We start from the raw sequence: 72,089 nt of genomic DNA, 5'->3' as shown, positions 1-72,089 counted from the left end.
CACTACAAGTCTTGTAGTACGCTAAGGAGTCATTTATAGACTTATGTTTTAAAACAAAATTATATATATTTTTTAATAATCATGGGCCTTTCAGAAGTATAGACCTGAGTTTTTCGCCTGATATACATCTCGAATCCCGTGTAAAGTTATGTTTCTTTAATGTTTTGAGTTTGGTTTAGTTCGTGTTTCATTTATCTTTTATTATTTAAGGTCTTGAGTCAAGTATTTTGTATTAATAGTGTTTTAACTCTTTTGGTGTCTTGCATGTTAAACTTAATTCTTTCTATCTTTTCATGCGAAGTTTATGCTCGTTTTGTTCATCATTGGTTACATGATTACTCCACTTAGTGTTTTGATTTGTTTTCATGTAGATGATGATTTGTAAGTAAAGGAGAAGAAGTTCCAGAAGGTTCTTATTGTTGCTTGGAAGCTAAGGAAGAGATCTAGCAAGTTTAAGTAATAAATAACATGAAAAATTCGTGGGCTACATCAGAAGGGCGCCGCGCCGCACTAAGGCAAGGGCCAAGGTGGTCGCGGGGCGCCTAGGGCTCCCTGGTCGGCACGTTTTGCAAGTTTTAAGGCCCAGCTCGCATTATATATATATATTAATATAAACCTAGACGATTGGAAGCTTAATTGCAGCCGATTTTGAGAGGGTTTCCATGGTTTTCAATTTGTTTTTGAGGCTAGTAATCAAGGAAGATCATCAAGCTTTCATCCAAGTGTTCAAGGGTCGATTAAGACGGGTTCTCTCATTCTTTAATTTTATTCTTGTTCATTATCTTTCATGATGATTATCTTTGTTCTTGGTTTTAGTTATTTATCTTTGATTTTGACTATGCTAGGCTAGACTTCATGTCTACCTAGGTTTGATGAACATGTTTAAGACTTGATTCTTGCTTTGGATAATATTTTGATTATGGATTTCGTTATTTAATAGTAAAGACTTGATTTTGCTTTCATGATGCATATGAATATTTATTATCTTGATTGATTGTTAGCTATTGCTTCACATGGATCTTGTTTTCTATTGATTGTGTTCTTTAGATATTAGGGTTCATGTTTTATCATTACTTGGTGTTTTGATTTTTATGATTGAATAGGCCTATTAGATCATAGAAGCTTGTTGTTAGTTGGTTAGGGTTCTAAATGTTCTGCTAAATTCCAATAGTTGTAAGATGAAGAGTTGTTCATGTGTCTTGGTCAATTGCATGCTAGGATAGATAGTGACAATATTCTTGTTTATTGTGTTGATCCATGTTCATGATGTCATGTTAGCTTATCAAGTTATCTAGGGTTTAGTGTTTTGTAAGATTGCTTGCTTTAGATACTATTAATTAACCCTATTTGATAACTTTGTGGAAATCAATTCAACTGATTGCTTAATAATCTAATAATTGTTCTTTGGGATTTCATTTGATTCGGTCAAGGGTTCTTTAGGGTTTGTTAGATGAATATGTTTAGAAATCAGTTTCCATAATCATGTTATTTGTCCATTGCTTGATGATTGTTGATGCATGGGATTCTTACCTAGGTAGATTCCTTCTCTTATTGGTTTCGATCTTGTGTTTAGTTGCTTGTTTCTCGTTTACTTGTTTATTTAATTTCCTAGTTTAATTTTAGTTTAAAATCCCCCTTAAAACATTAATAATAAATAGTCGTGTCGTAAGTCGAGTCTAATTAGTTAATTAACGTAATTTATAGAGTCCTGTGGGTTCGATATTCCGGACTTACTTAGCTTTAATACAATCGATCGGTTCACTTGCTGGTGTTTTGTGTAGTTGAGTCTTAGGTCTAGTTTTTATTACTTGTTTAATTTAGTTGATATTTAATTGACTGTTTTGAGAACATCAAGTTTTTGGCGCCGTTGCCGGGGACTCTTAGCAATTGCGTTATTAGCCTTACTTGGACTTATATGCTACATCCGTGCTATTTGCTTTATTTTTGTTTGAGTCGTAGGAGTCTAATTTAAGTTCTAGTTTATCTTTTGTTTATTATTAAGTTTTCGAGTCTACTCACTTGGTCTTTTTCGTTTTTCAGGTTTATGCCACATCTTCGTTCGCAAGGACCACCGCTGGAGAATCTGGAGTTTTCCCCGTTGAAGACCGAGGCTAGTTCGTCAGTAGAAGAACCGTCAGAACCCGCATCTACACCAAATTCGTCACCGCATAGTTAACCGCCTGAAAGTCCTAGACGTCAAGATCAAATGGCCAACAATAGGACAATTGCTGCTCAAGCCTTCGATGGCTTAACCGAAAACCAGTCATGCATCGTCGTTCCCCAGATCGAAAACCCCAACTCATGGAAAATTCCATCATACGTCATGAACAACATCGTTCAAACCAATCAGTTTAATGGGCGTGATGACGAGGACGCACCGGCTCACATTAACCGTCTATACCGCGTTCTTAAAACTTTTAATTTACAAGGTGCTACCGAAGATGCTATTTTCTTACATTTATTTCCGTTTTCACTTGCAGGTAAAGCAGCCACTTGGCTTGACACTCAGCCACCCGGCACGTTCACTACGTGGGAAGCACTACGTTCGGCATTTATCAAGAGATACTTCCCACCTGCTAAAGCGGCTATTCTTCGCGATCAGATTCACTCGTTTCACAAGGAGCCGGGGGAGCAATATTGTCATGCTTGGGAGCGTTTTCAGAGCTTGCTGTCTCAATGCTCACAGAATGGTCTCACACCATGGGCACTCGTGGAGGAATTTTACAACAGGTTGAACTACGAAAACCAAGTTCGGTTTGACACGGCCGAGGGAGGAAGTCTACTGGCCAGGAAGAATGTCGCCGAATGTAATGAGATGTTTGAGAGTTTCGCTCAATCGGACCTTGCCAAAGTGCCACATCGCGGGAATTCCACTCCCGTTAGCAGTACATCCTCATCCGCTCGAGGTGTACACCAGGTTAATCTGGATACAAGTGTGGCAGCTGCTTTGGAATCACTAACTCGAGAGGTTAAGGAGCTGAAGGCCAAGGTCGACAGGTGTGAGTTTTGTAGAGGTGGACATGGTACGTTGGAGTGCTCGGTGATGAATCAACAGGTCGATTTTGTTGCTGGTCAGAATAGGTTTCTCAACAATTACAACAACAATAATCAGAGTTGGAACACCTACAAGAACCCGAATCAGAATAATTCCAAATGGCGTCAGGCGCACCACCCGGAGTTCAAAATTCTTATGCTCCAGCACAAGGTCAGTATTTTAATGATAATAATACCAATAATACTAATGTTCAAAATAATGTGCAGGATTTGAACGGTGGAATTGGGTGTTTGGAAGAGATGATGAAGCAAATCCTGGAGAGAGATCAAGTTACACAGAAAAAGTTTGCCGAACACGATTTGCTCTTCAAGAATCAACAATCTTCTATTCTTGATATTCAAAAAATTGTTGGTGATATTGCTCGTCGTTTAGAAGAAAGGTCTCCAGTTCAGTTTTCGGGTATTCCTCAAACTAATCCGGCTGCTCAATTAAAAGCCATCTCCACTTGTAGTGGTAGGGTTTTTGGTCCAGATGTAGTTAGTAAAGAAATTGGGGAAAATGGGGACGATGAGTTGGTAGATGAGGAGATAGAGGTAGAGGCTCCGGGTAAGTCACAAGTTTCAACATCGATTATTGAGCCACTAGTTAAGAAGAAGCCGGTTGGAGTCCGGCCACCACCACCCAACATTAACCCTGCCTATGTCCCATATCCCACTCGTCTAAAACATCAACAGTATACGAAGGATTACGGGTATTTTATTAATATTTTTAGCCAATTAAATGTCAACCTCCCGTTCGTCGAAGTCCTCCAACATATGCCGAAGTACGCTAAGTTCTTGAAAGATCTTCTTAAAATAAAGGATAAGTTGGAGGAGTTGTTGACTGTACAACTGAATGGAGAGTGTTCTGCGGTGGTTCTGAATAAAGTGCCGGAAAAATTACCCGACCCCGGCGTTTTTACCATTCCATGCCTTTTCGGAAGTGATACAACGTGTCAAGCATTGGCCGATCTTGGAGCTAGCATAAACCTCATGCCATATTCTTTGTATGAAAAGCTAGGCCTAGGAGAGCTCACCCCTACTCGTATGACGTTGTCTTTAGCCGATCGTTCCGTTAAGTATCCGAGGGGTGTCGTGGAAAATTTGCTCGTTAAGGTAGATAATTTGGTTTTCCCGCAGATTTTGTTGGTTTAGATATGGAGGCCGACGAGAGAGTTCCTATTATTTTGGGTCGTCCGTTTCTACGTACTGCTAGTGCAATCATCGATGTGTTTGATGGCAAGATAACTCTTCGAGCCGGCGATGATAGTGCCACTTATTTGGCTAAGTCCATGAGACATCCGAGTGGGCAAGACGGTCTTATTGATCCATGTCATCCAGTTTATTCGATAGAATCATTCATCTCAGGCATGGGTCCTAGTCTTGACGATTCCCGTTTGGTGGGTTTTAGTGTGAAAAAGGGACGAGGGGTTTCTTGTTCTCGAGAAATGGTAAAGTTTGTTGGAGAGAGAGGTGGTGGTAAGCGAAAGTTTGAAAGGGTTAGTGGTGTTAAAAAGAAGAAGACCAAGGTTGATGAATGGCCGGATCGTGATTCGGAATTTTTGAGGGCATTTGAGTTTTACCGAGGTGGAGGAAGCTCCATTCGGCCCGCCACGTGATTCGCATAACATGGGTTCTTGAGTGAAAACTCAAGTGTAGAGTTTGTATACTTTCTTTTATTTTTATTTTATTTTTCTTTGAGTCACTAACGTCGTTTTTTGTAGTTCGACTTTGTTTTGTGTTTTTGAGTTTTGCGAGTTTGAAGATTGAATGAGCTAGAGAGACGATCCCCATGGAAGAATTTAATGAAAAAGACAAGTGTGGGGATGGAGGAGCAGCCGAGCCGTATACTTTATGTGTTATTATTTATTTGCTCATGATTATTCATGTTTTATATATATATATATATATTTATTGATTGAATATATATATATATATATTTATTGATTGAAGCACTTTGAATGCATAATAATATCTATCATTATGATAAGATACATTTTTAGATATGTTTGTTTTGTTTGGCCGCTTACGTTCTTGAAAGAAGGAGTTACCATTTGCTGAGCACGTTCGTAGTTGGAGGGCAATCATGGAAAGAAGACTTTAGCATCATGTTTCATTCGCATATTACCAGCTAAGTCTTTTCTTTTCCATTATCTAGCTTGTTAATTTTTTTTAATTCGCTTTTGTTTTAGTTTTTAGTTTTTTGTAGTTCGACTTTATTTTAGTTTTATTTTTATTTTAAGTCGTCCTTATCCTTGCATTAAGGACAATTCAAAATTTAAGTGTGGGGATAGGATATTTGAGTTGTAGTTTAATTTTTCTTTAAATTAAGAAAAATTGAAAAATGTCCCTTGAATATTGTTTTTTTTGCGTTAAAGTGGGAGATGATGATATTTATCGGAAATTGGTTTTTCAAACTACTAATAATATGAGATAAATAAAAGAAAGCGCACTTAACTTGGGATGTGTCGGTAGGCTCAGCCTTGAAAATGAAAGGGTAATTTGATAAAATGGGTCGGAAATCTCTTGTGGGTAAAGCGTTTTGTCCGTAAAAAATAAGTAATGAAAGGTCGGGCCATACTCAAGCCTCAATTCTTGGTATGAAAAGTGGAAATATTATAAAGTTTGAAAAGTGTAAAATATTGAATACGTTAGAATATGATGCTTGGGTAGGTTTAACGTTAGAGTATGTCGTGTAGCCTGTGATATAAATCTTAAACTGCTTAGTTTTAGTGTTTTACACATCATTGGCGTATGGTTTTATAACCGTAAATCTTGTATTGATGGGATACCCCGGGTCCGGAGACCATGGGTCTGTATGCCGACTATTCATCTGGGTATTCACAATTCCAAATGGGGTTGTGAATATTTAAAAGTAAGCTAAAAAAGAGCAAACCTGCAGTTTTCTGCCACTTAAGTCTTTAAACATGATCACAAAAAAGTACAAAAGTACAAATGCATTACAGACTTGATCATCCACGTTGTTAGCCATGTGGGGTCCCCTTGCTCGCGTCTCATTACCATTAAGAAACGGACCACAAGGGACACGCCACATGTAAGCCCTACAGATGAAATTTTGCATACTCACCTATGGTAATGGTTCGGTGTATTGCTTGATAACGGGGGTATGTCATGTTGTGGGGAACACTAGCTATTAATTAATTGAACCTTAATCGTATCTAATGGCTGCTTGGTAGACTTTGATGTTTAAATTTAGGTGGATAAACAATACCCTTGATCGTCTTAACTATTCATAAAAAAATAGAGCAACAAAAGTTTTAAATCTGCTAATTTTGAGGTTTAAGTCAAGTTGGGGTGGTTTGGTCCGGTAAAAGCTGAAAATAAGCGGGTCTTAATTGTGTAAACCACTGAGTACTCTTAATGTCGGATCTTATTTGTCCCGGTAAAGATTAAGGCATGGGTTTAAGTGAACAACAATATCGGTGATCGCGGTTTTTGAGTTTTCTAAGCTTTAAAAATTAACCTATATGTTTGTTAGACTATATTTTCCGATTCTGATCCAACTGCATTAGACTTTTTTAGGGACGAAAAAAGAGTAAGTGTGGGGATAATTGATATACATCTATTTATACATCTCGAATCCCGTGTAAAGTTATGTTTCTTTAATGTTTTGAGTTTGGTTTAGTTCGTGTTTCGTTTATCTTTTATTATTTAAGGTCTTGAGTCAAGTATTTTGTATTTATAGTGTTTTAACTCTTTTGGTGTCTTGCATGTTAAACTTAATTCTTTCTATCTTTTCATGCGAAGTTTATGCTCGTTTTGTTCATCATTGGTTACATGATTACTCCACTTAGTTTTTTTTATTTGTTTTCATGTAGATGATGATTTGTAAGTCAAGGAGAAGAAGTTCCAGAAGGTTCTTATTGTTGCTTGGAAGCTAAGGAAGAGATCTGGCAAGTTTAAGTAATAAATAACATGAAAAATTCGTGGGCTACATCAGAAGGGCGCCGCACCGTGCTAAGGCAAGGGCCAAGGCGGTCGCGGGGCGCCTAGGGCTCCCTGGTCAGCATATTTTGCAAGTATTAAGGCCCAGCTCGTATTATATATATATTAATATAAACCTAGCCGATTGGAAGCTTAATTTCAGCCGATTTTGAGAGGGTTTCCAAGGTTTTCAAGTTGTTTTTGAGGCTAGTAATCAAGGAAGATCATCAAGCTTTCATCCAAGTGTTCAAGGGTCGATTAAGACGGGTTCTCTTGTTCTTTATCTTTATTCTTGTTTGATGTACATAGAAATATACATCTTTTCATCATCAAATAATCTCTAAAAACTGCAATTTCTATCTAATAACATAGCATAAAAGGCTACTTATCATAATAAAACGTAATTTCAGGTGAAACCAAACCTCAAACGAAGAAACAAGCAAAAAGACACAGAAGAAAACACAAGAAAACAAAGAAACACGCCCCCGTGTCTCAAGAAACACGCCCCCATGCTTATGGAACAAGAAAAGACAAAATATGATAACAAAAGCACGGGGCCGTGCTCAGCATGCACGGGGCCGTGGACGGGAATGCAGAAAAGACAAAGAAGAATTGAGCACATGTCACTAAAAAGCACGGGACCGTGTCTGCTAACCACGGGGCCGTTGCCAGCTCACACAAAAGACAAAACAGATCTGGCACATGTCATAAAAATACACGGGGCCGTGCCTCACCATCCAGATTGCCTATAAATAGTGGCTCATGTTGCATTCATCAAGTGTGCCTTGAAAAGATTTCTATCCGATTCTCTCTTATAAAAACACACACTAACACTCACCTTGAAGATCTAGTGAAGAGTTTGAAGGTTTGGAGGTCATCACCACTAATCATCATCATCAACCATCATCCCCATCATTAAGAAGAAGGATTCATCTACATTTGGTTAGATTGTTCCAAGTTTAATCATGTATCTGTTATTATCAATCATCTTAATGTTCATCATAATGCTCATTATGAGCTAAACTCCTTTTACCATTTAAAATCTATGAAGAAGCTTTGTTTTACTTGATAATCAATCAAGACATATGATGTAGTCTAGTTAAGTACATGGTTATATTATAATTATCTTTTGATGAGAAATGTTTCACCATCTTAAATCACTAATTCAAAGTTGGTGGTTGTCAATCTCTTTGGCAATCGTTCATGATCGATTCATGTTCTTGAAAGATAGAAATACTTTGATACATTATCGAAACATGGATCCTTATATTGTACTTAGAAATGATGAGATATAAGTTATGGTGTATTTTTCTAAACCTTGGTAATCCGAAAATGGCTTTGCTTAGGATATCAAATTAGCTAAAGAAACCATATGTTAATGGAATGTGTAATCATAACCTACTTAAATCAACCAAGGGGAGGTTGTGTGATGAACTACAATCACCCGAAGTTGTTAGAATTGGTATTCGAGAAATTGAAGTCAATCCTAATCTTTCTACTTAACGAAACTACTTGCCAACTTAAATTGACATCATTGAGATAGTATGACACTAGGAAAATGTGGACTTTAAAATGCGCATATCATCTCCTTAGTGCCAAAGATGCTCACTTTGGGTTAAGGAGTAATCTATCATATATTGCTACGGTAAGTTTATCACATGTACATATTAATTTTCAATGCTAAAATGGAGTGGATTCTTGATCTTAGATGGTAACCTTCGTATAATTGAACAACTCGTTTAGAATTTCTTATCTTGGTCACCTATATTATATATATATATATATATATATATATATAATTATTTATATTTTATAAAAAGTTCAAAAATTAACCTCAAAATGATTAAAACCTCCGATTGAAGTAAAAGAACGATTTATTATTAGAAACCTTTGTGTCCACGGATCGATACTTGGTTCTTACCAATAGTATTCTACATATACGATAGGTACACTTGCCTATTTTGTGTGTGTTTAGTCTTTGTAGAAATCACTTTTATAAATTTAAAACACGATCTTGTGCAAAATCTAAATATCCAATCTATCATATTTTATACAAGCTACACAACACGCATCAAGTTTTTGGCGCCGTTGCCGGGGACACGGTACGTTTCTAAGAACGATCCAATTTTAATTTAATCATTGTTTATAGTTGTACAAATTTTTAACTTCTATTTCACTTTATTTTTAATTTATACTAAATACTAAAATATAATTTTACGGCTAGCCTACTTTTTACCTTTATTTAGCTTAACTCTACTCTAGCTTAATTAAGACCTTAGTTTAGTTTAGTTAAAAATAGCGTAGCATAACTCGTAGTTTAATACTAGACTAACCTTTTAGACTAACTTTTGCTAACTTTTGCTTTAGTGTTTAATTTTGATTTAGTCCCATGTATGTCCTCTACTTTTGAGCCTGAGCTTGTTTCTCCAATTTCTGAACCGGAACGACTCTTTCGTCGACGAACTCGTAAACGGACTACAGAAACCGCAGAAGCAATCAAAGACGAATCAGTAGACGCCACCACATCAGGAGAAAATCAAACCGAAGAAATGATGGCGGCCTAGAACAATGAGCCGAACATGAGCCAGTATGCCAAGCCAACTCTTGAAGGCTACGGCAATGGAGTGGCTCCACCCGAAATCACCGAAAATTTCGAAATCAAATCAAGCACCATTCATATGGTGGAAAATTCAGTTCAATTTCATGGTCTCCTCGACGAAGACCCTCTTTCTCACATATCTCGATTCTTACGAATCTGCGGAACCTTTAAAATCCAAAACTGTTCAGAAGATAAAATCAAGCTTAAACTCTTTTCGTTCTCTCTAAGGGGCCAAGCCCTAGAATGGATAGAATCTCTTTCCTCTGGTTCCATTACCACTTGGGACCAGATGATTGAACAGTTTCTCCTCAAATATTTTTTGCCCGACAAAACTGCCAGATACCGAGCCAGCATTACCGGATTCCGGACCGATGATGATGAATCGTTACACACAGCATGGGAAAGATACAAAAGTCTTTTAAGAATATGCCCACATCATGGACTGAGCGTATGGTTACAAGTACAAACTTTCTTTGACGCACAATCCAGTCAAAACAAACAGGCCATCGACCAGATCGCTGGTGGAGACCTGGGATCCAAATCACCTAACGAAGCATTTTAGGTCCTGGAGAAGGCCGCAAAGAAGAGTTTCGTTTACAACCCACCAAGATCTACGCCTACCCATAAAGGAATACACCACATTGATTCCAACACCCTTGTCACAGCACAGCTTGAAGCTCTTTCTATAAAATTCGAACAACTTCAAGCCGAGCTATCAAAAAACAGACTCACCTGTGACACTTGTGGAGGAAATCATAAGACGAGTGACTGTAAACAAGTCATTATGGCCATGGAAGAAGTCGATTTCATCGCTCGACAGAACAACGCTTTCAGCAATAACTACAACCCAGGTTGGAGAAACCATCCAAACTTCAGCTGGAAAGAAGGAGGTAACACTCAACCCCTACCAGGATTCGAAAAGAGACCGATGAATCAATCCTTCCAACCTAAAACTCAATACCAAGACCAAAGCTCGAGTAACCATCAAAACCTGAGCTGCTCAAAGATCGAAGAAATGTTAATCCAATTAATGACCAAAACAAATGAAGCAGAAAAGAAAGCCGACTCAAGAGCTGTTGATATCAGCGGAGTATTATTAAAACAAGATCTCAAAAGTCAACAAGCATCACTTCAGAACTTAGAAACCCAAATTGGACAAATTGCCCGACAATTATCCGAAAGACCACCTGGCGCCCTTCCAAGCAACACAATCACCAACCCTAATGCAACAGCTAACGCCGTTACATTACGAAGCGGTACGACCACTGTTGTCTCACCAACCTCAGAACCAGTTATGGAGAAGAAGTCTCCTGATGAAACGCAGGAAAGGCTGACCCCAACAAGCATAATCCAACCTAAGGAGCCAGTCCGAACTTATGTTCCACCTATTCCATACCTTGGAAGACTGAAGCAGGAGCGATTGGAAGCCCGGTATGGGAAGTTTCTAGAACTCTTTAAACAACTCCATATCAACATCCCTTTTGTCGAAGCTATTGCTTAGATGCCAAAATATGCCAAGTTTCTCAAAGAAGTGCTGACAAACAAAAGGAAGCTGGAGGAACTCTCGCATGTCACCCTAAGTGAAGAATGTTCAGCTGTCCTCCAAAGCAAGCTACCAACAAAGATGACCGATCCAGGGAGCTTTACTATCCCTTGTCTTATAGGAAATTTATCTGTTAGCAATGCCCTGGCTGACTTAGGAGCTAGTATTAATTTAATGCCTTATGCGGTTTTTGAAAAATTAGGGATAGGAGAACCAAAGCCCACTCGCATGAGCATTCAGTTAGCTGACCGATCCGTTAAATATCCTAGGGGCATTGTTGAAAACATGCTTGTCAAAATTGACGAATTTGTTTTCCCAGTAGATTTTGTGATTCTAGACATGGAGGAAGACAAAAGTGTACCTCTAATTTTAGGTAGACCCTTTTTAGCCACCGCAAAGGCTATCATTGATGTTTGCACCGGTAAACTCACTCTCAGGGTCAATGACGAGGCAATCACTTTTGACATAGGAAAATCTATGCAATATCCGCAACAACACGATGGCACCTTATATTGTGTTGACATCATAGACTCAATCGTAAATTGCTATATACGATATTCCTCCATTAATACCCCCATAGAAACACAAGTCTTAGACAAAACACTTAACAAACCCATTTTATAAAACGAAAATCTCAACAATAACTACCAAGAAGAATCAGAAACGATATGCAAAATCATTGAAAACAATGAAAAATCAAAACCATCAATTGAAGAACCACTAACCTTAGAGTTAAAAGAACTACCAAACCATCTCGGATACGCCTTTCTAGAAAAAGACTCTCAACTCCCAGTAATTATTTCATCTTACCTTTCCAAAGAAAAGAAAAACGAACTTCTTAAGGTTCTCAAAAACCATAAGAAGGCTATCGCATGGAAGATCATGGATATCAAGGGCATCAGTCCCTCATTTTGTACTCACAAAATCCTCATGGAAGAAGAATACAAACCCGTGGTCCAACATCAAAGAAGTCTCAATCCTAACATGCAAGATGTGGTGAAGAAGGAAGTAATCAAACTGCTTGATGCCGGATTAATCTACCCAATCTCAGACTCACCTTGGGTAAGTCCCGTTCAGGTAGTACCCAAGAAGGGAGGAATGACGGTCGTAATGAACGAGAAGGACGAACTAATACCCATGAGAACCATCACAGGCTGGCGAGTTTGCATTGATTACCGGAATCTTAATGATGCCACAAGAAAAGATCATTTTCCACTTCCTTTCATAGACCAAATGCTCGAACGATTGTCTGGAAAAATGTTATACTGTTTTCTTGATGGATTTTCCGGATAGTTTTAGATTCCCATTACTCCTGAAGATCAGAAGAAAACTACTTTTACATGTCCATACGGAACCTTCGCCTACCGAAGAATGCCATTTGGACTATGCAATGCTCCAGCCACCTTCCAACGTTGCATGGTAGCCATCTTTCATTTTTCATGGACGACTTCTCAGTCTATGGAGACTCTTTCGATCATTGCCTGAAAAACCTAGACAAAATGTTAGCTAGGTGTGAAGAAGTAAATCTAGTGCTCAACTGGGAAAAATGCCACTTTATGGTAAAGGAAGGCATTGTTTTAGGACACAAGATTTCTCAAAACGGACTAGAAGTTGATAGGGCCAAAATAGAAACCATATCCAAACTTCCGCCGCCAACTTCGGTCAAAGCCATTAGAAGTTTCCTAGGTCACGCAGGTTTCTACCGCCGCTACATAAAAGACTTCTCAAAAATCTCAAGACCTATGACCAAACTTCTAGAAAAAAACGCACAATTCGTCTTCTCTGAGGAATGAGTTGAGCCATTCAATACACTGAAGGGAAAACTTGTCAACGCACCAATCATGACCACACCCGATTGGACCCTTCCATTCGAAATTATGTGCGATGCAAGCGACTTTGCAGTTGGAGCCGTACTCGGACAACGCAAAGAAAAACACTTTCACCCAATTTACTATGCCCGTAAAACTCTTAACGATGCACAAGAAAATTATACCACAACAGAAAAAGAGTTACTAGCGGTAGTATTTGCCTTTGAAAAATTTAGATCATACCTAGTTCTTTCCAAAACCATAGTTTACACCGATCATGCCGCAATACGATACCTATTCAACAAACAAGATGCCAAACCTAGACTCATCCGGTGGATCCTACTACTCCAAGAAATCGATATCGAAGTTAAAGACAAGAAAGGAGCAGAAAATGTAGCCGCATACCATCTTTCACGTTTAGAATGTCCAACCCCCGAAGAACTTCACAAGGAAATTATCAATGATAATTTCCCACATGAAGTCCTCATGCACATTCAAGACGTAATAAAGGAAAAAAGACAAAAGTCCTTGGTATGCCGACTTCGCAAATTACTTAGCTTGTAGGATTCTCAGAAAAGGACTTACCCATCAACAGCGAAAGAAATTCTTCTCCGATCTTAAGTTTTACTTCTGGGAAGATCCATACGTATTTAGGATAGGTGCGGATCAAGTCATTCGTAGGTGCATAGCAGGCAAGGAGGCCTTAGACATTCTCAAACACTGTCATGAAGGACCAACAGGCGGACACAACGGTACCGCCACCACGTCAGAAAAGTGTTTGATGCAGGATTTTTCTGGCCCACTATATACCAAGATACACAAACTTTGATCCAAGCATGTGATGCTTGTCATAGAGCCGGGAACATCTCATCGAAAAATGAGATGGCTTAAAAGGGCATTCAAATTTTTGAAATCTTTGATGTATGGGGAATAGATTTCATGGGGTCGTTTCCTAACTCATTCGGAAACAAATACATTCTTGTAGCAGTCGATTACGTATCTAAATGGGTAGAAGCACAAGCTCTTCCCACTAACGATGCTCGAGTAATACCCTGATGGACAAGGTCTTAGTACGATTTCTGAAAAAGTTGTTCTCAAGATTCGGAACACCAAAAGCCCTCATCAGGGACAGAGGTACTCACTTCTGTAACACCTTGATGGACAAGGTCTTAGCACGATATGGGGTTCACCACCGCCTGGAAACACCATATCACCCGCAGACCAGTGGACAAGTGGAAGTCTCGAATCGAGGAATTAAGAGAATTCAGGAAAGAAGTGTGGGGATGAATCGCAAAAATTGGGCAGAAAAATTAGATGACGCATTGTGGGCCCTTAGGACGGCCAACAAAACTCCCATAGGAATGACACCCTTCAAGCTCGTTTACGGGAAGGCATGTCATCTACCAGTAGAATTGAAACACAAAGCCTACTGGGCCTTAGAGTAGTGAACTTTGATATAACGTCCGCCGGAGCAAACAGGGAAGATCAAATTCGTGAGCTCGAGGAACTAAGAACAATGGCCTATGAAAATTCCTAGTCCTACAAAGAAAAGACTAAACGCATACACGACGCTCATTTAAAAGGAAATAAAGAATTTAAAATCGGCGATCGTGTACTGCTATACAACGCTCGTTTACGTCTTTTCCCAGGAAAACTGAAATCACGATGGTCAGGTCCATACGTAGTGGAAACAATTTTTGACTATGGAACCATCGAAATTTCAAATTCAAACGGCCAGAAGTTCAAAGTAAATGGACATCGATTAAAACCATATATCGACGGTCCACTCGAAGAAGTGTTGGAGGTATTAACCCTCCAAACTTCTTGATTAAGAACGTGAGGAAATAAGGTCTGGCCAAGACCTTCTCAAAACTAGGCCTTGTAAATAACTAAAAAAATATTTATTTTTAGAAAACATAAAAACCACGGGGGCGTGCTCTCAAAAGCACGGTCCCGTGCCGAAAAATACGGGCCGGCATCTACGCTGCAAAAATCTCAGTCAGACTGGTTTGTAACTGAATTGTCAGACTAAAAACACGGGGACGTGCTTCCATAAGCACGGTGTCGTGCTTGGTTTCCTGTTTGGTTATAAAAGGCACCTTGTGTCATTGCATTCCTTGCACAAACCAAAAACCTCTGAAAATTCAGCATGCCAACTGAGATGAATGAAGCAATTCCCGTTTCCCGACATCCGAGAAATGATGCCCGCCATGTTTCCAAAACTGAGCTCCTTTTGAAACTTCAAGAACTCGTGAAAGAACTCACCGAAATGAATCTCCTTGTGGAGATGCGTCTCGTACAACTCACCGAATCTGTGGAAAACATGAAAATGGAACTCCGAGACATCAACGAGCAACTCCAGTTTCAAGTTCTCGGTTTCACGTATTTTCCACCACCAGGACCATTCGGAGGAGGAGAGCCTTTCGGGGAACTCTAGGAAACTTAATTTTATGCTTTTATGTGTAATCAAGTGCATTAAGCACAATGTGTTAGGACTTAGGGCTTAACCCGACTATTTTCTTTTCTTAGGAAACCCGGGCTTATCCAGAAATTGTTCTAGGATCTTTATTTAATGAAAAGTAATTTTTAGATGACCAAACTTCCAAATTATCACAATAAACGTCATTCTAAAAATTACGGATAGTAAATCATGTTGAAAAATTAAAATGAAAAACACCGGGACAAAAAGCACGGGGCCGTGCTTTCCTAAACACGGCGCCGTGGTCACCCTAAAATATTCAGCATGATACGCGCTGACTTCGTACAATTCTCTGACTCAGGAACATTTATTCTTCTAGCAGCACGGGGCCGTGTTTCCTAATGCACGGTGCCGTGTTCAACTTTCCAGTCTCTATATAATGCATGCATAATTTCACTATTCCATTCACACCAAACAAAAATTACCTAAATGGAAGGAAAACGAGTTGAATGGAAGCCAGTGAAAAAAGGGAAACAATATGAATCTTCCTTCCTCGAGGAACAAGTCATGCGACTCCAATGCATCGTAATAGATCAAGTTGGAAGCAATATGCAAGCCGAAGCTCGAGTAGTCGAGTTGATTAACAAAGTCGACCTGCTTAGGTTCGAAAACTTCCATGTTGTGGATGGCTACCACAAGGATGTGACTTCCAAACTTAACTTTCTCAACCGAGAAATACTCACGCCCAACAAAAAGCTTGACGAACTTTTGGAAGCCAAACGAGCACCACCACACATCCAGGACTTGTTCGGAAGTGGTAGTCGTTGAAGTTTCTGCCTTTGTTTCTCGTTTAAGTTGTTTCCGCTAGAACTATGTGTTAGGACCCGAGAATTGTTGTTGTACTTTTCATTTCATCTATCTTTAATTATGTCTTTACTTTTATGTTCTTAATGAAATTTAGGATGTTTTTACCAAGTTTAAAATAACCAGAAAATAAAAGCCCAGTTAAAAACAAACCAGCTCGACAAATAAACAAAACAGTACTGTCTGCACTATGCAGCACGGTACCATGCTTCCTAAAGCACGGGGCCGTGTTTTTTGTGTCAGGGCAGTTAAGAGTTTTTAAGTTAATAAAATAACTTTCTATCACTTCAAACCCTATTTTTCACAACGGGAACCGCCGAAACCTCAACTATTTCACGAATTTCTTCATTAAATCTTCAATTCTAAACCTAAGGTATGTTAACTTAACAATTATATTGTCCAAATTCGTCATTCTAGGTTTAGATTAACCCTAAAATTATTCAAATCGACCAAATCGGGTCAAAAACCGAATAGGGTATGGGTTATTATGCTTGGTTATGATGAATAGATTGTTGAATTATTGATGGCTAGGGTTTAATTGAAAGAAACAAATCGGGTTTTGGGTTTTTGCACAAATACCCGACCCACCATTAAACCCAATTGATATAACCGGTTAGAAACGAGGGTTCGAGTCTGAGTAAGTTAGAAATCGATATTAGAAACACGAGTCGTGGTCAACCAAAAGTCAAAGGAACTAAACCAGAAGCAGCAGCACGGTACCGTGCTTCTGGAAGCACGCCGCCGTGCTTTACCTTCTGTTTCAGCAAAATGCAAATTTTTCGTGAATTTTGACTAATATAAGTGTAAACTGCAGATGGCTGAGTTTGGGGAAGACGTTCATGAATTTTTGGTCTTCAACGGAAATGACGCAAGAGACAGACAAGCAAATGCAAGGCTAAGCCACTTAAACAGAAGAGTCCTGAACCAAATTTCTATGCTTGCCAAGACACTCTACGGCGAGTTAATCAATGGAACAGATACAACACATTTGTGACTAGGCCGTGGAAAAAGGTTTTTGAGCAAACAGGGGAGTTGGTAACAGAACTACCAAGGGAATTATTGGCATCCTTTAACATAAAAAAGAAGAATCTAGATATGTGGTATGAAGATGCAATTGAGTTCCGATGTGGAGGTGTGTGGCGCACCACGTCTTTTACCCAACTTGGAATTGATATGGGAATTTACACGAAAGACGAAACAGAACAAGAACTCTAGGCCTACGCAAAGATAGCATTTGAAAAGGAAGGCGATAATGAGATTGGGGATGCACAATCACGAGCATGGGAATTGTTAGGTTTCGAGGATGAAACAAACCACGTCAATGTTTCGAGAAGCACAGCCTTACGAGATCCACTGATGAAATATATTCACCAGCTGTTAAGCAAAACGATAACAGCACGTAGCAAAAATAAAGGGGTGGTGAATTTACGGGATCCGTGGGCACTTTACTGTATGAGGAATAAAGTTGACTGCAACATTACTTATCTCTTTTGTCAACTTTTCAGGACCAATGCAACCGCTGAATGTACAAGTACCCCACTCTTCGGCGGTGCATGGATTTACAAGCTTTACGAAGCTTATGACGTAGACACGGAAGGAACAGAAAGCCCGAAACCTATTGCTCTTAACCTCAAACTATGTTACAAATTGCAGATAGCCCAAATCTTTAGTGCAAGACCAGAAATGTGGAGGTTCATTAACAGCCGAGGCGACATTTGGGACCCGGAAAGCCATTTGGAAATGCTAATGGAGGACGAACGAGAAGACAGAATTGAAGCTGAGTACGCACGAACAAGGATTCGTAAGCCATCCATGGGTAACTAATGACTGGCGGCACTGGTAGGTCGGGCATGGGCACGGGTTGGTAGCATTTTATGAACTTATTATGTGTGTTTTAAACAATTTACATTCCGTCGAACTTGTTTGTTTATTTTTATTTTGGTTTGGATATCTTTATGGCTATGGGTACCAAAGACATTATGATAAGTTCTAATTTAGCCCAATAGGGCTAGGGATGGATGATTCCATACCCAATTTTCAGCAGTTTATGCTTGGTTGTTTGTGGTTGTTTGCAGTTTTATATTATACCGGTACAAAAACAGGAAAACGGACGAAAAACAGGGGACGCTCTGTCGAAATTTCTTTAACCCGTAGGGAAGTAACTCTCCATTTTAACCCATAATACTCAACTAGAATTTTTATATTTTCATTAATCTTATCACATTGAGGACAATGTGAGATTCAAGTGTGGGGAGGGGAATTACTTGACCAAATTGTTTGTCCAACTAATTATAAAAATCTCTAAAACAAATATATTTTGCAGCAAACAAAGATTATTCTAAACCTAAAAAGAAAACCAAGAAAATTTTTTGCAAATAACCAATCATTACAAAAAAATGAAAAAGTAAGAAGAAGTTTTGTAATATTGAGAATAAGTTTATGCAAAATATGGCATTAATACCAATTCCTCCGTTACTGTGAGATAAACCTCATGCCATATAAATATTTTTTCGGAAGCTTTGAGTGAGTCATATGGTTTCGTGTGATTTAGAACTTGTCGCAATTATTCATTTCAAGACCGCACGAAGCGTTGTATAAAGAAGAAGGTAATATTTACACAAACCCATTACCAAAATTACAAAACCCAAAAATCATATCACCTTATCCATTTTGAACCGGTAAAATACAACACTGGTCTTTTACCGGCAGACCCTAAAGAACTGGAAATGCATTCTTTCGATTTCAATTTCCTTTGCTGCATACACTTCACAAAACCTAGGTTGCCTCCAGAACTTAGGGAGAGAATATTTCTCTTTAGCAATGAGGTGAGGAAAAAGTGGCGCCAAAACGAACAAAGGCCACCATTCTGTGGAATTTCCAAAAACACAATGAAGAGAAGAGCAAAAAGATATGAACGATGCTTAGGTTGCAGAAACTGGTCCCACGAAGGAAGATGTAGAAAAAGTCAAACTCAGTCTCAGCATGAATATACCGAACTAATGAGGATGGGGGCTATTAGGCTCAAAGCCGAACGATCCATTAGAGTTGGAAGTTATATTCATAACAGGATTGAGGAAGAATTAATCCACATCCTCGATAAAACTGGTCTTGACGATCTGACCTTAAAAGAGTCATTAGGTATATAGTATTTACAAAAAAAAAAAATCGAAGAAAAGGAGCTAACCATTGAAGACATCTCAAGACTCCCGACAAACAACGGAAGTTGTATTTACCATTAAACCTTAAACCACCACAAAATACCAATCCCTACTCACACTAAACCGAAACCCCTTTTTTACCTTCTGATCTATGCAACCCTTCAAAAGCTGGAGATTTGAACTTGTTACAAGCTTATTTATCACATGTTGCATTTTAGCTAAGAGTGTTCACATACCTACATCCCAGGTATGATCAGATATAAAAACCGAGTGTGAGTGAACATTGCGAGAACGTGACGTTTTGCATAAACAGAAGCTCATAAAAACAAAAGTTCTCTCTTATTTATCACTAACATAAAGATTGGTTATTTTGTTTCATCTTCTTGGAGCTCGCTTAAGGAATAGCTATAATCTAAATTTGCTGTTTTTAGAGAACATTTATAAGACGATTGCTTGAAGACAAACAATGTTCAAGTGTGGGGGATGTTTGATGTACATAGAAATATACATCTTTTCAGCATCAAATAATCTCTAAAAACTGCAATTTCTATCTAATAACATAGCATAAAAGGCTACTTATCATAATAAAACGTAATTTCAGGTGAAACCAAACCTCAAACGAAGAAACAAGCAAAAAGACGAAGAAAAACAGAAGAAATCACAAGAAAACAAAGAAACACGCCCCAGTGTCTCAAGAAACACGCCCCCATGCTTATGGAACAAGAAAAGACAAAATCTGATAACAAAAGCACGGGGCCGTGCTCAGCATGCACGGGGCCGTGGACGGGAATGCAGAAAAGACAAAGAAGAATTGAGCACATGTCACTAAAAAGCACGGGACCGTGTCTGCTAACCACGGGCGTTGCCAGCTCACACAAAAGACAAAACAGATCTGGCACATGTCATAAAAATACACGGGGCCGTGCCTCACCATCCAGATTGCCTATAAATAGTGGCTCATGTTGCATTCATCAAGTGTGCCTTGAAAAGATTTCTATCCGATTCTCTCTTATAAAAACACACACTAACACTCACCTTGAAGATCTAGTGAAGAGTTTGAAGGTTTGGAGGTCATCACCACTAATCATCATCATCAACCATCATCCCCATCATTAAGAAGAAGGATTCATCTACATTTGGTTAGATTGTTCCAAGTTTAATCATGTATCTGTTATTATCAATCATCTTAATGTTCATCATAATGCTCATTATGAGCTAAACTCCTTTTACCATTTAAAATCTATGAAGAAGCTTTGTTTTACTTGATAATTAATCAAGACATGTGATGTAGTCTAGTTAAGTACATGGTTATATTACAATTATCTTTTGATGAGAAATGTTTCACCATCTTAAATCACTAATTCAAAGTTGGTGGTTGTCAATCTCTTTGGCAATCGTTCATGATCGATTCATGTTCTTGAAAGATAGAAATACTTTGATACATTATCGAAACATGGATCATTATATTGTACTTAGAAATGATGAGATATAAGTTATGGTGTATTTTTCTAAACCTTGGTAATCCGAAAATGGCTTTGCTTAGGATATCAAATTAGCTAAAGAAACCATATGTTAATGGAATGTGTAATCATAACCTACTTAAATCAACCAAGGGGAGGTTGTGTGATGAACTACAATCACCCGAAGTTGTTAGAATTGGTATTCGAGAAATTGAAGTCAATCCTAATCTTTCTACTTAACGAAACTACTTGCCAACTTAAATTAACATCATTGAGATAGTATGACACTAGGAAAATGTGGACTTTAAAATGCGCATATCATCTCCTTAGTGCCAAAGATGCTCACTTTGGGTTAAGGAGTAATCTATCATATATTGCTACGGTAAGTTTATCACATGTACATATTAATTTTCAATGCTAAAATGGAGTAGATTCTTGATCTTAGATGGTAACCTTCGTATAATTGAACAACTCGTTTAGAATTTCTTATCTTGGTCACCTATATTATATATATATATATATATATATAATTATTTATATTTTATAAAAAGTTCAAAAATTAACCTCAAAATGATTAAAACCTCCGATTGAAGTAAAAGAACGATTTATTATTAGAAACCTTTGTGTCCACGGATCGATACTTGGTTCTTACCAATAGTATTCTACATATACGATAGGTACACTTGCCTATTTTGTGTGTGTTTAGTCTTTGTAGAAATCACTTTTATAAATTTAAAACACGATCTTGTGCAAAAGCTAAATATCCAATCTATCATATTTTATACAAGCTACACGGCACGCAACATTGTTCATTATCTTTCATGATGATTATCTTTGTTCTTGGTTTTATTTATTTATCTTTGATTTTGACTATGCTAGGCTAGACTTCATGTCTACCTAGGTTTGATGAACATGTTTAAGACTTGATTCTTGCTTTGGATAATATTTTGATTATGGATTTCGTTATTTAATAGTAAAGACTTGATTTTGCTTTCATGATGCATATGAATATTTATTATCTTGATTGATTGTTAACTATTGCTTCACATGGATCTTGTTTTCTATTGATTGTGTTCTTTAGATATTAGGGTTCATGTTTTATCATTACTTGGTGTTTTGATTTTTATGGTTGAATAGGCCTATTAGATCATAGAAGCTTGTTGATAGTTGGTTAGGGTTTTAAATGTTCTGCTAAATTCCAATAGCTGTAAGGTGAGGAGTTGTTCATGTGTCTTGGTCAATTGCATGCTAGAATAGATAGTGACAATATTCTTGCTTATTGTGTTGATCCATGTTCATGATGTCATGTTAGCTTATCAAGTTATCTAGGGTTTAGTGTTTCATAAGATTGCTTGCTTTAGATATTATTAATTAACTCTATTTGATAACTTTGCTGAAATCAATTCAACTGATTGCTTAATAATCTAATAATTGTTCTTTGGGATTTCATTTGATTCGGTCAAGGGTCCTTTAGGGTTTGTTAGATGAATACAGTTTCCATAATCATTTTATTTATCCATTGCTTGATGATTGTTGATGCATGGGATTCTTACCTAGGTAGATTCCTTCTCTTATTGGTTTCGATCTTGTGTTTAGTTGCTTGTTTCTCGTTTACTTGTTTATTTAATTTCCTAATTTAATTTTAGTTTAAAATCCCCCTTAAAACATTAATAATAAATAGTCGTGTCGTAAGTCGAGTCTAATTAGTTAATTAACGTAATTTATAGAGTCCCGTGGGTTCGATATTCCGGACTTACTTAGCTTTAATACAATTGATCGGTTCACTTGCCGGTATTTTGTGTAGTTGAGTCTTAGGTCTAGTTTTTATTACTTGTTTAATTTAGTTGATATTTAATTGACTGTTTTGAGCACATCATCGCCCTCTTCTACCCCCCTTTGGGACGAACCTGATTATCACTATTCGAAAGGAGAAACTGTTGCCCAACAAAATTGTGGTAAAATAAAAAAAATCTATGGAAGCATTGGAAGGGATTCAAGGCAACATGAGAATTGGTGGAGAAATGAAAAAGTTTGTTTTTCTTTAAGGTGTAACATGTTTCAAGGACAAAACCTCTTGTAAGAAGGGTAGATAGGGGCGGACCCCCCCCCCTCCTTTTTTTGTTGTTATAGGTATGCAAATATCCCGACGGCCCATTCAAAAATTTTCAATCGACCATTGAACTTGTAGGATTTGAAAGTGAATAGAGAACAGAGAGAGAGTTACAGTTTGTCTTTTGGAGAAGAAAAAGGACTTGTAGGTCTTGCTAGAAACGATTTGGTGGCTGGTGAAAAAGAAAATAGAAGAATAATAGACAAGCAACATTGATATATGTGAAAAGGTTTGAAAGTCAAACTGGTGGATAAAAGTTTAAAGTCCGTATTTACTTAGATTTAGTCAAGAAGTATCGGGCTGCATATTTTTATCAATGGATAACATCAAATGTAATTTGGGCCATAAATTTTTATTTTAAAAAGTGATTTGAGGTTGGTGAAAATTGAATTAATTTCTTAGATTACTATAAGGATTATTTAAAAGTTGGTCTTATTCAGATTTATAAGGCGAATTATTGAAAACTGTTCTTCAAAGGTACTGGGTTGGTGTTTTTTGAATCGACATTGGGCCTGCTAACTGAAAATTAAATTAAAAGTTGACAAAAATTGGATTGTCGATGATTAGATGGAATGTTTCGGTGTAATTTGGTCACATGGGTTTAAATATGTGAATTCCATTTTACTCGAGCATTTGAAATATTAGATAGGAATACTTTATAAGTCATATATTATTTTCAGATATATTGTCACATCCCGAAAACCTTAATCTAGGCAGCGGAAGACTCTGAGTAAGTCGTTCGGGTTGTGATAGATGTCGATAGCCAATCATAATAAAGCAAAATATTTTAATAACAAAAACTTGACTTTTATTTAAAAAGTTGACTTTTATTCTAAATCAGAGTTACACGTGTTATAGACACGGTTTTATTACATGCCCAGATTTTTACACATATTCAAACACCGCACCATCTCCTTTCCCGTTCGTCACGAAGCCGTTACTTATCTGAAAAGTATATTAAAAATGTTTGTCAACACGAATGTTGGTAAGTTCTCTTATTATACAAAAATAACTTGTGTGTGTGTGTGTATATATATATATAGGGAGAGGATCATGAGAGAACTCCTTTTTATGAAGAGAACTAGAGAACTAATAATGAAATATTTTTAATTTAATTAAAAAAATTTATTTTTTTTTTTCGTTCATCCTTCTTATATGTTGTTATTCTTCAACACAAAAAAATATAAAAATTAAAAAAAATTAACGAGTAATTAATATATGTAATACACCGACATTTTTTATAATGCATATATGCAATAGTGTGCATTTTGATATTTGAAATAGTGTTGAATAGCATATATATAGTTGTTTGTATTGTATATTTTTAATAGTGTTATATTATATACAAAAATTAAAAAAAAACGATATAGTGTATATGTGCATTAGTGTTGTATTACATATATGCGATAATGTGTTTTGCATACAATTATTAGTGTTGTATTTGCATATATTCAATAGTGTGTATTTAGATAATGTATTTGTGTTGTATTATATGCAATAAAACACTATTTTATATATACAATACACATTAATGCACATACGCATTACATCGACGTTTTTTTTTCAGGAACAATATCATCTTATTAGAAGGAGGAAAGAAAAAAAATCACAAAATAATTTTTTTTAAATAGTTAAAAATAATTTCTTACTAGTTCTCTAGTTCTCTTTAAAATGAGTTCTCTCTAGATCTCACTCATATATATATATATATACATATATATATAATATACATATATATATATACATATATATATATATATATACATATATATATATATATATATATAATCCCATGATATAATATGTTTCAACCATTATACTACAATGATCAATTCTTTATGAAACATTGCATTTTATTCTTAAACAAATCATACTGTTCTAAACGAGCAAAGAATACAACAAGCGTATGTGATGCAGCGTGGTGATAAAGTTTGGAAGTCAAACACGTTGATTCTAAGAATACCCGTGAAGAACTTCCCAAAACTCTCAAAAAAGATGTAGATCGTAAATAAGATAGATAATTGAACCTGTTGATTCACATGAATACCAGGATCAATTCTTCCAACTATCGTTGATTCACAAAGAATACCGATAATTAGGTCCTTCACACACTAACACACACTGTGATAGAGAGAAAATGATTTTTTTATATATTCCAAACCTTATTTTTTTACATTACAAATCTCAAGTATTTAAAAGAAACAGAAAACCATTTGGCTTCTAATGATTAAACCAAAAGACATAAAATACTAATTTTAAACTCTTGTAATTCCATAACTCATTTCGTCATTATTTGGTAAACTTCTGATGCAGGAGCATCCGGTCCATTAAGTCGGCCCGGCCCGGCCCAAACGTTTATTTTTATTTATAAATAAAGTTGTTAGGTCTTTAGTTTCATTAGTTTTTTGATTAAATTTGATATATTAAGAACATTGTTCTTTGAACCTTTGGTTCGTTTATTCGTCTTTGTTAATCATGAGTGTCCTGAGCCATTTGAATGCTTCCGTTTCCGCATCATTTGGTATCAGAGCTTTTGGTTCTCAAATGGCTCAACGTGGAGGTAAATACTTGTCTGTTCGTCGATTCGCCGACAGAGGCAACGACACGAGTGTTTTCTATTTGCGTGCTCGTGAAGAAGATCGACGTCCTACTCGCAGATTCGCAGATCGAGGCAGCGGGGGAGTCTATTCTGACCCACGGGATCATAAGATAATCAAACGGCTCCGGAAGTGAGTCCGAGATCTGGAAATACAACAACAGATCATGCGGCTCCAACAAAGGATCCGAGATCTTGAATCATCATCAACATGGAAGGAAACGGAACCGGAAACACCCGTCGTGGACGAGTTAACCGATCCTCCTAGTGGTGATACTATCTATAAATCTTTGCCCGTGTATGACGATTACCGGGACAAGGATTGGTATTCTTGGATGTATGGTGAATCTTTGGATCGGAAGATGACGGAATACACGAAAACATATGCCCTTTTTTTGATGAAATACTAAGGGGTGCATCGGCCAATAATGGTGTTGTAATTAATATTGCAGGCGATGTGGTTGCTACGTGTGGTTCTCGGGTGGCTGCGGGTGGCGTAGGATCGGTTGTGGTTGATGGTCAAAACCCGAGGAACAAGGAAGGTCAGTCGGGTATTTTGATAAGTCAAAACAATTTGAATTTTAAATATAGTGTTATTCACATTGAAGATAGGGATGAATGTGATCAAACTTTTGTGTATGATGATGGTGATGAAGGTCCTATTAATTCAGAAACTGACGAATTTAACGGGTCAATTGAACTTAATAGTTTGAATAATGACAAGGAAGGTGAAAAAATCTCAAAAATAAACCATGTTAGTGGGGAGGTTGTAGGTCTCATTAATTGTGGAATTAAATTCAATACTCTAGGCATGCATAGTGATATAATTTCAAGGCATTTGAACGGTTTCAATGCATTAAAAGAAGATGGAACATATTATCTTTCGCGGGTCGTGATGCCGTTGAATAATGAGCGAGTTGATGTTTCTTTTGACCCAGGCGGCTTCGGTCCAAAAAAAAACTCGATGACGAGTTTTTCGAAGATGGAGAGTATGATGCAGGAGCAGCCGGTCCATTAAGTCGGCCCGGCCTAGCCCGGCCCAAACGTTTATTTTTATTTATAAATAAAGTTGTTAGGTCTTTAGTTTCATTAGTTTTTTGATTAAGTTTGATATAATAAGAACATTGTTCTTTGAACCTTTGGTTCGTTTATTCGTCTTTGTGTCATGAGCCATTTGAATGCTTCCGTTTCCGCATCAGTATGACTATCAATATTGATAACTCGAAACCTACCAAACTCAAAAAATTCCCACTTTTAACCCAATGCGATTGGAAGTGGAGGGCGTCACCCCGATAGATCTACCAACATTTCTATGCCCTTACTAATTCGGTTAACAATTATTTAGTCAAATTGACTCATCCCACTTTAACACGGTTTGTAAAATAAAATGCATTTAAAACTTTAATAAAATAAATAAAAAGAATATGTTTTCCCCCGAAAACATTTATAAAAACGTTTCATTTAAAAACAAGGGGTTTTTAGAGAAACTCGCAATCGTTCTTTCGTCCAAAATCTCATGTCCTATATTAGTACATGTTTGTTATAATCTTTAAAAATAATCTGGTTTGTTTTCTACTTGTTGACAACCTTTATTTATCTAGTCTTAGTTTAGGTGACCACACAAGCATGCAAGCACAAAATCCCTATTTAACAATTAACAATTAAGCACGACACGGGTTTCGTTATTAAATTGTTTTATTAACTATTATATTATATTATTAATAAAATAAATAATTGAATAATTAAACAAAATAAATTATTAAGTTTCAGTTGTTGGAAAAAATTTTAAGAAAATATAATTAGCAATTTATAATTTACTTTAGTTGGTTTTTGTCGGTTTTGCTGGTTTTGTGTTTAAAAGCGAACCGATCAACTTTTTCGTATAAAAATTTATTTTTAAATCTTTGATAGAACTTTTTATATAAATATTAGTTAAGTTTTAGGAATCTTTTATAAAAATACTATTTTTCATTTTAGTTATTATTTTCTTAAAAGTGCAACTTTTAACGTTTTCGTGTCGGTTTTCACGACACGAACCGTCCAGGATCAAGTTTTACTATCTTGTCCTCATTTTTTAAATTAAATTATGTTATGTATAAATATTTTATAACTTTAGGGGCTGTTATAAAACATTCCCTAAATTTCGTGTCGGTTCGCGTATAAAAGTCAATTTTTTGACTGTTAAAGCTACCGCCAAGCAAACTAAACCAAATAAATCCACACAAAACCTTTTATGAACCAAATATGTATAGTATAACTTATAATTTATCATTATTTCTATATTTGAATACTTAATATTAATTTACAAGTTTTTAATCAATTTAAGTCATCAAACTCATATCTTAGGTTACTAATCATGGCAATATAAGGCTTAGTAATTTAACATGAACAAAACATAATCATATCACTTAAAAATCCAGATTCTTATTGTATTCATTATCATCACAACATGCACAACTTGGCCTTTTTTAAAAATGTCATATATTCCTTTGGAAGATTCTAGCATGAATACCTAATTATATGTGCTAGTTTCAAATCAATTCATCAAGCATCTCATTCAAGTATATTCATGTCCATCTAGCATATATTTTATCAAACAAGTTCATCAAGTATATGTATGTTCAAGTATCTCATCATTAATTAATCAACTAGGATTTTCTAAGTGTTTAATCAATAAAGTTTTTAGTTATAGTAAATTTCCTAAAGTCAATGATTTCATTTAATTTAAACTTTCAAATATAATCATGTATGATTTTTGTTTATCTCAGTCAACTAGTTTGACAAAGTTTCATGCAACCACTTATGCTATTTGATTTTAAAATTTTCAATTAACCAAGTTACAAAGTTTCTATTTCTAGTAAGTAGTCATCTACTAATTCTACAAAAATTCAATAGACATTTGATGATGTATTCTATCATAATCCAAATCAATATTCAACAATCTATCAAGTTCATAAATGTTGAACATCCATATCAAGATCGAACTCAACTATGCATTTAACAAAAGTTTCCTTTATTAGAAATCAACAATTCATAACTATCTAACTTTGGATATTGTCTTAGAACTAACAAGTTATGAAATCTCTAGCATGTAACATATCATCAACATCAATTGCAAGTTTCATTAAGCATTAATAATCATCAAATCATCCAAGTATTCAAATAAATCTCTAAATTGCAATTTCAATCTATGAACAATCTTTCATCAAATTCCACTAGTTCTAGGAGATTAACAATTATCAATATGTTATGACTATATTAACAACTATTTGATCATTAGTTACACAAAATCCATTTTAACATCAAAACCCACTTATCAAATTAATCCATGTTTTTCCTAAATTATTAAACTACACAATTAACATCAAATGCAATCTCCAGTCATCTTTAACAATCAAGGGTGGTCTTTATCATGAGTATATGCATGTATGTGAGTGTTTGACACTCCCCCACAAACATGCATACATACACACGGCTACATACACACATGCATTCACCAAAAATTCAAATTTTAAGATCAATCTCAACCTATGTGTGTGTAATCTCATCTATTCAACTTGAATAATCAATATCTAATTACATTTACCTTGAATTTTGAAGAACTTAATAAGATGATGAAAGATAATCTTGTGTGTGGGTGTTCTCCTAACTTGATTCTTGCTTCCTATGGTGCTTAAATCTCCATTGTAGTCTTTAGGGAGGTGGTGGTGGTGTGCCATGAATTTAAGGAGACGAAGAGAGAGAGTAGATTAGTGAGGTGTAATATGGATTGCAAGGTGGTTTATAGTAAGATGATACAACACAATAATCTAGTGATTAGTTTGTAATCATTTAGGAGGTTTGTTGTTAGTTTAGATTGGATGAGAAAGGAGGTGAGGTGGTGGGGTGAGGTGGCCGGTCAAGGAGAGGGGGCGGGGGGTGGAAGGTGAAAGGGTTGGTATTTTAAACAATATTTCATGCTTTGGTTTAATGTATTGCGAGTTTTAGATGATCAATCAGATCCCGTTTTTAGTAATTTTTGTCAGGATTTGAACGGAATCAAATTTCTGACAACATAGACTAAAGAAACTATTTTTGTTGAAAATAGTTTATGTCGGGTCCTTAGAGTGTCTTATACTGACTTTTGGTTGCTTATTTTTCAATTTTTGCGATTCGAATCTTTTAAAATTATGTTTATACATTGACTCTATCATTCTGACGTACATTTTAAATTTTCGAGGCCGTTTAGACATGTTAGGATTTTATTTGTTTAATAGGCACGTCACCCGAGGTCATTCCATGTAGTGTTCGTTGCGTGGCAAAATTTGGACTTGTTGATGACTTTGCAAAATCTTGGATCTTAATAAGAAAAGTTTTATTCATAAAATAACAGTTTATTGCTTAGTTACTGTTACATTAGTTGTAATTTTTTGCCAAGTGTCACATATACGCCTCTTAAGTTCCTCTCCGGTAGTAAAAAAAGTAAATAAAAAAAGGAAAATAGAGGAAAACTATGTTCTTGACGTTTCTAGAAGGTAGGCACGGCCCCGTGCTTTCTGAGGCACGCCCCCGTGCTTTTTAATGACATGTGCTAATTCTTTTTGTCGTTTCTGAGAGGGAAGCATGGCCCCGTGCTTCCAAAAGCACGGCCCCATGTCCAGCTGTTCACTATTTTGTGTTTTCTTTTAGATTTTTTTGTCTTTTCGGAAAAGTGACCAGAAGCACGGCCCCGTGCTTCCAAAAGCACAGCCCCGTGTTTCCCAAAAGCACAGCCCCGTGTTTCCAAAAGCACAGCCCCATGTTTCCTGAAAGCACAGCCCCATGTTTCCTGAAGCACAGCCCCATGTTTTGTTGTTTTCTTTGGTTTTTCTTTGTTTTTTTCATTCGTTTCTTCGTTTGAGGCTTGGATTCACCTGAAAATACATTTTAACATGATAAGTAGTTATTTTAACTATATTATACGATAGAATTTGCAGTTTTTAGAGATTATTTGATGCTAAAAAGATGTATATTTTTATATACATCAAACATCCCCACACTTGAACCTTGTTTATCCTCAAGCAAGCTACTTATAAATATTCTCTAAAAATAGCAAGTTAGGACCATAGCTTAAACATCCCCTAAAAGAGTTCCAAGAAAATGGGAACAAAATAACCAACCTTAAATCATAAGAATATATGAAGTGATATATAAAAAGGCAATTTGTTTTTATGAGCTTCTGTTTATGCAAAACGTCACGTTCTCACAATGTTCACTCACTCTCGGTTTTATATCTGATCATACCTGTGATGTATGTATGTGAACACTCTTAGCCAAGATGTAACCTGTGATAAATAAGCTTGCAACAAGTTCAAATCTTCACCTTTGTGAAGGGTTGCATAGATCAGCAGGTAATATGGGTTGGTTTTGTGTGAGTGTAGGGATTTGGTATTTTGTGGTGGTTCAAAGGTTTAGGTTAATGAGGATGAGGACGGTAAATACAACTTCTGTTGATTGTCAGGAGTCTTAAGATGTCTTCAACTGTTAGCTCCTTTCTCCCGATTGCTAATTAATTTTTTTTTAGTGACTCTTTTAAGGTCAGATCGTCAAGACTAGTTTTGTCGAGGATGTGGATCAGTTCTTCCTCAATCCTGCTATGAACATAACTCCCAACTCTAATGGATCGTTCGCTTTGAGCCTAATAGCCCCCACCCTCATTAGTTCGGTATATTCATGTGAGACTGAGTTTGACTTTTTCTACATCTTTCTTCGTGGGATCAGTTTCCGTATCCTAAGCAACGTTCATATATTTTTGCTCTTCTTTTCATTGCGCTTTTGGAAACTCCACAAAATGGTGGCCTTTGTTCGTGTTGGCGCCACTTTTTCTTCACCTCATTGCTAAAGAGAAGATTCTCTCCTTAACTTCTGGAGGCAACTTAGGTTTTTACGAAATGTATGCGGCAAAGGAATTTGAAATCAAAATAATGCATCTGCCGGTAAAAGACCAGTGTTGTATTTTACCGGTGAGATGGATAAAGTGGTAAGGTTTTTTTTTTGGATAAGGTTTTTGGGTTTTGTGATTTGGGGAATGGTTTAAGAGGATTGTGACAATATTACCTTCTTCCTTATACAACGCTTCGTGTGGTATTGAAATGATTAATGGCGACAAGTTCTAAATCACACGAAACATATGACTCACTCAAAGCTTCCGAAAAAATATTTATAAGGCATGAGGTTTATCTCACAGTAACGGAGGAATTGGGTATAAGCGCCATATTTTGCATAAATTTCTTCTCGGTATTACAAAACTTCTTTTTTACTTTTCACTTTTCTTTGGTTATAGTAGATTAGTAGTTGATTATTTGCAAAAATTTTCTTGGATTTTTCTTTAGGATTTGTTATAAAGCTAATCTTTGTTTGCTACAAAAATTTTGTTATTAGAGAATCTTATAATTAGTTGAGCAAGCAATTGGTCAAGTAATTCCCCTCCCCACACTTGAATCTCACATTGTCCTCAATGTGAAAAGATTCATAAAAAGATTAATAATAAGATTCATATGAAGTATGGAGGGTAAAATGGAAAGGAACTTCCCTACGGCTAACGAAATTTCGACAGAGCGTCCCCTGTGTTTCGTCCGTTTTCCTGTAGTGTACCTAAGTAGTAAAACTGCAAACAACCAAAAACATCATAATAATATTGAAACTTATTATTATTATTTATTTATTTTTATTTTTATTTCTATTTACAGTGCCTAGTTTAATCAGGGTCTTGGCCAGACCCTACTTTCAATATGTTCATCGGTTCTGGTGGAGGATTAGTACCTCCGAGACGGTCTCGAATGGTCCATCGATGTATGGTTTTAATCGATGTCCATTAACTTTGAACTTGTGGCCATCAGAATTTGAAATCTCAACTGCCCCATAATCAAAAACTGATTCAACTATATGTGGACTTGTCCAACGAGATTTCAATTTTCCTAGGAAAAGACGTAAACGTGTGTTATATAACAGTACACGGTCGCCAACTTGAAATTTCTTGTTTCCTTTTAAACGGGCGTCGTGTAAACTTTTAGTCTTTTCTTTGTATGACCAGGAATTTTCATATGCCAGTGCTCTTAGTTCTTCGAGCTCGTGAATTTGATCTTCTCGGTTTTTACCGGCAGACATTAGATCAAAATTCACTGCTCTCAGAGCCCGATACGCTTTGTGTTTTAGTTCTACGGGTATATGACATGCCTTCTCATAAACAAGTTTGAATGGTGTTGTTCCTATGGGGGTTTTGTATGACGTCCTGAGGGCCCACAAAGCGTCATCTAACTTTTCTGCCCAATTTTTGCGATTCATTCCTATGGTTCTTTCTAGGATCCTTTTAATTCCCCGATTCGAGACTTCTACTTGCCACTGGTCTGAGGGTGATATGGTGTTGCCAGTCGGTGGTGAACCCCATATTGTGCTAAGACTTTGTCCATCAGAGCGTTACAGAAGTGGGTACCTCTGTCGCTGATTAGGGCTTTCGGAGTACCGAATCGTGAAAATAACTTTTTCAGAAATCGTACAACTACTCGAGCATCGTTAGTGGGAAGAGCTTGGGCTTCTACCCATTTAGACACGTAGTCGACTGCTACAATGATGTACTTATTTCCGAATGAGTTAGGAAATGGGCCCATGAAATCTATTCCCCATACATCAAAGACCTCACAAAATTGAATGCCTTTTGGAGCCATCTCATTTTTGGCTGAGATGTTTCCTGCTCTTTGACAAGCATCGCATGCTTGGATCAAAGCATGTGTGTCTTTATATATGGTGGGCCAGAAAAATCCTGCATCAAACACTTTTCTGACCGTAGTGGCGGTACCGTGGTGCCCACCAGTAGGTCCTTCATGACAGTGTTTGAGAATATCTAAGGCTTCCTTGCCTGATACACACCTATGAACAACCTGACTTGCCCCTATCCTAAACAAGTAAGGGTCTTCCCAGAAGTAGAACTTAAGGTCGGAGAAAAATTTGTTCCGTTGTTGATGAGTTAGCCCTTTTTTTAGGATTCTACAAGCCAGATAGTTTGCGAAGTCGGCAAACCAAGGACTTTCGTCCTTTTCCTGCATGATCGCTTGGATATGCATGAGAACTTCGATAGGCGTGACGATGGATATCTTGAATAATTTTTGGATTTTTCCTGATATCCGAAATACTTTTTAGTTTTATTATTAAATAATAAATACTTTTTTTACAAAAAAATTGAATATCCAATTTAAACACCTAATTGAAACCTAGTTTTAATCCACCACTTGTGCCCTAGTGGTAGGAGATTTGAGTTTTCTATGGGGATCCAAGTTCAATCATTGCTTGTGTCATTTTTAGTGGATTATGGTAATGAATGATCATTTGAGCTACGACATGTGCAAGATTGTCAATTCGAATCCCGAGGTCCCGCCCGGGTTTTCGTTCCACCGTGTGTTACACCAGAGAGTTATGCTCTTGTGGCTCAAGTGGCAGCCAGCGGTATGGTTTACCGGGAGAACGTCAAAGCCAAACTCTAAAGCCAACGTTGGCTGATTAAGACAACATGGTCCGATCATAATAAAACAATAATATTCTTCAAATATAAAGAGTTTGATAGTCTAATCACAAGAAATTCGCGTTTAAAAAAATAAATAAATTTGAAACCTAGTTTTGTAAGGTAATAAAAATTAACAAAAACAAAATTTACAACCTCCAACCCAGGAGCATGTCGGCCTATTTCAACCGCTTTTTTAACCTAACCTAACCGACTGCTTGACTGTTTTGTATTATTCGTAGATAAATTTATTTTGTTCGACAAGGAAAGAGAGGAAGAAACTAGTACGTATGGGGTACCAGCCAACACCGAATATTGTTAGCACCAATCAGAAGTCGGTTCTTGATCGGTTCAAGGTTTTGTTGAACGAAAGATCAGTGGAAGACGTAGATACTATCGAAAAGTTATATGAAGCTGTTTTGTCGGAGGAGTTGGCTATCAATTCCAAGCCCATAATTGATGATCTCACCATAATTGCTGGACATCATAGGGAGCATGCTGAGGGTATTGCCAACGTAATTTGTCATAGAATTGTTCAGGTAATTATTATTGTGTTCCGATATCTTAGGAGTTAAGTTTATACAAGTTTTCAACTCATTGTATTGTGTTAGATGAATGTATCTAAAGAATATTTATATAACGTTTATGTTATCATGGATGTACGTATGTGTTTGAGATATTTAAGATATAAGGTTTATGTTATCATGGATGTATGTGTTTGAGGTATTTCAGAATTAGGGTCTGGTTGCATTGAAGGCGGAAACAAGCAAAGTTATTGCTAAACACGAAAAAGCGTGTTTAGAGAATCAACACACGTTTATCCCTTTCGCTTTCGATACATTTGGTTTCCTAGCCTTGGAGGCTGTGGAGTTTCTGAATAGGGTTCAACGGGTCATGCAGACCCAAAGCTTTGTTTTTAGTAGGGTCGGTTTTGCTATTCAAAAGGGGGGTGCGGCGCAGCTTGTTGCCCGTTTACCTGCCACTTTGTTGTAATCGTTTGAATGCTTTTGTATGTTAACTAACACTTTCAATCATATGTCTTAAGTTTGCAATTTTTTTGGTCAATATAATGTCATCATAACTCTTCAACTTTTGATTCTTGTTATACCTACTTCTATATCAGTTTGTTTGGTTGTATGCTGAAGTTTGTTTGACCAACTAGGTTCCTGTTGAACAAAAACTCCCTTGTTTATATCTTCTGGATAGTATTGTCAAAAATATTGGTAAAGATTACATAAGGCACTTTATTGCTCGTTTGCCTGAGGTTAGTATATTTTATGTACATTTTACACTATACAGTTTCGGACAATGTCATCGTATGAGTTATTCTTCTAGGTCTTTTTTGCGGCATACCACCCAAGTCTACGTCTTTCCATGCGCCATCTTCTTAGTACCTGGTCATCCATGTTCCCGTCATCTGTTCTTGGCAAGATTGAAAGTCAACTGCAGTTTTCCCCTTGTTCAACTTTAACAGATTTTGAATCTCCAAGACCATCTCATGTCAATCCAAAATACTTGGAGGTAATAATCCTTTTCTTCGCCTGTGGATAATAGAGCTTGTTTTGTTGTTTCATTTATGGATATATTTATCTTGAATCATATCAGAATGCAAGAGCAGTTTCAGCTCCAAAGATTATTGATGAATATGACTCTGTGGTCTCTTCACAGTCATTGGGATCAACTCGTCATTCATCACCGTCTCATGGTGTAAGTAATGGATTTGATATTCAGAGACCCCGAGCTCTGATTAATGCATATGGGAGAGATGAAAGGCTTATAACAACAAACCAAAAACTTCAACATGGGATGACATGGCAAAATACCGAAGAAGAGGAACTTGAGTGGGAAACTTTAACAGACCGTGGTCGTGGTACTGATTTGTTTTCATCTAAAATGGCTCAACCACGGTCCATGCCTACAAAGACTCATAGCAGTGCAGCAGTTTCATTGGTTAGTGTATATTTTTCGTCTTCCTTTCTTATGTTGTATGATAAGTTAAGTTTAATAGGCATGCTTCAAACACACAAAAAGAGAAATTAATCTTTGTTTATATGCAGTGTGATCGTGGATTAAAGCGGAGAAGGACTGGATATCAAACCAAGCATTCAGTTTATCATCATCCACAAGAATCATTGAATCTTTCTCATGGTCAAAGGTCAGGTGGCAATCACTTATCTTGGCAGCCCCCACAAATGCCTTGTCACTCATTCCAAAAACAATTTGACCCGTTTAATTTGCCTGCGTCGTTTAGTCAGCAAATTTCAGGACAGAACACCAGGTTCCCACCGCCTTCTCATTTAGTAACTCGACCTCAGAGATTGCATCCCTCTGTAGGACATCCAGTTTCTGGTATGCCTATCCGTGTCCCGGGCCCACCTCCGGTTCCCCAACACCCTTTATCAATCGCTTTCGATACTCCCTTTATTGACCAAGTTCTACACTCGCTCAATAAACAGGTACGTATAATCCATCTTAATCTACTCCACAAGTTGTAAATTTTTCTTAGTTATGTAATTATATGTATAGGATTCAGTTGGGCTCAAGACATGCCACGAGTCAGCAATAGCTGCGTTATATGCTGATCTGCCAAGACAATGCAAAACATGTGGGCTCCGGTTCAAATTGCAACAAGAACATAGTAATCATATGGACTGGCATGTGACCAGGAACCGGGCATCAAAAAACCGTAAGCAAAAACCGTCCCAGAAATGGTTTGCCAATGTTAATGTGTGGCTTAGTAGTGCAGAGGAATTAGCAGTTCCAGTATTTCTTATTCCCGCTGTGGAAAAGAAAGACGATGATGACATGGCTGTTCCTGCTGACGAGGATCAGAGTATTTGTGCACTATGTGGAGAGGCTTTTGATGATTTTTACAGTGATGAAACAGAAGAATGGATGTATAGAGGTGCCGTGTACACAAATGGAGGCACCATAGTTCATGCCAAATGCCGGTCTTAGTCTACTACCTGATGATCTGGGACAGGTATGTACCTCTTTTGCTTTTATTTATTTATAATATCCTTGTTGCTCGTTATGCATCTCCTTTTTCTTGCATTTGTGTTTTAAGTGACTGGTGAGATACAAATAGTTGCATACCTGCATTTGTTTATCCACATTTACTTTATATGTAAATTTTGAAAAGTGATTTTATTTGGCCCGTTAGAGACAAAGTATAACTAGAATCAGCCCGTTAACCTATACATGTAGTAATTGACCCAAAAACTAGGGATGGTAAACGATCCCAAACCCAACCTGATGGGCAAACCCGAAACATTTAGGACGGGTAATAGTGTAAACTACTAATTCACTAATTTATGTTTATATGTTTCTATGCTTTATAATAACTGCACTTTTGTCAAATTTTTTAAGTTATCCAATATCTTCTGGTGACGGGATTTCAAATATTACTTATACAACTTCTTGGGTATGAAGAGAAACCGATGGTGCCTCAGTTGTAACAATTTTAAAGATTTTTAATTTTTTTTTTGTAGGCGTTAACTGAAGAGAGGATGCGTAGTTAGCTGAGCATGTGTGATTCCAGCATTTGTGTCCATTTCTGTAACCAAGAAACGAGTTTCTTCATTTTAATCTTTGTTCTTACATCTGCTTGGATGTATGCAGTGGCAGTCTTGTATAGTTGGATTTCCCTGATGCATCAAAATGCCCCTTCACAGACGACTTTCCAATTTGGTTTCTTCTTTTTTTTTTGTTAGGATTCTTGATTATTAGCCATACCCGTGTGAAAATTATTAAGATTTGAATATATTTTTTCACTAGTTGTGTGCATTTTGTTCTTGTAGGGAGAATAGCATTTCTGATAAAACAAGTTTTGATTTGAATTTAATATGATTGTTACAGCAGTTGACTGTTTTCCCAGCTCAGTTTATGTTTAAAGATTTTTATAGCTTTATAATATGCAATTTTATTAATTTTTTGTTGCATATAATGTATTGTTTATCTGACAACCGTTTGTAATATTTATAGTAAAAGGACATCAATTTCATCACACTTTTGTTTGATTGTTCATTATTTGGAATTTTTTCACTAGGTAAAACCCATTGAAACAGCCACATAGATTTCCTTTACCGCGGCACAGGCTCATATTTTGATTTAATTGGTTTTGACTTAAATAATATACTTATCTTAAATATACAAAAACTCATGAAGAAAATTTTAGTGTTAATGAATACACCATGATGCCGTTCCGGAAGCAATCAAATGGCTCATGACACTTTATGATTAATCAAAGACGATAATTGAACCAAATGTTACTAAGAACAAAGTTCTTTTTAATTAAATTCAACCAAAAACTAATCTCCCTTTTCATTCACAAATAAAACTACTTATAGGAGTCTTCCACAACTTAGAGATAAAACGTAAATAAATGAAAAAAACAAATACTAATGAAAATTCGAACAAATACTAACAATTCAAATAATAATGAAATAATGAATATATCCGCATCACACCAGGTCCTAGTACTAATGATATAATCCCTATAAGAGATGAGTCACGTAGACCAACACAAGGTTATGTTGCAGTAAAATCAACAATAAAAAAATGAAGATAATTTATAAGTCTTATCGAAGTATGAAAAATGAACCACATTTGTACAAGTCCCAAACACAGGTTGTCCTATTGTTGGCATTTCATAAGCAACATAGTTCAATACTGGAATAATAAAACCGTAGCAGCGGAAACATTCAAACAACTTAACAGTAGCATTATCACAGCTGGATTGACCTCAAATGTTGAAGCTTTGTCCGAAATTACTAGCATTTGGTCTATATGTAGTCAGAATTCAAATCCAATATTTCAATGATGATATGTACAAGTAAACAGCTTGACTGTTTAATGGTCTTTGTCAACTTAACAGGCAAAGAAAGCTTCTTTGATATTTATTAGAATAAATAAAGTGCTCACTTTCGATTTCGAAACATTGCCTTTTGGTGGTTGCCAACTCTCACTTTGGATCCATGTTTGAACCTCCATCTTAACTATTAATAAATTACCTTAGAAGCCATTTGTTCTTGTACCAGGTGACAGCAATAACATATAGGAAGATGGCACCAATTGTTCCACCACCAACGGTGAACAAAAACTTATGCATTCCAGCTTCCTTCTCAGCGGGAGTGTCTCCGTTAAACAGTTGAATGTTGATGTTCATCCCAAACGCTCCAGCCATGACTACAAGGGCACCCACTATTAAAGTCATGGTTGACAGCATCACACCCATTTGCAGAAGATGGTTCTGCTTGTCATCCAACATTATGTTGATGTAGTCTTCCGTGTCGTCCACATACTCCCCTAGCTACCAAATCAAATTAATATTTATCAAGTTAATTAACAAGATGTGAAATTAATTAAGTCTATTGAATTATATATACCGTCGATAATTTATTGAATGTGCCATCTATCTGAACAAAGTAGGCTTCCAACAACATCTCCAGTTCCTCAACATCACGGTGTTTGTTGGCGATGCTGCGTGCAATGCTGGTTCGGCCTCTTCCACTTTCCTCATTGCCTTTCATAACTCTTAATAAATAAAGAAAAAAATCAAATTCTCAAACATTAAGTTATACACAAGCTGCTAGGCGAATTGGATATATGCCAACCTATCATCCTGCATTTCTGACTCATCCTCATGATCATCAAGCTTGTTATTGTCAACTAGTTTATCAGTCAGATACATTTGAAACATATCTTCATCATCATCAAGCAAGTGCTCTAGTTCGTCGCGAACCTATATGTTTAAACCAACTAATCAATCACAAACTGCAGCTAGTATGGAGGTCATATGCTTTAAGGCTAGTCACAAACCTTTTGAACGCGTCCTGTAATATCAACCAGTCTACTTTTAATCTGTCGAACACGCTCCAAATTAAGAGTACTAATCTTTGTGGTTAATTTATCCAAAGCTGAATGGGCTTCTTCCACCAATGTCCTTGCCTAGTTGATTTACAATAGATATATAAACATAAAACTAATTTAGAAAGTGCAGTGCATATATATAAAAGCAAGCAAGCAACCTCGTTGCCCAAGGAACCGCAAGCTGCCTCTACGCAGGCCTCAAGTGCAATGAACTCGAATTGAAGAAGTTTCGGTCCATCAAGAGCATGCATTCCCTCTTCACTTATATCCATCCCCTCCTCCTGTTACAAAACCATCTTAACATGAATTTCAATCAAAGTTGAAAACAAATTCTTCAAAGCATTATGATAGTTAATTAAGAGAAAGTAAACTAAACCTGAGGTGCGATTGCATGATGATGACGCAGGATAAGTCGTTGGAGTTGTTGAACGAAAGGAGCAACGGAGGGGTCTTTGGAATTAAGCAAAAGCACCTCGTGTGCAGTGATGATAGCCTTAATGTGCTCCAGGTTGATAACAATGGGTCGGTCTCGGCCAAGCAAGGTAGAGGGATAAGATAAAATAGGGTCCAGGATACGAAGATCACGCGCAGGTAGGCCTGTCCGTCGCATCACAGTGTACTTACCGGCCTCCACCACTTGGCCCTGGCCCGTGGAATCTAGGAGGAGCCATTGCCTCACTCCGGAGGCCTTCTTTCTGAGTCCACCAGCGTTCAGGTTTCGTGCAGGCTCTAATTCTTCCGACATCTGGCTAGCTCCTCATTCGCATATATAGACAGATTCAGTTGTTTATAGGAGTATTATATTTTAAAGCTCTATGATTCTTTCAAAATTATGTATGCACGTATGTATGTATATGTACCTTGAGTGAGTTGTTTTGTTGTAAGTCTATGGTGATATGGTGGTTGGATGAATCAAATCAAAGAAGTGTTAAAGTGTTTTTGATGGAAATCCATTGTCATTTGATAAGTGTTTTATATAAACAAGGAAATGTTAATAACGTAAAATCGCCTAGACGATATATACGAATTCGACATATGCTAACCCAGTAACCCGAACACGACTAATTTAACGCTCAAGCACATACATTGTTAATAAATCAGAGCATGCAATGGGGAAATCACGAAAACTATATATATATATATATTAACCAAAGAAGTGAATTACTGATACCTAGAGATGGAAAAACCGAATTTGAACGTTTGTAATAAAACAGAAAGCGATTAATTAGCAGGGCAGGCTTAATTCTGACGATTTGTAGGGTTAAAAGGACGGTTAATTAAGTTTAAGTGAATCCTCACTTGTCCTCCAACCGGTTAAGCATGAAACTTCTATTATTTGCATTGCAAGGCCTAAATGAAAACCAACACCGATTATAATGTGTATTATTTAATGAATGTTTCAAATACTATAATAGTTGATAAATTATCGACGTTTAGGTGTGACTGTGTGAGGAACCAATCATGTCGTTTAATTTAGATGCTTGTGAAATGTGCATCAAGGCATGTAACTTTGGGGATATAAGTATTAATTTTCAGGTTAAATATTTCATACACAACCACACATACAAATGTAACACACTATGTTCGTCAAGCAAATAAAAAGGTATTGTGTAACATAAACAAAGATCACTTTATATCGAGGCTAGAAATCATAGAAGATTCAAAAAAGTGACGTTCATACATTTTCATTTCATAGATACAAATGGTGTTAGACTTAAAATAATAGAGAATGAATTTAGTGGCTGATTCAGACATAAATCTCAAGGGTAACGTTTAATTTTTTTTACCGTATTTCATACAATATAAATGAAACAAAAGTAAAAACACGATTCTAGATATAATTACATACATGGGTGCAAATTTCTTCTCGGTTTTTGAATGTTTGAAATTGAGTCATTACACCATCTTCTTTTATTTTATCAAACGTTTCTCCTTCGAACACACAAACTAAAACATTATTTAAATACTCATTACTCATTTTCTTGCACAAACCCGGATTGGTAAGCTTAATTTTAGAAAATAAGAAACATATTTCAATAGTTATGGTTGCAATCGGTAAAACCAACGCTAATTTCAATATTCGATAAACCAAAGGAAAAGTGGTGTGCTTTCCGCTTTCCACCATTACACGATCAATGTCACACATTTCACCCAATCTTCCTTTCTTCGTATGACCACTTAAAATACATCCTCTTTCTTCATTACTAAAATCATTCGGATACACCTTTGAAAATGTCACTATCTTAGATATGTCAAACTTGGAAAACGAATCTCATAGATTTAAACCGGACAACAAACTAGTTGAGACCACATTGAATCTATTTCTAAGTTCTTGAATTTGCATATTCAAAACCGTATTAAAAACTTCAACATCAAAATGATGATTTTGTTGAGCCTGTTTCCGTTTGATGTTTCTCGTTTAAACAAAAGAAAAAAAAGGTTAATGGTTTTTATTTGCTTTGGGCTATAAACTTTGTTTAGGCTTTATTTGATTTGAACACTTAAAAAGTGATAACTCTATTGAGCCTATTTATGTTTAATGTTTCTCATTCAAAAAAGAAAAAAGATTAATGAATTTATTTGCTTTGGGCTATCAACTTTGTTTGGGCTTTATTTGATTTGAACTTTTAAATTGTTGGAGGTTTAAACCAATAGGGGTAACATAATATTTTTTCAGGGATAACAAAATACGAACCGACCTAAAATGAATGTAATTTACACTCTCGACGAAACTCTGCTACCCTTAACTATACTATACATCCGCCACTAGACTGAAATGACAATAAATAAAAACCAAGATATTAAAACCGAGAAAAAAATAGTTTAAAGACTGAACCCATCAAATCAGAAGAAAATAACCTTAGATACCCTGTAAAATTAGTGCATCTTAATTTAAAGCTTGTGAAGCAAAATCTCATATGGATTTTGAGGGTTATTTGTCTAACTACTAATATCGCAATTCAGAGAAGGCGAATCCTTGGACACTCGCAACAAAAATGAGTCGTTTTGATATAATGTTTGTCATTATTAGTGTTGTGGTTAGTGTTGAATTTTTAATGTTCATTTTATTTGTTAAAATTTCTAGAGATATATACTTCTTTCCTCATTTCAAATTCAAAGTTTGTGAATCATCAGCTACAAATAGTAATTTAAAGAAAATTTTTGGGACCGGTTGTTTTAGTAGTATTTATGGATGGAAACAGGTTTTCTTTATTGTATACGATTTTAATAAAAAGAGCGTCTCATTTTAGACTTGCGCTATATCAAAGCTTAAAAAATGTATGTAAATAATTCAAATATGGCAATTATATCGGGCAGAGACGCCTCAATTTACATACCGATCCAGATAGTGTGTACACACCATATTATGGTCTTTTTTGTCAGCATTTGATGATAAAAATATGCTTAAAACTATAAAGACAAAGAAACACGTATACATGTTGTGAAAGACTTGTAAACTTTATAGTCTCTATGATTTTGAAAAAAGTACATTTTTGTGGACGACTATCTCAAATATAATCAACATAATTTGGGCTTAATGATAACGAATGAAAGAAGAATTTCATAGTTAAGTATTCTCAGATGGAAGCGGTATCAACATGTCTAATCTCTATGGTAGTCTCCATCTAGACAACAAAAAGTCAAATTCGTGAGCTCCTTATTGATAAAGCGGAATAGTACACGAAAAAATCTAAACCCAAATTATAATTATCCGAAATTCCAAACCCGAAATATCAACAAGTAAAATAAAAATTGAATATCCTAATAAATATGTTACCAAACTTATTAAAAAAAAAATAAATACTATTATGATATAATAAAGGGGTGTGGTGTATAGTTTATTTAGGAGTAATAATAATAATATTGAGGCTGCCGACGACGAGACGAGATCCGATCTTTCTCTCCTTCTTCTTCCTTGCTATCAGTGGATCGATCTACTACTACTACTACTACTACTACTACCACTCCGATTTTCTCCATCAGATCTCAATCCTTAAGGTATATCCCTCTTCTCAAACCCTAGCTTAATTAATTTCATTTGCTATTTTAGCTTATTAGGCTTCCTACACCAAATTATGTTTTCAGATCTGATATTATTCCACTGTGACACTTGATCCGTCCAATTGGATGTGTTAATAGTGTTTGTTACATTGCTTATGAATCTGGAATTTTCATTTTTAGGTTATTATGTATGCATCTCTAATGTTAGCTTTTGGTTTCTAAATTAAGCATCCATTGCTTTTGACATGTCACACTAGTTATTGGGATATCTTAAATTTATCCAATTAATCATCTGATGCTTCCGATTTCTCAATAGGTCATTTTCGGTATCTTTGCACTAACTTATGTTTTAAGATCGGATGTTGATCTTGTTAACATTTGTATCCTGTGATCTGTCTACTTGGATGTGTTATTGACTATCCCCTATATGTTGTTACCCTGCAATGAATCTGGAGTTTTAATTTCTATTTTGCCTAACCAGCTGGAACAAACATACACACACCTGTAATGTTAGCTATTGATCCATCTTTGTTTTTCTTAATCTTATGCTTTGGACATGTCACACTAATTACGATATCTGAAATATGATCTTGTGTTTTTGTTTGGAATATTTTTAATTAAATTAAATGATGATGATTTGGATCTAACTTAACTTGAGTTAGTGATTTGTTTCAGAAGGGATGGAGAAAACGTGCTCTCTACTTGTCCACTTTGACAAAGGGACCCCTGCGCTCGCCAATGAGATCAAGGAAGCTCTTGAAGGCCATGACGATGCTGCAAAGGTTGATGCCATGAAAAAAGCAGTTATGCTTTTGCTCAATGGTGAAACGCTGCCACAGCTTTTTATCACAATTGTCCGTTATGTCCTCCCGTCAGAGGATCACACTGTTCAGAAGCTACTGCTTCTTTATCTAGAAATCATTGAAAAAACGGACTCGAGGGGAAAGATCTTGCCTGAAATGATCTTAATCTGCCAGAATTTGAGAAACAATCTCCAACATCCGAATGAATACATTCGTGGTGTCACTTTGAGGTTTCTTTGTCGTTTGAATGAGACAGAGATTATTGAGCCCTTGATTCCGTCTATACTGGCTAATCTTGAACACCGACATCCATATATAAGAAGGAACGCAATTCTTGCTGTAATGGCAATTTACAAGCTTCCACAAGGTGACCAGCTTCTAGTTGATGCCCCAGAGATGATTGAGAAAGTTCTTTCGACAGAAGCAGATCAATCAGCCAAAAGAAATGCTTTTCTCATGCTTTTCACATGTGCACAGGAACGAGCTGTCAATTACCTTTTGACCCATGTTGACCGAGTGGCTGAATGGGGAGAACTGCTGCAAATGGTTGTGTTGGACTTGATTCGTAAAGTTTGTAGAGCGAACAAAGGGGAAAAGGGGAAGTATATAAAGATTATTATATCACTGTTAAATGTTCCTTCTGCTGCTGTTATTTATGAATGTGCTGGTACACTTGTGTCATTATCATCTGCTCCTACCGCTATTAGGGCTGCAGCCAATACCTATTGCCAGCTACTGCTCTCTCAAAGTGACAATAATGTGAAACTTATTGTTCTTGATCGTTTAAATGAACTCAAAGTTTCTCACAGGGAGATTATTGTTGATATGATAATGGATGTACTTAGGGCTCTTTCAAGCCCTAATCATGATATCAGAAGAAAAACCCTCGATATTGTTCTTGATTTAATCACTCCAAGAAACATCAATGAAGTTGTTCTTACTTTGAAGAAAGAAGTTGTAAAAACTCAAAGCGGAGAATTAGAAAAAGATGGCGAGTATCGCCAAATGCTCATTCAAGCAATACATTCATGTGCTATTAAGTTCCCTGAAGTTGCAAGCACAGTTGTGCATTTGTTAATGGATTTCTTGGGTGATAGTAATGTTGCTTCTGCAATGGATGTAGCTGTTTTTGTGAGGGAGATAATTGAAACAAACCCAAAGCTGAGGGTTTCAATTATAACAAGGTTATTAGACACCTTTTATCAAATTCGATCTGCACGTGTTTGTTCTTGTGCTCTTTGGATCATTAGCGAGTACTGTCTTTCATTGTCAGAAGTTGAAAGTGGGATTTCAACCATAAAACAGTGTCTTGGAGACTTACCATTTTACACGGCTTCAGAAGAAGGGGACACTAAAGATTCTTCAAAGAAATCTCAACAAGTTAACTCCATTACCGTGTCATCAAAAAGACCAGCTATTCTTGCTGATGGCACTTATGCAACTCAGAGTGCAGCTTCTGAGACTGCCTTTTCACCTCCTACTGTGGTCAACACAACTTCGGCTTCAGGGAACTTGAGATCTCTGCTTCTAACCGGTGATTTCTTCCTTGGGGCCGTTGTAGCCTGCACATTGACAAAGCTTGTGTTGCGATTAACAGAGGTACAGCCATCAAAGAGTGAAGTTAACAAAGCATCCACTCAAGTTTTACTGATTATTGTTTCGATGCTACAACTTGGGAAATCCTCATTTCTTCCACATCCGATTGATAATGACTCCAATGACCGAATTGTCCTTTGCGTAAGACTGCTGTGTAATCCAAGTGAAGAAATCAAGAAAATATGGCTGCAGTCTTGCCGTGAAAGTTTTGTTCAAATGCTTGCTGATAAACAACTGAGGGAAACCGAAGAACTAAAAGCAAAAGCTCAGGTCTCATATGCACAACCTGATGATCTCATTGACTTCTACCATTTGAAGAGCAGGAAGGTACGGTTATTCGTTGTTTTATTTTTGTTGTTCTGTGACAGTTGTGTTTTAGATATAATCACTTTTAGCAATTAGTATTCACATTTTGATATTTGTCGTAAAATTTTCTTTTTGAAGTAAACTTGGAGTAATATTTCCTTCACCAAGACTTTTTATTTTCACAAGAGTGATAAAATTCCCATGCTTAATTATGAGATATAACCAAATTGACCAAAATCTTATATGCTTTGTCACTATATTTGACCAAATATTTGTGATTTATTATTATTCTTAGTTCTTATGACGTTCTCGCGCATAAGTATAACTTATTTCATTCGTATTTGAATTATTTGGGAATGTAAAAGTCCCTTCATTTACATGGTGTTGGCACTCACTTGCCACTAGTTTGGTACTTCCAGTTTAACCATGATTATGGAAGTCATTTACTAATTTACTGATTTACTATGCTGTCAATTACTGAAGTCATGATGTTTATTCACTAACACAAGTGTTGTAAATTGTAAGTGCAAATGAACGTGTGAGATTACTAATTGATGTTTTATGTAGGGCATGAGCCAACTGGAGTTGGAGGATGAAGTTCAAGACGATCTTAAACGGGCAACTGGGGAATTTATCAAGGAAGGAGACGCTGCAAATAAACTGAACCGCATTCTTCAACTAACTGGATTTAGTGATCCAGTGTATGCTGAAGCTTATGTCACGGTTAATCACTATGATATTGTGCTTGATGTAACTGTTATTAACAGAACCAAAGAAACTCTCCAGAATCTGTGTTTGGAGTTGGCGACAATGGGTGACCTTAAGCTTGTAGAACGTCCACAAAACTACACTCTTGCCCCTGAGTCAAGCAAGCAGATAAAAGCAAACATCAAAGTGTCGTCAACTGAGACGGGGGTCATTTTTGGAAACATTGTATATGAAACTTCCAATGTCATGGAGCGCACTGTTATTGTCTTGAATGATATTCATATTGACATTATGGATTATATATCTCCAGCTGTCTGTAGTGATGCAGCTTTCAGAACGATGTGGGCGGAGTTTGAGTGGGAGAATAAGGTAATATAATACTCACAGTTTAATAATTAATGTGCCTGGCTTGGGTTCTCACTAACTGATTAATTCCACCACCAGGTTGCTGTGAACACTGTCATTCAGGACGAGAAAGAATTCTTGGAGCACATCATGAAATCCACCAACATGAAGTGCCTCACTGCACCGTAAGTCATCATTACTTTGTATGAATATATGTGTGATTTAAAGAAACGAAGAATAATAATTTGAATATTTGGGGTAGGTCTGCACTGGAAGGCGATTGTGGGTTCCTGGCTGCCAACTTATACGCAAAGAGCGTCTTTGGGGAGGATGCGTTGGTGAATTTGAGCGTTGAGAAGCAAGGAGATGGTAAGCTGAGTGGGTACATCAGAATTAGGAGTAAAACGCAGGGGATTGCCCTAAGTTTGGGCGATAAAATCACTCTCAAGCAGAAGGGAGGCGCCTAAATCAAATTGTGTTTTTATTTTTTTTCTTACAATCTTGTTGTTGAGGTTTGGATAGAAGACGGATAATGGTATATTTTTGTTTGTGTTTAATTACTAGAATTTTATGATGCTACTGTTTGAAGTGAATTGCCAATGCATAATAATCTATGATTCCCTTATGGGTGGAGCTGGGTCAATTAGTTATTCAAAACCAAAATACTTTTGCAATGTCTTTATCAAGTATTCATACACGTGCTTTATTCTATCGATAATCAAAACTACATAACACGTCTACAAGTCACACTTGTAGTTTTTGAATGTATGCAATCTGCAGAGCCTATGAAGATGTCTCTTACTGTGTAAACCTCCAAGATCAAAGATAATGTATATGATACCAAAGCAATTGTGTGGTAAAATTATCCAGGAGCACGCGCTCCCTGTACTTCTAGCATGACCATACTTGCCACCCTTCTTTTAACGGATCACAGAGAAAACGTCATGTTCCTTAAAGCACCATATGGTATGATTTGTTTTTTGATACCTGCAATTGAAGCCTGTCTGAGATTTGTGATATGTTTACCATTAACTGTTATATGTTTATATCTTCTGTTTTAAAAATGTTTTAAAACCAACATACAAATCCCAACATATTTATTTTGGACTCTTTTAACATACATTTAATTCAAATCTTTATCAACATAATATCTTAGCCTTTATTGAAGTTGTGGAAAGTTTGCCAAATTCCTCAAACGTATGATTGTGATCCTAGTATCCTACACATAAGCTAAGAAACTTTAAACGCGACTATGTAATTTGTTACATGGTCGCGCGGTGTAATAAAAACTGAGAAGCTTGACGTTTTAAACATGCAAAGCTATTGTTAGAATTGGTTGTCACAAGTGAATGACACCTTAAAATAAAATTGAGTAATGGAAGTTGCTTTATTGGTTAAACTTATAATGTTTATATTATCAAATTATTAGAAAGATTGATCGATTGATTGAAGAAAATCCCCAAGAATGGTGCCATCACTTATTATATCTTATAGACACGTCCAGATTTTTTATATCTTTATAAATCATGTATCCTGTATTGGAAGGTTGCATCACATTCAACAAGAAAAGTCATAACACCTTTATACTTCAATCAACCAAATACAAATCAATTTAATGTGAAAGAAAGAAAGAGATACACTTGTAGTAGGCAACAAACAAACCAAAACTAGTTAAGGTTAATATGGATGATTTTTTCATGTGATTGTGGACATTGAAATACTTGGCACCAAATCTTCAGGGTTTTAGCGTTGACATATACTCCGTATGGGCACGATATACAAAATTAAGTCGTTCCATCAAGAGTGTTTCAATTACTTGATAATATTTAGACGTGAAGGGGTAAACAGTTCCTAGGTTTCGTTTTAAAAGGCGACCGACGTTAACAGGGTCTAAGAAGCACACCTAGGAGCTAAGAGCTTGACCTTAAACAGCATTAGGAGATATTTGATTCCATAATATAATAATACAATTTAGAGTAAGCAACCACTCCGTCCCTATTGTTTGATCACTTTTGCCATTTCTGTCCAAAAAGATTTTTTTTTTTGCCATTTTCATCCTTGTGGTTTCTAAAACTTGTCATTTCCATCTAATTCGTTAATCCCATCCAACTTTTTCGTAAAGTCATGCGTATTTAGGTCTTTTTATTATAGGTGTAAGTCTTTTAAGGTGATTGTACAAGTTATTTAACCCATCTCTAATTGAGTTCATCATTTCTGGGCAAGCAATCATCATTTCCCGGCACCACCACAGCCGGCCATCTTCCCTCTCTCTAGATCTCCTCTGGTCAATGAACCAAATCTTATTTCAGTTTTATGTTTCAGACGATGGTGATGTTGGGCTCAAATATTTCAATCAACCATCGCCGCTTCAAGAATCTCTAAATCACTGTTCAATTCCTGATATGACGACTATTTCAGAGTGTACAGAGGATCATCTTGGGGTTCGTGGAGAGGCGAAGGGTGTGTCGGTGTTACCGTCTTTGGCGATGCTACGAGTTGTAGCGACTGTTGATGCTTAATGAGGGTTGCAAGGAGAAGAAAGGGGTGGGTGTTCGGTGGTGAAGGAGAGGAAGAGATGGATGCGGCAGTGGGGGTAAAACATAAATGTAAAATGACCAATATACCCTTCACTTAACGGAACAAAACTAACGGGATTAGTAATTTGGACGGAAATGGCCAGTTTTAATAAACACAATGACGGAAATGTAAAAATAAAAAACTTTTTGGACAGAAATAACAAAAATGACCAAACCACAAGGACGGGAATGGCTGTTTACTCTACAATTTAACTAAGAGCTTGTTTTTGTGAAGCATGGCAGTTAAGTTAGTTTATGACTTGAAAAACCGCAATATATCTGAAACTGGATATAAACGTTTCTAATTTGACAATTAGAAAATCATTCAGTGACGATCTTCTCCATTAGTCATTACTATTCCTTGACTTTATTTACTCTCTTACAACCACTGTAAGTAAGTAAAACAAACCAACCTCAAGAGTCAAAACTTGAGTTCCAGTTTCAATCCACCACCTCTACCTCTGTGAATCACGTTCCACAGTGCTGTTTTCGCTTCCTCAAGAGTCTCAACTCCATGCCCTTCTTCGAATGCTAGCCTCTGTATGTTAAACTGCCAAACACATACCTACCTGTTAACATCTTATACCTAACAGAAAGGAAAAAGAAGCAGGCAAGTGTTTGATTGCTTACCTGTGCACCTTGACGAACACGTACATCTGTCCCCTTGCTGTCTATTGATATGAGCGCTGCATCATCCACCTCTGTTTCCAACGACAGCAAATCCTTTAGGGGCTTCGAGAATAGTGCATTCAGCTCCTTGAGGTTATGCTCCCCTCCATCAACAGCTATCTTGTCAGGCCGAAGATCCTCGTATTCCTTTACATTGACCCAAGCAACCGTCCCGAATCCTCCAATGAAATATATATCACTGCCAGTTCAAACAAACACATTTATATTCTGCTCCTGAATCTCAAAGGGAAAATGTAAGTAACAACCTTATATTCTGCATTCTGAAGTAGTAAAAGTCCCCCCATTGCTGTGAAGGCCCTTGCTGATGTTTTGCAATATACTGCTTATGAGCCCATTCCTATACATATTATTTTATTTATTTTTTGTTAAAATTTAAATCAATACTACAGCAGAATACATAATTAATAATACAAAGGGATGATGAATTAAACCTACCTGCTGATCTTCGGGAAGAGGATAAACATCACCAAAAATAGTAACCCTTGCATTTGATAAGCCACTCCATCCAGGTATCTATTAACAAAACAAAGTCAATCATATATGCAGGCAGCTCTCTTAAAGATCAATTCATGTGTGCAGTGTGCTACTAACCTGTACCACCAGTGTACACCTTGGATCAGCTAACAAGTTCCTTGTGTGTATGGCCAATGGAGAAAAAGAAAATATCGGATCTGCACACAAGTAGTGTTCAATCAGACATATATAGTAGAGGTGCGCATGGTCGGTTTAGGCCCAAAACCATAACCATAACCAGTGGCGGGCATACAATATTGGCAGGGTGCCACCCCTCAACTTTTCGGACGAAGAGGGATTTTTTTTTCACGTTTGATGTATCATGTTACCCCTGATATTATATTACGTTAAAACATTTTAAAAGCCCAAAACTACACCTTTCAAAGTTTTATTAAAAGCCCAAGATGATTACAAGTCTACTATTTAATTAAAACTTAGAAGCCAACTTAAATAAAAACCCAAGTCCAATTATTATCATTGATGTGGGTTTTAAATGGGCCTAGAAAATTTAACCCAAACGGGTTAACCGGGTGCGGGGACGCGTAACGTGAAACCGAGCACAAGACGTGCAAAACGTGTTACAAGGGCCGGTACGCGCAAAATGGGTAACCCAGCGCAGGTACACGCGTAATGCAAAACCAGGCCCAGGATGCAGGGAACGCGTAACCGGGCGCCTGTGCGAGTGAGGCGTGTAACCGGGCCCTGGTATGCGTGAAACGCGAAACCGGGCACCCATACTCGCTTAATGGGTAAGAAACTTCTTTTCTTAATGCATGTTTAAGAGATATAAAGTACTACCCATGAAATTTTTCTTAAGGTTATAGCAGGCCGCTTATGGGTTGGTTAACAGTGAATTTGGGCCTAGATAAAAATAGCTCAAACAATACAGATGGGCATTATTTGGGATTGAATATTTTTGTTGACCATAGAAGAAATTGTCATTACACATTTGTATATATATTAGTATATTACATAGCATCAATAAGAATACATATAATCTATTATATTAAAAAAAAAATACATACAATTGGTTTGATTTGATTTTGGTGGGTATGGAAACCTTGTTAACCATAACCAACCAACTATTGTTCGTTTTCAGAAAATCTCAACCGTCGGTTCAGATATATCGGTTTATTTGGTTATGGGTCGGTTAATACGGTTTTATGCACATCCCTAACATACAATATCATTCGGTCAAAATAAGAGGAAATTGAATGAACTTACGGCCCATTGCATCTGGTGCAAAGTCTACAAGGGAACCAAACGGGTAGCCCTCACGGCGATGGTGCATCCGAGACATAACGGTGCACAAGTGAGCAAACCTGGCCTTGAATTTGAAAAAATAAACACAGTTTGTAATTAAAGGTAGAATTATTGAGTTGTAGTTGAATTGAGGTGAATTAGGATTAGGTAGATACCTGTTCCATGAGATTGCGAACTGCCAAGGCGGGTCTAGGTAAGTCATGAACAGAGGTGGCACTCTGGACACCACCGGAAATGGGAGTCCTGAAGAGGCCAGCCCTAGTCCCACTCCCACCGCTAGTCGTCATATCTGGTGGTGTGGTTTTTAGGTCGTTCTCCTTCTTTAACAAATAAATACATAAGACAAAAGTAACTTAATATTATTATTGGATTGGATTGGATTGGATGTTGAAAGTTAAATCAATTGAGTGGTTATGAATCTAATTTAAAAAAGATGATACCAGAGGTGGAGGTAGGATGTTGTTGGTTCCAATATCAACATCAACAAGTGGTTTTTCATCGTCTTGGCGGGAAACAGCAGCAGTAATACCTCCTCCTCCTCCACGAGATCCAAATCCTGAAAGATTAGTTCTGGGAAAGCAGCAGAATTTGAGTTTGAGTGAAGAAGCAGAAGCAGAAGCAGAAGCAGAGGAGACGCGGGTGTCTTGAAAGGAGGCTGGGAGAAACACAGCAGACCTTGAAATAGCTTCCATGGAAACTTAACTAAAGAAATTCTTTCTTTCTATATAATAATAATAATAATAATAAAAGGAAATGAAATGAGGGCTACGATGAACGAACGAATACAACACCACTTGACTTGAGGGTTAAGCAGAAAGAAAAGAAAAGAAAAGAAAAGATGTTGAATACGAATCAAGAGAAACTCAAGTATTGGGCTGTGATTTGATTTGGGCCAGCCTTTTCATTTGAAATTGGAACCAAAACAATTAACAAACCTAACATTGGACGGAAATATAGAATACATTGCCCATTTGAAGTTTCCGTTGCCGACTCAAAATCATATGGATTTAATTTCAATGAAGCATGTGGTTTAGTATCTCTCATAATAATTACCAACTATCCCACTCATCACAACATGATATCACACAACAATAGTACACTACTTGTAATTCAAATTTCAAATCACTATTTTTAAGCCACTTACATGGGTGCTCGCGCGATGTTGCGGAAAATACATATCTTGGTAATCATGTAGATTTATGGGTGCTTGTTGTTTTGTTGTAACCGTGAAACCATTTATTGTTATAAGTAAATTCATAGTTCTTATTTTAAACTCAATTTAATATCAAAGTATAAACGAAAACGAAACCTAATCATCGTTAATGGTTTGGTTTTGTTGGGTTTCTATTTTCAACGGTCTAGTTTCAGTTTTTGGTGACCAGAAACCGTGAATAATGGCTTGGCTCATGGTTTAATTTAAAATCATCAAAACCGGACGGGAAATGCATATAGGTAAAATTTTATTTTTTTTAACCGAAAAGAAACTATGACAATATCATACTCAAATTAAAGAGAAATAAATGTTCGTTTTTATGATGCAATTTTTTAAAAAAAATATTAACGTACGAAAAAGTTATGACCATCTAAAAATCGTGGGGGTATTTGGGTTAAAAATGAAATTATAAATAATAAATAGTTAAAAGATGAAGGATCAAATTTATAACTTTTCTTTAAATTTATATAAGTTGATTAAAGTTGAAAGCATTCTCATCCCATTCTCCATCCTTATCCCTATAATTACACTAAAAAACACTACATTTCTCTCTCATGTTCAATTAAATAATATTTATTATACCTTTATCATTACAGTTTTCTCTATCATCTACTCACAACCAATCCAACAAATATTAAAAAATAAATAAGGGCAGACAATGTCCCCAAATTTATAAAAAAATCACTACATTTTTCTTTTCACCCTATATTTTACACTCACAACCACTCAAAACCTCACACTATAATTTACATACTCTCCTCGCATAAATTTAGGGGATGGGATGTGAATGCTCTAAGAGCATACCCAACCCATTCCCTATATTATTGTGAGGAGAGTTTGTAAATTATTAAGTGAGGTTTTGAGTGTAAATTATAGGGTGGAGAGAGAAAATACAGTGATTTTTTGTAAATTTAGGGAAACTTTGTTTGTCCCTATTTATTTTTTAATATTTATTGAATTGGTTGTGAGTAGAGGAGAGAGAAAACTGTAATGATAAAGGTATAAAGTAATATTATTTAATTGAACAGGAAAGAGAAATGTAGTGTTTTGTAGTGTAATTATAAAGATGGTGATGAAGATCCGGATGAGAATGCTCTAATGACTACTTTGCCCTCATTTTAGGTTGTACAATGTGTTTAAACATTTGTAAATCCCTTAAAAACAAGTGTTTTAATTTGCCATCCTTTCATACATTATATATATTATAGATTATTACTAATATTTCAAACCACTTAGGCTATGTATAGTGGAGATGCAACAAATTTGGGCGAATTGTAGCACGTAACATCCAGTCAGCAAATGATAGGTTTTTGCTTTTGAGGTGTAATGTTGTAGCCCCTCATTGTCACGTCACCATTTTTTTTATTATTTTCTTGTTATAATAATTAAACTAAACAAATAAAAACTTAAATTAAATAATTAAATAAAAATACATTAAAATTAAAAACGAAATACAAAAAAAATACATAACAAAAAAACTAATACCATAATATTTGTGCATTTTTTCTACTCGTCGTCGTTGCAATAATGCGGCATCTTCGTGTAATCCGTCCGCTTTGAAAGATCCGTAGTCTTCTTTCATTTGGTATTAGTTGAATGCTTTCATGTTGTTTCCCATTTCCACGACATGTGTTTCGAAACCACTGAACACCTCGTTTAGATGTCCGACTTCTTCACTGGCCGTCATATTGAATCGTGACGATGACTAACCCTCCCCTTTATTTGTATTTTTTTTCTTGCTCTCCCGCGAGGTCGAGCCAACTCATGTACTTCGTTGTTTTCATCTAAATTAGCCGCGTCGTTTTCGTCAACGAGGTTGAAGTTATGTGCATCGGAGGATGTGTTTGGTGTGCTCGGATTTGTCGGGGATGATGTACTTGACTTTTTTGAAGGCCGGGATGATGCGCCGACTCTTCGAGCGACCGGAACGAGGGGTGCCCCATTCCTTATCGCGCATATTCTTAGTTTTCCCAACATTTTAAATGCTTCAACGCTTTCCCGATCCGCCCTTCGGTTTGCCCTTGAGCTCGAAAGTCGCTTAACTCTTTACATTGGATGTCCGCGTCGTTTTGCCCGCTACGCCAACCGGTCCCGCACAAGCGGTTGTATATCTAGGCAAATTTTTGGCAATTGGAATTAAGGGCCTTCCAGTAGGCTTGAACTGCTTCTTTACCCCGATAGTCTTCGGGTTTACCCGTTAGCGTGAACCAAGCTTTAAATATACTTTCCTTCAAAATATGTTGACGGCTTGAAAGTTAGCTACAAATTAAAATTATTTGTCACAATTAATATACGTTTTTAATAAACGCTAAATAAATTTTAGAAAAAGTGTTGAGAATGCTTCAGGCTCTTTAACACAAATTGTTTATATCCCATGCATTACATAAACTTGGGCATATGACTATTCTAACTATCTCGTCCAATCAACACAATATCACACTCTATTTGCATTTAAAATTCACAACACAATCAACTTATAATCAATTTACACTTACCAAATCCTCTCTCAGACCACACAACTAGTCACACATAAAATCACATATGGATTAATACCTTGCGTGCTCAACTACTAATCACCTTTGTACATGAAATCGCAACAACAATAATATCACAAGTATGGACTCTCATCACATAATCACACCGTATTCCCAACCTTCTTGCAATTATGAGCACCCGTAACGGAGGATTCAAAAGCACCATTTTTTTCCTTGCCACATAGGCGAAAAGGCTTTATTTCTATTTTACCTTGTATGAAGCTCTTGTAATAATTACTCGATTATTAAATTATTTAAAGATTATCTTATATTTTATAAATAATAAGAAAAAATAAAAGACCAATTACTTTAAATAATATTAAACAATAAATAAATTTATTTTATTAGAAGCCATCAAAAGTACAAGATGATTAAACACATTCTCTTGAAACATCTAAACAATTAACTTTCTTGAACCGCGAATCGTACATAAAATGATAATCGTTGGGTGCAAAATTTACAACTTATGCGTTTGTCCATTCAACAGGTCAGTTCATCATGATGTGTCAGTAAGATGGATCACGATGAATATAAATAAATTAGTCAAAATTACGTCCGAGAACGCATTGCCTTAGATATATGAATGGAGAGCAAATGCATATCATACATACATACATCATCATCATATCTTTCTTTTTTTTCATCAACAAACTTAATAAGAAACCATTCACTGCACATATAACCCAAAGTCCCAAAACCATTTTGTATATTCAATAATAAAACAAGAAGACAATTAAGAATGAAGATTATTGCATGGAAAACAACCACACTTGTAACCACAACACTGCACATTTATAATCTTTTTTGCTTCTTCATTCACCTTTTGAATTTTGTCAGTGTGCTCAAGCACAGCTGCCGCTCTCAGTTCATCTGCTTTTCTATGAACAATTGCTCTTTTTCTCATCAACTTCTCCTCCAATTTTGATCTCATCTTTTGAATTTTCACCTACAAATATATATAATCCCAACCATTATACTAGCAATATATATATATATATATATATAGTACTTCTTTCAATGCAACTTTGTTTAATTGATATATTCAAATCCCAACATGGCTTCATTTTCCTACTTCCTACTCCTAAACCTTTTTCTTGAAAAGTTTTAAGTTTTACCCAGCACTAAACACTTGCATCACTTTATACCACACAATATTTCATGTTTATACAAAGAAAATATTACCTCAAGCTTTCTTGATTGAGCTTCTGCATTTGCCACTTGGAGGTCCACCCATGCTTGAATTTTTGCTTCTTCTCTTTGGTACCTAAACAAAATTCAACCCAAAACAATCTTCAAAGTCATGGCAATGTGCGTGTACGGTAATCCAATTCTAAATCCTTTTGAATTATAGATATTTCTTTATCAAGGGGTGTTTAAGTGTTTAACCAATCGAATATTCGAATTATTTGAAACAGATTTGACAAATTCGATTCGATTTTGAATTTCGAAATATATTTTAATTCTAATTTCAAAACCGCTAAGAGTTTTTTAACAACAAAAAAAATTACAAGTTTATAAAACAAATAACCGTTCAAAATTTCAACATTCAAAACATCCTAAATATTCAAAGTTCCAACTTCCAACTTCCAATTACATGTTTTTAGTTAGCAATTGACAAAAAAATATTATGAATTAATAACAAAAATGATAGAACTTCCAATTTTCAATCTTTAGAACTTCAAAGTCTTTTGTAACTCTTTTTATACATATGTATATATATAATAAACAAAAATATCTATAATTTGAATTTGCATCGAATTTAAAATCATAAATTCGTATTGGATTCCAAATCCGATGACTGATTCGAATTTGAATTTTCAAAATCGAATTCGAATGAATTTCGAGTTCTTGGAGTTCGATACGATTAGTGAACATTCCTAGTGATATACTTATTTATAGAGAATAAAAAGTTCAGATAATAAACAAGACAAACACAAAGAAACCGATATAGACCTTAGACAACAGTTGTTCTTTTCTTCTTCTTCCCAATTAGAAGCACCTGAAATGCTCTTTCTACATTCATTACCAATCTCAAAATGTCCGAGGCTCTTAGAGATATCCTCTTCTTCCTCCTCTCTGGAGGTCCAGTTTAAAACATGATCAGGCTTCTCTAACTTTGCTAAATGGCACTCTTTTATGTCTAAGGATTCCAACACCACCAATGGACCGGATCTACCCGCAGGTGTGTTGTGACGTTGTGGAGACAAGGTTTTAAATGGGGTCGGGCACCTGGAATTGGTGGAGCTGCCGAGTGGTGTCATCTCGGTCCCAATGTCCCTACTTTTGATGGAAGTTTCTCTGAATAGGAAGCTTTCGCTCACCGGCTCCAGCTTCAATACCTCATTGCTGAATTTATCTACAAAAGATTGGATTTTGAAATGCGTCATGCTATATCTACACCACCCCCTTGATTTTACACCTAGCGGCCGTTTTGACCAAAAAAGTCACACTTTGAAAAATATTGGTCATAACAGCCGTTTGAACAATATTTGAACGAATGTTCTGACCAAAGGGGCTCAAACTTTGAATCTTTTTTGTCAGAAGCTCGTTTGGAAAATATCTTGATTGTTTTCTAACCATAGACGGTCAAACTTAGATTTTTTTTTTTCAAAACGGCAGTTCGACCTCTATCTAGACGGTGTGGGATTACATGCCAGAAATTGTGTGAATAGTTGGCCACTTGGGGGACCTAGAAAAGGTGGTAACTTTTAAGATCTTATCTTAGCATGCAACATATTGATAAATATATACTTATGAGCTGATCCATATTCAAAAGCAAGAAAAATGGTTATTTATATTATCTACCTTGTGAGTTTTGATGGTGCTGGTTTTGAATGACTGTAACTTTTTCCTCTGCTTGAATCCCATATCCATTAGTGTTAGATTTTTTGGACACAAAATCTGTAGACTGAACAAAGCCATGAAGATGATGATTTTGAGTGGTAGATTGATGGTCAGAAATGAGCCATTTTTCAGCATCATTCCATTTTGAAGGAACCGGGTTCTTTCTTGAAGCAACACTGAAGCTGAAAACGGATCGACCCGGTGTAGATGGAGCAGCATCTGCCACATTTCTCTTTGCATCTTTGATATTATTAAGCTTAGAAAGATGGTTTCCTTTCCTCATTCCCTACAAAACAAAACAAAACTTAACTTAACAAAATCTTGAAAGCAAGAAAACATAAACTTTGAAATATTTTACCTCATGAGAATGAGGATGAATGTGGTTGGAGCTTTTGAGATCCATAAAATAAATGTTTGTGTATGTGATGAAGTGAAAAGTAAGAAACGGTTTGTTTGGTGATTTATAGAAACATGGATGACAGTGAGGTGTCATGAAAAGAAGTGTTTTCTTGGGGAGGTGAGTGTTTGGACTGATATAACTTGTCAAATCTTCAAATCTTTTGTTTCTTTCTATACCCCTTTCATTTTTTTACTTTTTCTTTCAAATCATTTGTAAAGATTATTGGATTTTGCATGGTCATGGCCCATGGGCTCATGGCCTTCTTATTTCACTTCCTCCGCAGCTTGTAGTTTTTCTTTATGATTTATAAATATTAGTTTTCTTTGAGAATTGAGAGGCCAGATTTTATAAAGAAAATGAAAGAAACTTCAAGCAAGAAGCATAAAGTATAAGAGAAAGAACAAAAACAAGCTACGTACCACAATGAACGATGTTTTTAGCATTTGACGTTGATCATTCATATTCAAATATTTCACTAAAATGGGTTGTGTATTGCTTCCTCCGTCCAAAGTATCCATATTTTCTTTTTTATTTGTCTCATTACAAATGTCCACTTTCAAAATTTATTAGCCAATTTCTAAGTTTACCCTTAGACACACAATATTAACATTAATAAACAATATTTAATAAACAATATTGGTGGACCCACTTTCCAAGTGCATTATTGTCATTGATAAGCAAAGAAAACAATAATTTAATATACCTTAAACTTTATGCTTTCAAACTAAGACACTTTAACCAGGAGGAATGGAGTATATGTTTTCTTCGTTCAAAATTACTATGCACGTCATCTTTGTTTAACTTAACCATTTATGCTAAGGGATGATATTCTTTTAAGAGATTTTGAATTAAATCTTTATAATATGGTTTTTTTGAATTATTTCAAGTTTTATTAAAATTTTCCTATTTTAGGGGGGGGGGGGAGTGGTGGATGCGATGAAATTTCTCATCACACACCCCACCCAATCAAATGGTGCCACATCGTCAACCCTAAATCCATCACATGTGATGGTTTTTTTACTAGGGGTGGTGGTGTGGTGGTGTGATGTGTGATGAAATTTTTTTTAATAAATATTAAAAAATAAAAATAAAACAATATTACATTAAATAAAAATTAAAACAATATTACATTAAATAAAGACAACTAAATTAAAAAAACCGACAAAAAAAAACCTACGGCCCTTCCCAACCCCACTTGTCGCATATCTCGTGTTTGCATTGAAGTAGGATCGATTTAAGGGTTTCGTCAAGATGATCGTGCGGTTGTAGGATGAAAGTTAGATCGACGTTTTTTGGTTTTCATTCAAATGGTTGATATACGTTTCCTCACGTTTCATTTTTAAAATATGAGCCTCTTTCTTTCGCTCCTTCGTCTCGACCATTTCCGCCATCTTAGCCGACTTGTATTCGACGAAGTTTTCGGCCACCGCTTCCTTTCCAAGTCTTGACGGTTCCCCACTTTTTCTTGCTATTCGGCTGTGTGGGTGTGGGTATGTCTTTGTTTTCACCCCATCACACGCGTGATGACCATCACGCAAATCTCCTCCCTCAAGCTTGACAAGGAAGTGGCGGCGGTGTTGATAAACCCATCACTCGTGATGGGTGGATCATCACTCGGTGCCCCGGGTGCCCTTATAAAACCATTGACATGCTAGTTTTATGTCACACATATATATATATATATTAACTTCTCTTGATTCATAACATTTTTATGTTGTAGCTCTTTATTCCTTCTTGAATCATTCTTCAACATATTCTTTTATGTTTTAATCACACTTATAATATAACTTAAGCTGACTAATCAAGTGTTTTGGGACATGTATGTGACATATAATTATCAATGATGAACTAGGAAATATCATATCATAACATAACAAGTTAATTTGAGTCTACTGATCCTTATGTGTTAATAATATGCATTGTTTGGCCTTAACATGTGTTTATGGTTTACTTTTGGCTACACAAACCCGCACCATGTCATAACAAGTCAATTTGGGCCTACTTATCTTTATGTGGTAAGTTAAATTATACGTATTTCGCCCTAACATATGTTTCTGAGATACTTTTGGCTACATCAACCTGCACCATGTTATAACAAGTCAATTTGGGCCTGCTTATTCTTTTGTGAGAATACTAGTAAAAGAGCTTGCGCGTTGCTGTGGGACACAATGGGAATTCGATGGGCCACGGTTCTGTTCTTTATGGTATCATTTGGTTGAAATTTCGTTTATGTTTGTTTATTTAATAACGATCGAACATGACTGTGTCCTTCATGCATTTATGTTCATGAGCGTTCACTTATTTAAATCTGTTTATGTCCGTTCGTTTACAATAACAAATAATATGCCACAATTCCCTAAATAATTTGCTAGAATTAGCAATAATGTAATATAAACTATTAACAATCCATTAACATAGATTTAAATAAATATAACAAAGGCTTTAGTTTTCACATACACCAACTTGTAAAATTTGAAAAGAAATTCTTACAATCATTCTAAATTTTGAAATAGTCTACACTCTACAGATAAACAACTTAATAACTGGCAATGTCACATGGGGAAAGCATACTCATATATTTAGAACTCCGCAATTGTGAGTCACATGATAGGAAACTCAAAGAAAAGTATGAGAAAACTGTAAAATTATGACAAGTTGATTAAGAATCGCAACCAAATAAAAACAAGTTTGCTTAACTCAAGCAACTCATTGCTTTGATTTATTATAAGTAGTAGTCTCCTCCACCACCCACGATATTCATTCATACCACCTTTATTTTTAGCCAATGTTGCATGTAGGGGTATGGTACTAAACCCGGTTTTACGACCCTAAATTTATTATGTTTGGCTTATTTTATTACATGGACTAATACAATGTTATTGGGCTGAGGGGGTTTTGTGGAGGTAACCCTAACTGGGCTAGGCCCATTAGGGTACCATGATGGTGGCCATGAGGCTCTCTATATAAGGAGGTCTCCACCTCCTTATTAAGGGGTCATGCTCAATAAGAGCCACCACCATATTTTTGTGTCTGTAAACAAGAGATCCTTGAGATTTCTTAGCAGTCACCTCCACACCCCCGAAAAGCCATTGCAGGTCTCAGGCAACCGAAGAAGAAGATCAAGTCGTGGTTCGTTCATCTTGAAAATCCGTGGGAACATCGTCATGGATCAGGTCAGATTCGTTTTATGTTTCGACATTGCACTAGTTTAATAGAAACATGTTTCTTATACTTTCTTCTTATACCTAATTAGAACTCAATCAAAATGTATGCCATATATTTACATAACGCAGAGGGAGATCAAACAATTAACACCAAATAGAAAAAATATATAAAATTCAGTTATGGTATAATATGATTGATGTTCAAGTTCATCTTTAAACAGAAACATAAAACCGAATTTCTAGTAAAGATATATATTTTATTACTAATGGTATAAAACTCAATTATAGTATAATATGATTGACGTTCATCAGTGGCCTAAACTCCGGTTCAAGCTATAAAGAAAACAAAGAAATAACAAAACATCATATAACATTTAAAATGTATGCCAACATAATCAAGTTGTGCAATGGTCTCAAAGAGCTAAAGTTGTTTCATTGGGTAATTAGTTAAACATGGGCAGTCTTAGGCAACGATATATTTAGAAATAATATTTGTATTTAAATGTAATTAATTCTTGATTATTCCCTTTCATTTATAGTTTGCATGTTAGTTAGGGAATAGTAGTATATATGTACTGTATGATTGTAAATGCAGATCATCGAAGATTATTGATTTCTATATGGTATCATCCTTCTAGGGGTATTCTACCCTCTTCCCCACGATCCGTTGACTTCGGTCAGTTTGTGTTTTATTCTTGACTTCAGTCATACCCATCCACCTTCACATCACCATGACTGATAAATAAGAACCTCTCAGATTTACCCTTCACCCGGTTTATACCGTAACCAGCATACTCCATAAGGTCCGTATGCTTGATGGCAAGTTTGTTTCATACGCATCTTGGGTGAAACTGTTCTTATTCCAAGCTCGCGGGTATGAAGTTTCTTCACTGCACCACTCAAAACCGATCCCGAATTTGCTTCTTGGCAAAAGATTGATTCAATTGTTTTGCAATGGATCTATGGCACCCTGTTAGAAAAAATCCTTGTCCGTGTACTCAAAACCGAGTCAACTGCTTACGAGGCATGGAACCGGGTTAAGAAAATATTTCGCAACAATCGTGGCCCTCGAATAGCCGCACTTGAGCATCATTTGTTAACCTCAAACTCCGCGACATGCCTTCCCTAACCGACTACTGCCAACGCCTTCGAGAAATAGGGAGCCAATTGTCTTATCTCGGTATTGAGGTAAACGATGTACGCCTCGTAATTCATTTCACGCCCCAACCTACGGCGGAAATGTTGGGGCGTGAATTGATTGTCACAGCTCTCAAGATACTATCATGCAATATTTAAATGACAATATCTATTAATTGAATTCAATTATCAAATAAATCAAATTACAAACAAGCACATAATATATACAACAATACAAATTTTATACTTCTTGATTAAAATATTCTTCTAACTAAAGTCTTCACTAACCTGTATATGCATATAAAATAAAATTTTGTCAACAACACATGTTGAGTGAACAACACACCAGTTTAAGTGTACATATAGTATAGTATAAGAGTAAGTATTTGTAACAAGTCATATGAGAATAACAAATTAACCAAATGAGAAAGTATAATTGAGATGTCGAGAAGCACAAAGGCTATAACGACTGGCGTATGATCATACTAGACTGAGATTATGTTGGACCTCTCCGAATGCGGAAGCATACAAAGCAAATAAGCACATAAACACGTAAGATATAAGTTGTTAACACATAAGACAAAGTTGCAATTTTGTGTATAAGTATATGTGAAAAGTATATTTACGCATATGTCCCCAAAACGTGAGAAAACAAGTAAAATAGGGGAATGTAGTACTCACCTTAACAATAAGGAAGATATAAACGAATAGGTAAGGAAACGATAGGTCAGGCTCTTCGGGATTTACCGACGAGAATCCTAAGTAACAATAATTGCGGAACAAAAATAAATATGAATCGAATACAAAGCTAAACTAGATAGAAGTTCGGGATTAGATGATCGGGTGTGCTCTTGACAAAAAATAAATATTATAAAGATTTATTATTAATATTTACTGTCAAAGTTTTATTGCTAATAATATGATTCAATTAAGAAAATACTTAAATAAATATTTATAAGACTTCGGATAGATTACATAAAGAGATTCGTTTTAAATAATTATTTTAAACTCAAAAATACATTTTATGTATTCATGTATGTTCTTATTATTAATATAGACTTCTCTTAAATATATATTGTACATATTAGAGAATAAATAAATAATAAATAATAATATATGTATAAATTATAATCTTTTTTATAGAATATTTGTAACATTACCTTCATATATTAATTGACAAGATTATAATAACTATTTATATTTTAGATTCAAACTATTTTTAATATTAAAATCTTTATTAATTCTAGTAAACATACATACATACATATACATATACATATACATATACATATATATATATATACGCACACATATATATGGTATTTAACTGAGCTTCGGGAAAAAAGATTAATAATTGTGTCGGTTTTAACAATATAATTTAATTATGAGTTGTTAACATTTATAATATAATTAATTTGATTAATAAAATGGTTTAAATGAATAAATATCAAAAAATAAAATAAACAAAGGAACACGGGCTGGGGGGTTCGACCCTGCGTCCCCCAGCGGTCTGAACCAACAACAAAACACCCTAGCCATCTGAGCTAGGGTGTTATGTTTTTATAAACTGAAACGTAAATCCTTTAAACAAACCAGACGCGAACCAAGAACATCATGAACCCTAAAACCGGTAATCCGCTTAATTGCTTGCTGATTAATTAATTAGGTATAGGGTTAATGATCTAAGAATCACGGAGAACATCATAATACCACTTAATTACCTTGAAGTTCATCAATGGATGGTGTATTAGACGAAGAACAGCCGTCACAACAAGGGACGAACACACTGGCCAACGATGATGATAGCTTAATTGGGGTTAGGGGTTTTAACGGCGAGGGTTAGAAGGTTAAGGCTGCCATTTTAATTGAATTATAACTATCGTTATTATGCACAACGAGTTAGGGTTAGGATCGGCTATGTGTATTATAATCTGCAGATTCGTTTATGATTCATATGACGTAATTGAGATGTCGGTTGGGCCGTAAAACATAATCAAGATTTGATTCTTGATTCAATTTCCATAAACGAGTAGAAAATTAAGGTCCAAGTAATCTCAATGATAATCGGGTTCACGAAAACGGGTTTGGCTTAACGGGTTATCCAGTTTTGTTAAATGGGTATAATTAAATTTGCACTTTAGTCCTTATGTTATGGGAATGGAAACATTTTTGGATAAAAACGTAGTTTAGGGCTATTTTTTCCAAACACTAAAAGTTTATATATAATAAACAAATATTTAACAATCATATTATAATAATAAATTCCACTTGATAAACGCGATAAAACTTCCCGAACATAGAAAGGGCCAAGTCTCTTAATAAAAATATGGGTTCTGAAAACCCGAGTTGTTACAATTCAACTCGTTCGTGGTTTACCAATTGAGTTCAACACCACTGGTGCCATCATTAACCAAGACTTACCATCATGGGAAGACGCTTGTGAAATGCTCCAGTCCGAATACGATTGACAACAATGTAAGGCCCCGTTACTGTTGCCTCACATTTGGACGTTGGATTTACTCATTTACATAGTTTTAGTCATCAGAGTTAATAAAAACATTCGCGGAATATAGAAACTTTCATAAATTTGTACATAACGATCCATAACATGCCTCAAACACCCATCTTGTCGTTAGAAACTAAGTAATTAAACATAAACTGATAAACATCTTGAGTCTTCCGATGCAAGCCTCTTATTCAATGCCACGTGTTCCCCTCAAGCGAGCTGCCTCGTCCTACTCACCTGCGTGCATACTAAAAGTCAGCCACGCTGAGTGAGTTCTAGTTAATCATACATCATACAATCGGTTTACATACTTGCACACATGCCCGAAGGGGTGTACATTATTCATACTTACTTTTCATACATAACTATCCATCCTATTAAAAGTGCCTTCCACCCTATAACCCCACAGATATTATAAGGGTCTGGTCCCTAACATCACAGATATTATAAAGGGTCTGGTCCCCACCATCACAGATATTATGAGGGTCTGGTCCCTATCATCACATATATTATTAGGGTCTGGTCCCCATCCTCACAGATATTATGAGGGTCTGGTCCCTATCCTCACAGATATTATTAGGGTCTGGTCCCTTTGTTCCGTGCAACTGTACTATACCTGTCTTTACATACCTTCCATGACAACACGTGCAATATCCGAAGATCGTTCACGTGCCATCAACATATCATACATACATCATATACATTCATACATTCATCATTCATACATCATATATGTTCATACATACATCATTCATACATCCTATATATATTTATTATATCTTTAACTTCCACCTGACGGTACGTGCAATATCCGAAGATCGTTCACGCACCGTCAAGAAATCATCATACATAAATCATGCAAGGCATACACTTACCACTTAAGGTAAGTGTATTAACTATCACATTGAGTATGCACACAGCCCCGAAAAACATAACAAGGAAGTGGGGCTAGAAACTCACCTGAATGCGGTTACGTTCACCGTTTATGGTTATCCCTTTCTTGAGCTGTGCACGACTAACTGTATAACAATTACACGTATCAATTTAACTATCACTACCCATATCATGTTTCTGGTTTAATTATTGCCCTCAACGAACGGGGGTCCGGGGGCAACGCCTTTGGCAGCGGGGTTCTAGGGGCGGTAGCCCCTAGCGGGGTCCAAGGGGCTCTGGCTGGGTTTAAGCTGCCAGGTCAGCTTGGAAAAATTTTTGTTTTCATTAACGGTCTTAACACATTTTCCATTAACATTTTAAATTATTTTCTAAGTTGGGCTTATTTGCTAAGCCTATGCGCCAGTTTGCTTTATATTAGACATGGGCTTAACCCAACTGTCCATTATGGTACCTGGGCACAACTGGATTTAGGCCCGAAACCCAATAGAGAACTGATCAACCGAGAACCCTTTGGCAGAGAACTCGTGACCAAGTACACTTGCTTGACCGAGAACTCGGGTTTGACCGAGAACTCAGGTCACCGAGAACGTTGACCGAAAACCATCAGCCTTGACCAAGAATTCTCAGTTTGACCGAGAACTCCCAACTCTGATCGAGAACTCTCAGGTCAGATAATATCAGCTCGTTTTTCCCATCTTTAAATTCATTTTAGGCTCAAATAACGGTAACGGTCCCAAATCACACTTTTAAATTCCTATTTCCCAGTTTCCTTAACCGTTTTACACCCGTTATCATTCCATCATCAAGATCTAGTCCGTTTCTAGCATAAAGCTCAGACCTTTAGCCATAAAACGTTCTCTACTAGACCTAGGGTTTTCCTTTATGAACCTTATATAATCATAAGTTTGCTATGTCCATTTTAATCATCAAGTTTGCAACTTTATGATTTATCTAAACCCGATATACTCTATGCTTAAGTTTCATGGCCAACCATTCATGAAAACGTAATCTTTAAGGTCAAGAACATACCTTTATACGGTTATAAAGCTACGATTTTGGCTTGGTTACGATCTATCTTGTATGTTGTTTGTATATCAAGGATCTATCAAGATTTAGCTTGGATTTCCCTTGGATCTCCTATTTCCCTTGCGGCCGCAAATAAGGTGTTTATGTGTGTGTTTAGTGTGTAGGGAATATTATGGATAAGATGGATGGAAATGGAAAGATTTAGGGTTTAAGGGGGTATTTATACTTCCTTAAGCCCATGGACCTAAGGCCCATCTTTCCTTTTTAGTCCATGATTAATTCCATTTAATTAGCCTACTTACCTTTCCCTATTACCATTTTACTATTTATTTTTTAACTCAAGTAAACTTTTCCGTCATAACGAGTCAATATACAATATTATTATTATTCGAAATTTTGGGATGTTACAAAAAAGCATGTGACCAGCCCGTAACTATTGCTGCCGCCGTGGTTCATGACCCACCTCCTCCGACTAATCGGCGTCCACCTTCTAACAAAGGTGATTCTGGTCGAGGTAGCCGCACATCCAATAATAACAGGCGATTCTCTAATAGGCCAAGGCCGCAAAATAACTTTATTAGGCCGAATCAGCAGCAAAATTGGTCCAATCGTCCAAATTCAGCATAGTCTCAACAAAATTTTCCTTGGCAGTACCAGGCCGGCCAACAAGGGTCTTGGCCCAACTACTGGAATATTCCACCACCGCCTCCCAGCCCGTACCCAACTCAACCAGGCTGGGCTCCAGCTCCTTGGGATACACCATATCCAACTAGCCAGGCCCAATTATCCCAGTCTCGGGCCACCAGTAACAAGGGTAATATTTCCACTGCTCAGGCACATGTTACTGAATTTGATGCACTAGATCCTACTGATTTATCAAATGCTTTTGCCGCAATGAGCACTAATAATGAGGATGGTCTTTGGCACATGGACACGGGTGCTACCTCTCATATCATGGATGGGAAGATCCTAACGAGGCATGACAGTGACGACCACCTTTACCCGCTCACCAACACTACCGCTTCTGCATTTCATTTTTCACATGAACAAGACTTTTGGCATAATCGTCTTGGCCATCCCGGCTTATCTGTTTTTAATTCTCTTATTATGAATAAATTTATTTCTTGTAATAAACATAATTGTGAACTTATTTGTCACTCTTGTCAATTATCCAAGAGTAAACGTTACCTTTTTCTGTATCATTGTCACAAACTTTATTACCATTTGACATCATTCATTGTGATTTGTAGACATCCCCTATTCCTAGTAAAACTGGATATAAATATTACATGGTGCTTGTTGATGACAAAACACAATACACTTGGATATTTCCTCTCAAATTTAAATCTAAGACATTTGAGAAATTTGTCAAGTTTCATAAATTCATTCTCCACAATTAAATGTTCACATAAAATCTTTTCAATGCGATTTAGGGGTGAATTTGACAATCATAATTTTAAACACCTAGCCAACTCTAAAGGACTACAATTCCTACTCTCTTGCCCTCAAACATCCCAACAAAATGGGAAATCTGAACGCATGATTCGCCGGTTAAACGAAATCATGCTTACCCTCCTAACTCATGCTTCTTTACCCTCGAATTTTTGGGTTGAAGCACTTCACGTAGCCACTTACCTTACAACATTTTACCTACTAAACTCCTCAATTTTCATTCCCCCATGGCCGCTTTATACCAATGACACCCCACCTATGACCATTTACGTGTTTTTGGGTGTGCTTGTTATCCTAACGTTTCAGCAACACGACCACATAAACTTAGTCCACGGGCCTCCCTATGTGTTTTTCTTGGCTATCCAGCTAATTTCCGTGGATATCAATGTCTAGAATTATCAACAGGCAAGGTCATTTTATCTCAACAAGTCGTGTTTGACGAATCTCATTTTCCCTTCAAAATCATCTCTCCACAAAAACCCACTAATTACTCATTCTTAGATATTGAACCTTCCCCACTTTTATTCCCTCACCACACTACATCAACATCTTAACATACTGCCCAACCACAATCTTCACCAGCCCACCCACAAACTATAGCCAACCAATCACCTTCTCCTCTCACAACCAACCCAAACAACCCATACCCAGCCTACACTTCAACTAATCAACCAAACAGTCCACCACCAACCCACTTTAATCATTCTCAACCCACACCTACACCAACCATACACTCACCAGCCGACCCAGCATCCACCTCATCACCACCTGACATCATACACTACTCCCCTCCTCCCACTGATCAAAATTTTACCTCTCCACCACCACCCGTCCCCAACATATCTAGCCACCCAATGACAACTCGTCTCCGTGCCGGCATCTCCAAACCAAAAATCCAAATTAACCTTCACACAACCTCCATTTCACCACTACCAACATCCCATCTCACCGCTTTAAACGATCCGAATTGGAAAGCCACAATGATTGATGAGTATAGTGCGTTAATGAACAATAACACGTGGGAATTAATCCCGCGGCCACCTAGTGCACATGTTATTCGATGCATGTGGCTTTTTCGGCAAAAGTTTAACGCCACCGGCCAACTACAACGATATCAAGCTCGACTTGTGATAAACGAGAAATCCCAACAAGTGGGAGTTGATTGTGATGAGACGTTCAGTCCGGTTGTCAAACCTACAACTATTCGTATTGTGCTCAGTCTAGTTACATCACGCTCTTAGCCAATCCATCAACTGGATGTCAAGAACGCATTTTTGCACGGTGATCTTAAAGAAACAGTTTACATGTTCCAACCACCTAGGTTTAAAGACCCTCAACAACCAACACACATTTGCAAATTAAAAAAAAATCTTTATACGGGCTCAAGTAATGTGACAATCGTCAATTTCAGGTTAACTCCGTTAACTCAACTCCGTCAATTCAAACTTAAAGATCACTGAATCTATAACGCACACCTCATTACATTTAAACTAGGGTTTAAATGACGCTTAACACTTACTACATGTGTAGTCTTTCGAGAATTGCACCGAAACGCAAACGAGTTGACGCAAACGATTGGTGAATAAACGAAAAACGTCAAAACAATAATTATGTGATAATTATGTGTTAGACTTATGTGTTATGTGATAACATAGTATAAAACGCTAACTCAAGATGCAAACTAGTTAATTTAGGCTAGAAAAGTACAAGTTAGAAGTTGAGGGACCAAAGTGTAATATATTATTATTAATAATATTAAAACCCTAACCTCCTTCTCTCCCTCACAAACCCGATCGGCCAGCCCCTTTCTCCCCTCCCTCTTGCGACGGCAGCCTCACACACACACATATCACACTCGTTTAAGCTTGATTCTTCATAATCGGAGCATCCTACACTCGTTTCTAAGCACCCCTCACGTTTCCCTTGGTTTATTTCTGCGTTTTAAGGTATAAATATGAAACCCTAACTATTGAATATCATATTAAGTGTTCTTATGATTGATTATTGCTAGAGGATGATTGATTATGTATTGGTTGTTGATATTGAGGATCATATGTGATTTTGAACGGTGAAAGATTGATGAATCGTTGATTGTTTGTAAACCCTAGAGGGTTGCTACTGATTTTCTATGATTAATTATGTGTATTACATGTTTTGGGTTATGTCGTATGCTTAGGATGCATGTTAGATGATTGTTTA

The 72,089-nt window shown here is 36.4% G+C and overlaps 5 protein-coding genes across 6 annotated transcripts; 2 read left to right on the top strand and 3 right to left on the bottom strand.

The window, feature by feature from the left end:
• The first annotated feature begins 34,337 nt into the window (after positions 1-34,337).
• Positions 34,338-37,022, top strand: LOC143542489 (polyadenylation and cleavage factor homolog 4-like). The gene is made up of 6 exons (XM_077035060.1): positions 34,338-34,586; positions 35,210-35,311; positions 35,383-35,568; positions 35,653-35,997; positions 36,105-36,503; positions 36,574-37,022. Exons 1-6 carry the CDS (start codon positions 34,338-34,340, stop codon positions 37,003-37,005), a joined length of 1,713 nt encoding a protein of 570 aa, XP_076891175.1. The 3' UTR covers positions 37,006-37,022.
• Positions 37,023-39,055: 2,033 nt separating this feature from the next.
• LOC143542487 (magnesium transporter MRS2-3-like) lies at positions 39,056-40,674 on the bottom strand. Its single transcript, XM_077035059.1, has 6 exons — positions 40,295-40,674; positions 40,077-40,196; positions 39,868-39,996; positions 39,663-39,790; positions 39,435-39,582; positions 39,056-39,358 (listed from the first exon to the last, which is right to left on the bottom strand). The coding sequence occupies exons 1-6, from the start codon at positions 40,661-40,663 to the stop codon at positions 39,056-39,058; spliced, it is 1,197 nt and encodes a 398-aa protein (XP_076891174.1). The 5' UTR covers positions 40,664-40,674.
• A 3,106-nt stretch (positions 40,675-43,780) lies between these two features.
• LOC143542493 (coatomer subunit beta-1-like) lies at positions 43,781-48,316 on the top strand. 2 transcript variants are annotated; one of them, XM_077035066.1, is made up of 5 exons: positions 43,781-43,917; positions 44,596-46,646; positions 47,193-47,702; positions 47,778-47,863; positions 47,941-48,316. In XM_077035066.1, the coding sequence occupies exons 2-5, from the start codon at positions 44,601-44,603 to the stop codon at positions 48,143-48,145; spliced, it is 2,847 nt and encodes a 948-aa protein (XP_076891181.1). In that variant the 5' UTR covers positions 43,781-43,917; positions 44,596-44,600; the 3' UTR covers positions 48,146-48,316. The 2 variants fall into 2 exon arrangements, with proteins under 2 accessions (XP_076891181.1, XP_076891182.1); XM_077035067.1 differs by having other exon boundaries at positions 43,783-43,917; positions 44,599-46,646.
• Positions 48,317-50,480: 2,164 nt separating this feature from the next.
• On the bottom strand, positions 50,481-53,412 carry LOC143542486 (non-canonical heme oxygenase HOZ, chloroplastic-like). The gene is made up of 8 exons (XM_077035058.1): positions 53,161-53,412; positions 52,876-53,037; positions 52,682-52,784; positions 51,536-51,615; positions 51,380-51,457; positions 51,190-51,281; positions 50,885-51,122; positions 50,481-50,804 (listed from the first exon to the last, which is right to left on the bottom strand). Exons 1-8 carry the CDS (start codon positions 53,410-53,412, stop codon positions 50,676-50,678), a joined length of 1,134 nt encoding a protein of 377 aa, XP_076891173.1. The 3' UTR covers positions 50,481-50,675.
• A 3,788-nt stretch (positions 53,413-57,200) lies between these two features.
• Positions 57,201-59,714, bottom strand: LOC143542485 (uncharacterized). The gene is made up of 5 exons (XM_077035057.1): positions 59,670-59,714; positions 59,273-59,597; positions 58,421-58,823; positions 57,650-57,731; positions 57,201-57,413 (listed from the first exon to the last, which is right to left on the bottom strand). The coding sequence occupies exons 1-5, from the start codon at positions 59,712-59,714 to the stop codon at positions 57,201-57,203; spliced, it is 1,068 nt and encodes a 355-aa protein (XP_076891172.1).
• Between the last annotated feature and the right edge of the window lie 12,375 nt (positions 59,715-72,089).

This window comes from Bidens hawaiensis, unplaced genomic scaffold (assembly GCF_021521415.1).
Source record: "Bidens hawaiensis isolate Kalapana, Puna unplaced genomic scaffold, B.hawaiensis_p1.1 tig00012888_1, whole genome shotgun sequence".
In the NCBI taxonomy this organism is placed as follows: Eukaryota; Viridiplantae; Streptophyta; class Magnoliopsida; order Asterales; family Asteraceae; genus Bidens; species Bidens hawaiensis.
The sequence above is the reverse complement of the archived record's forward strand: the minus strand, read 5'-3'. Positions and strand labels throughout refer to the sequence as shown.

Excerpts from the sequence above, each read along its gene's own strand:
- LOC143542493 (XM_077035066.1), top strand. The coding sequence starts at position 44,601 with ATGGAGAAAACGTGCTCTCTACTTGTCCACTTTGACAAAGGGACCCCT. Across the intron at positions 46,647-47,192 it reads ACCATTTGAAGAGCAGGAAG|GGCATGAGCCAACTGGAGTT; the intron begins GTACGGTTATTC and ends TGTTTTATGTAG. Across the intron at positions 47,864-47,940 it reads ATGAAGTGCCTCACTGCACC|GTCTGCACTGGAAGGCGATT; the intron begins GTAAGTCATCAT and ends TATTTGGGGTAG.
- LOC143542487 (XM_077035059.1), bottom strand. The coding sequence starts at position 40,663 with ATGTCGGAAGAATTAGAGCCTGCACGAAACCTGAACGCTGGTGGACTC. Across the intron at positions 39,997-40,076 it reads GCGGTTCCTTGGGCAACGAG|GCAAGGACATTGGTGGAAGA; the intron begins GTTGCTTGCTTG and ends TAAATCAACTAG. Across the intron at positions 39,359-39,434 it reads CATTCAATAAATTATCGACG|CTAGGGGAGTATGTGGACGA; the intron begins GTATATATAATT and ends TTGATTTGGTAG.
- LOC143542486 (XM_077035058.1), bottom strand. The coding sequence starts at position 53,412 with ATGGAAGCTATTTCAAGGTCTGCTGTGTTTCTCCCAGCCTCCTTTCAA. Across the intron at positions 51,123-51,189 it reads TTCAGAATGCAGAATATAAG|TGATATATATTTCATTGGAG; the intron begins GTTGTTACTTAC and ends TTGAACTGGCAG. Across the intron at positions 50,805-50,884 it reads GTGTTCGTCAAGGTGCACAG|TTTAACATACAGAGGCTAGC; the intron begins GTAAGCAATCAA and ends TGTGTTTGGCAG.
- LOC143542485 (XM_077035057.1), bottom strand. The coding sequence starts at position 59,714 with ATGGATCTCAAAAGCTCCAACCACATTCATCCTCATTCTCATGAG. Across the intron at positions 58,824-59,272 it reads GCACCATCAAAACTCACAAG|ATAAATTCAGCAATGAGGTA; the intron begins GTAGATAATATA and ends AATCTTTTGTAG. Across the intron at positions 57,732-58,420 it reads AAGAACAACTGTTGTCTAAG|GTACCAAAGAGAAGAAGCAA; the intron begins GTCTATATCGGT and ends AATTTTGTTTAG.
- LOC143542489 (XM_077035060.1), top strand. The coding sequence starts at position 34,338 with ATGGGGTACCAGCCAACACCGAATATTGTTAGCACCAATCAGAAGTCG. Across the intron at positions 34,587-35,209 it reads TTTGTCATAGAATTGTTCAG|GTTCCTGTTGAACAAAAACT; the intron begins GTAATTATTATT and ends TTGACCAACTAG. Across the intron at positions 36,504-36,573 it reads TACACTCGCTCAATAAACAG|GATTCAGTTGGGCTCAAGAC; the intron begins GTACGTATAATC and ends TTATATGTATAG.